Source organism: Nannobrachium achirus, assembly GCF_963921795.1.
Source record: "Nannobrachium achirus genome assembly, chromosome: 15".
In the NCBI taxonomy this organism is placed as follows: Eukaryota; Metazoa; Chordata; class Actinopteri; order Myctophiformes; family Myctophidae; genus Nannobrachium; species Nannobrachium achirus.
The window spans coordinates 44,111,769-44,175,147 of record NC_137822.1 but is presented as its reverse complement, the minus strand read 5'-3'; the positions used below and the strand labels follow the sequence as shown (position 1 = coordinate 44,175,147).

The 63,379-nt window shown below is 43.5% G+C and overlaps 2 protein-coding genes across 2 annotated transcripts; one reads left to right on the top strand and one right to left on the bottom strand.

Moving 5' to 3' along the window:
* Window positions 1-31,489: 31,489 nt before the first annotated feature.
* On the bottom strand, window positions 31,490-40,195 carry LOC308299883 (tRNA-uridine aminocarboxypropyltransferase 2-like; the record flags this gene model as incomplete). Its single annotated transcript, XM_080743664.1, has 7 exons — window positions 31,490-31,666; window positions 33,470-33,587; window positions 35,648-35,756; window positions 36,084-36,184; window positions 38,091-38,185; window positions 38,788-38,878; window positions 40,131-40,195. Coding segments are annotated over 7 exons (756 nt in total), but the record flags the coding sequence as incomplete, so codon positions are not given.
* A 1,360-nt stretch (window positions 40,196-41,555) lies between these two features.
* On the top strand, window positions 41,556-58,734 carry LOC308299882 (thrombospondin-3b-like; the record flags this gene model as incomplete). Its single annotated transcript, XM_080743663.1, has 15 exons — window positions 41,556-41,696; window positions 43,625-43,699; window positions 43,811-43,963; window positions 45,197-45,307; window positions 46,114-46,221; window positions 47,303-47,462; window positions 49,203-49,321; window positions 49,967-50,019; window positions 50,666-50,859; window positions 52,017-52,195; window positions 53,341-53,389; window positions 53,573-53,769; window positions 56,704-56,876; window positions 57,586-57,725; window positions 58,679-58,734. Coding segments are annotated over 15 exons (1,908 nt in total), but the record flags the coding sequence as incomplete, so codon positions are not given.
* Between the last annotated feature and the right edge of the window lie 4,645 nt (window positions 58,735-63,379).

Sequence of the window (63,379 nt, the reverse complement as noted above, 5' to 3'; positions counted from 1 at the left end):
TTTATAAAAAAATTTCTGTTCAGCAAACCGTCACACTATTACAGTAAAGTCACACAAGAGTGTGACTTTATGATGCAAAAGTACCGCAATGTTTGCTATTAGAAAAGTGTGTGGGTTTTTATAAATATTGAACTACTTTCTGGCCATGACAGCCCATACATTCAACTAAAAAAAGTCCTATCTGATTGCATTAAATTACCGTAAACTCACTTTGCCACCCACTTTGCAACTCGATTTGCCACTCGATTTTCCATTCACTTCATACATGCGGATACCCTATTGACAAATGGGCAGATGACAATGTCAACATCCCAAAAGGATTCAAAAGAAGTGCAACAGTAACTGGATTGAATGGTACATCCACAATATAGGTTGCAACATTAATGTGTACTGAATTGCTATCTGTGTAGTGCTTGCTCTGCCTCATATTAACTATTTGTTAGTGTAGTGATACGCGGAAGCAGGAATTGCACCCGGGACTCCCACTCGCCAGTCCAACGCACAACCAGTCGTGCTAATAGGGCTGAGTCCGATTAGCAGGGCTGTTGTCGCTGGTTCATGGCTGGTACTAACTGTGGGGGCTACATATGCAACAAATAAAACAATGTTGGATGGAGCATGGAAATATCAGCAACTACAAGTTGTTCATATCTACTTACAGCTAGTCTCTCGATTACAGACGAGCGACCAAACTTTTCTTTGATGATGGCTTGCCAGATTGACTTACAGCTAACTGACTGACATTACGGCAATTATTGTTAACATGAATTAATCTCATTAATTAATGTTAAGCTGTTAGATTGCAAGTTAATTCGTGTTAGATTGATTCATGATTAACATGCAAAAATCACAATTAAGTAAGTTAATATGACGGCGGAGCAAGCACTGCACAGATACTGTAGCAAGTCTTTGTACACAGTAATGCTGCAACCTAACTTACCTGGGATATCGTAGATGTACCCTTCAATTCAGTTACTGTAGCCTTTCTTTTGAATCCTATTTGAGGTGTTGAACTTGCCATCTGCCCATTTGTCAATTTGTTCAAAGAAATTGGTTGAAAAGAAGTCAAGAACTAATATTTTGGGACCTTCGCTCCATTCATTTACAATAATTTGTAATGCAGTCTCAGATGTGTTGCCACCTCATGTGGTCATGTAATCCAAGATGGCAGCGGTATGAATAAGGTCAATGCATATATTGGGGCAGTGATTAACATCTAAGACATCCCAATGAGTAAATTCGACCAATTTCCCACATCTATGACATTAGTGACCGATTTAACTAAATTCTACTCAATAATTGAGAGCTGATTGAGAGCAGTGCAGTGCCCGGCCTCGACCCTTGATCCGGAACCGCCACGAAAGGTTTTGGACATCAGGCTGTTCCGGAAACCAGCGCAAGTGCTGACTCATTGTGACATCACTTCTGCTGACTCATTCTGACATCACTAGGTCAAGTATGCGGAGCCGAGACAAAAGGCTCGGACATCACGTACGCCACATGAATAAACAGACTTCGGCACGTGCAAGTGCAGTGCTCTGCCTCGACCCGACCCGATACGCTAAAATGGATGAAGACTGACAGATACAGATATCTCCATATATGGGCATAAATGGACACAGGCAAACAGATGTTCAAAACAGGTACTATGACAACAGGTATAATGGGACCGTTCGTCCCACCGGCCTCAAATTCGCCACATGCGTTCCCCGGCGCAGCAGGGAGTGCAGTGCCCGGCCTCGACCCGACCCGATACGCGGTTTTCCAGAACCGGAGCGAAAGGTTCGGACTCTCCGTATGCGCAAGGCTCCCAACATGCACAAATGACAAATATAAGGTCCTTGCTTAACCTCTGGTCCCAAATGTTACTGTAACTAGACTCACAGAATCTATGCACAATGTATTAGAGAGAATCTCAATGCTTTTCCTCGTTTACCATAATGTTGGGTGCAACTGGGAAGCTGGAACAATACCTTGCAATACAATATAAACGGCACTGTTGCGCAGTTCGTGGATGTTTGGATCTTTTGTCACTCCCCTGGTGAATTCCAGGGCTGCATTCCAGCTGTAACCTAAGACGCTTGTAGATTGAAAATGTCAACATCGATGAAATACATCTACGAGACTCTCAATCTAAGGCTAGTTCAGGTGCACTCCTATAGTAACGTGTAGTTGTCCGTCATCTCTCATTTCTTATCACTGTTTTTGAAACTGCAAAACGTTTGGAGCTCATACAAAAATAAACACATTCGCTCTTTGACACCTGGAAACGGTAAAACTCCAAATCTGGTGATGTCATCATGATTGTTCCCAGGGAAGTGCTGGGCCCTTGATTCAGCCCGGGAAAAGGAGTTAGGAAGGTCCTCATTGCGCGTGGCCATTGTCCACACGCCAGATTTTTTCCGCCTTCAGGACGCACCGTGATGCCCCAAATAGGTCTTTCTGGTATAAAGACAGTCTAATGATGTTGTATGTAGACCATCTAGGAGTAGTCAAGGAAGCTAGAGAGTAGTGGGCCGGTATTCAGATGATAGACAAGCCAGTGGGGCCAATGAGATGGCTCTGTGGGCTGCTGCTACTCAGCGCTATAGAGAGAGATCCCTCTCTATAGCGCTGCTGCTACTCAAAGATTGGCCATTTCAGATCATGAGAGACAAGCCAGTGGGCCAATTACACATGAGTTATATTTACTTTGTGGGCCGGCCATTCTCTCTTCATTCTCATTCGCTTTACAAGCTACCTCACACACGCCCTCATTGTCTAAATGAAAGAATATAATACTGCATTAACTTCTGTTTAAAGATATGTCACCTACCCTTTGTTTAAAACCTCCTCACTAGATCCTCTCTTTTCAACTTCCTTAGCACATTGATCACAATGGGAACTTTCTTCTCTGGATAGGCGCCCACGATCAGGTCGGCAGTTTTCATCTTATCAGCGTTCTCCAGGCTGTCCTTTGGCAACGGTTCGAGGCCTTCAAGGTAATTGCTGTTTCCCAGATACCACTTGAACAACTTGAACTCGTCCTGATCCAGCTCCCTCAGGGCGTCATGGATTCGTACTACAATTATTTCCTAGCAGAGGTGAGAAAAGTACTCACATATTTTACTTAAGTAAAAGTATCAATACTGCAATGTAGAAGTACTCTGTTACAAGTCCGGAATTCAAAATGTACTTGAGTAAAAATATGAAAGTGTTGGCTTCAAAATGTAGCCTACTTAAAGTATACCAAAAGTAAAAGTACAACATGTTTGAAAATAGCCACCTTATAAAATAGGGCTAAAGTGGTTTATGTATGTTTTATAATATAATATTATAATTATCTGCAAAGTAACTAGTAACTAAAGTTTTCAAATAAATGTAGTGGAGTGAAAGTACAATATTTGGATCCGAGATGTAGTGGAGTAGAAGTAAAATGGAAATTGGAAATACTCAAATAAAGTACAGATACATAGAAATTGTACTTAAGTATACATACTTAAAGGAGTAGTTCACCACTTTTCAACCTGTCTTCAAATAGGTCCTCACTAATGTTCATGATAAAATATCACAATTTTTTTCTACTCAGTCCAAGTCTCCTGGAGTGGGAAGTTCAGAATCCATCGTCTTGTGACTGTGGTATTATTGGGATAATAATATGTTAAGGAGTGCCTTTATTCTGTAGTAACCGGATGTGACGTAATAGACAGGACGCAGGAGATATGCTGCATTCACACTGCAGATATATAGTTGAACGTTTTGCTTGCTTGGTCAATGTTATCTCAATGGAAACCAGCTTTAAAGATACAGGACACACAAAGAACGAAGGTTTGGAAGCTTTAAAGCTGGTTTCCATTGAGATAACATTGACCAAGCAAGCAAAACGTTCAACTATATATCTGCAGTGTGAATGCAGCATTAGTCTAGGGGGTAGTGTTGTGATCTACCCGTAGTATTGACTAGCCTAGCCTGCTGAGTACACTGCTGTGTTGGTTGCTGCTCATTGTTCAATAAATTACAAGACTTCGGATTACGTCGTGGTACGAGCCTAATTGTAAGAATAACTTGACATGGTGTCAGAACTGGGCGACCTGTAACCGGAGCGAAAAAAGCAAGAAAAAGGAGACGGGAAGGAGAGGAGAGTGTTTCGTTTTTGCGGGGGTATGGGAGACGAGCCGGCAGCAATGGCGCAACCAACACCAACTGCGACTTTCACCATTCAACCTCCAGAGCCGTTCGATTTCACCAAGCCTCAAGAATGGGAGCGTTGGATAAGACGTTTCGACCGCTTTCGACTTGCAAGTAACCTGAACGCAACATCAGAGGAAAACCAGGTGAACACTTTAGTATATTGTATGGGCGATGAAGCCGAAGATGTGCTAAGGGGGCTAACACTGACTGCAGATCACAGGAAAAAGTACACGCCTGTCAAGGCGGGCTTTGATACATTTTTTGTCCCTAAAAAGAATGTAATCTATGAAAGAGCCAAGTTCAATCAGCGTGTACAACTGCCAGGAGAGACGGTAGATTCCTTCATCACTGCTCTATACGGACTAGCTGAACACTGCAACTATGGACAGCTACACAATGAGCTGATCCGCGACAGGATAGTGGTCGGATTGAGAAACGTCGCACTGTCAGAAAAGTTACAGCTAGACAGAGACCTAACCCTGGAGACTGCTATAACAAAGGCAAGGCAGTCTGAAGAGGTCAGAAGACAGCAGTCTGATTTAAGAGGAGAAAACGGCGGTGCTAGCAAGTGCTCTAATGTTGATGCTGTGCATGCTAAAAGCTACAGAAAGCCCAAATATCCCTCAAAGCCCCAGCCACAAGCACAAACGCAAGGCAAAAATAAACCAAATGCACGGCCACAGTCAGGTTCAAAGGCCTGTTATAGATGTGGAAAAATGCCCTTGCATGGAAAATTGGAATGCCCTGCTAAAGATGCTGTGTGACACAACTGTGGAAAAAAGGGACATTATGGCAAAGTGTGCAAAACCAGTGCAAAGTCTCTGAATGCTGTCACTACAGAGGAAGAAGAGAGAGAGAGCTTTTTCCTGGGAGCTGTGGATGCTGGTAAAGACCCATGGACAGTGCAGCTACAAGTGAGACAAAAGAAAGTGTGCTTTAAAATAGACACTGGTGCTGATGTCACTGCCCTGCCAGCCGAGGTGTACCATGACATTACAGGGGGGCATGATGTGAAGCACCTTGCAGTGTCAACACGCCCAGTGTTTGGGCCAGGTGGAAATGTGCTCTCTGTCCTAGGTGTTGCCAGAGAGACACTGCGCAGAGGCAAAAAGACAGCCACTGAGGACATTTATGTCGTAAAAGACCTGCACACTGCACTGTTGGGAAGACCTGCCACAGAACAGCTACAGCTTGTGTGCAGAGTGGACAGCATCACCATGGAGGCAATGAAACAACAGTATCAAAAGCTGTGTAGCGGCCTAGGTCTTGTTCAGAGACCATACGCAATTAAATTGCAGTCAGATGCTGTGGCCTTCTCTCTCCACACACCACGCAGAGTCCCTCTGCCACTCATGGGAAAGGTGAAGGAGGAGATAGACCGTATGGAGAAGATGGACGTAATCACCAAGATCGAGGAGCCTACTGATTGGTGTGCCGGGATGGTGATGGTGCCAAAAAAGTCAGGTGATGTTCGTATTTGTGTGGATTTCACAATGATGAATGAAGCTGTATGCAGAGAAAAGTTTATCCTGCCTTCTGTCGAGCACACTCTGGGCATGCTAGCTGGTGCAACAGTATTCAGCAAATTAGATGCCAACATGGGCTTTTGGCAAATACCATTAACAAAAGAGTCCGCTAAATACACCACCTTCATCACGCCTTTTGGGCGCTACTATTTTAACCGTCTACCCTTTGGCATAGCATCAGCTCCTGAGCACTTCCAGAGGATGATGGTGACCGAAGTGACCAGTGGCCTGGAGGGGGTGCTGTGTCACAAGGATGACATCCTGGTCTGGGGACAGACGCAGGAGGAACATGATGTGCGGCTACATGCGGTGCTGGAGAAGGCACAAAAGGCCGGCATTACGCTCAACATGGACAAATGTGAGCTTACACGCCACACAGTCAAATTCCTGGGTCATGTGATTTCAGCAGATGGTGTGAAACCAGATCCGGAGAAGACGAGAGCAGCACAAGAGATGGATGCACCCAAAAATGTCAGCGAGCTCAGAAGCTTTCTGGGCATGGTTAATCAGCTGGGCCGCTTCTTGCCTAACCTAGCTGAAAAAGACAAGGTGCTACGGGACCTGCTGTCCAAGAAGAACCACTGGTACTGGGGGACAGAGCAGCAGGCCGCCTTTGATCAGCTAAAAACAGAGCTGTCATCCACACCAGTGCTCACACTTTACAACCCAAACAGTGCACTTAAAATCTCTGCTGATGCCTCTTCTTTTGGCCTAGGGGCAGTCCTGCTACAGAAGAGCGACGCTGTGTGGTCACCTGTGGCATATGCGTCCAGGTCAATGACATCAACAGAGCAGCGCTATGCTCAAGTAGAGAAGGAAGCACTGGCTGCTACATGGGCATGTGAAAGATTCAGCTGTTTCATCCTGGGCAGACCATTCGAGCTGGAAACTGACCACAAGCCGTTGGTGAGTCTGCTGGGGGGAAAAGCTTTGGATGACCTCCCACCAAGAATCCAAAGATTTAGGATGAGACTCATGAGGTACAACTATACAGTCAACCATGTCCCTGGCAAAAGCCTGTGGACAGCAGACACCTTATCTCGTGCTCCTCTGAGAGCCGCAAGAGCACACACAGATGCAAGCCTACTAGAGGACACCAACATCTATGTGGACTCTATCATCAGCAACATTCCGGTCAGTGGAGATTATCTGAGCAGCCTACGTGAGCACCTGAAGGCAGACAGCACATGCTCTGCACTGATGGAGTACTGCACAAACGGCTGGCCTGACAGAAGCCGACTGCGGGGAGTGCTGAAACATTACTGGGCTGATAGGGCAGTGCTGACTGTACACGATGGACTGCTGCTGCGGGGCACAAGACTCGTCATCCCATCAGCCTTACAAGGTGACGTGCTGCAGAGGCTACATGAGGGACACCTGGGGGTGACAAAGTGCAGGAGCCGGGCCAAACAAACAGTGTGGTGGCCAGGTCTCAGCAGCCAGCTGAATGACATGGTGCTGAGATGTAAAACCTGCATTCAAGAGAGAACGAATGTCAAGGAGCCGCTGATGCCAACGGAGATGCCTGACGCACCTGAAATCCATGTTTTCTCGCCATGGGATTTGTGTTTTTCTGAAAAGTGACAATGGGCCACAGTTCTCAGGCAGCCACTTCAGAGCCTTTGCAGCGGAGTACGGCTTTGTGCACATTACCAGCAGCCCCAAGTTTCCTCAGAGCAATGGGGAGGCTGAACGCGCTGTACAAACTGTGAGAAACCTGCTGAAAAAGGCAACAGACCCATATCTTGCGTTGCTGGCCTACAGAGCAACCCCTCTACAGAACGGCTATAGCCCTGATGAGCTGTTGATGGGGCGCCGCCTTCGCACTACAGTTCCTGCCCTTCCAACCCTGCTGGATCCAGTTCTGCCTGACTACAACGCGCTGGAGGCCAAAGAAAGGGAGAAGAGGAGGAACGACGCAAGATCCTTCGACAAGAGACACGGTGCGAGAAACCTGGAGCCACTCGTACCTGGGGAGGATGTGTGGATCACCGACGCACGAGTCCAGGGCACGGTGCTATCTACACACAACACACCTCGCTCTTATATCGTCCAGGTGCCTCAGGGCACGCTGAGAAGAAACCGACACCACTTGGTGTCACTGCAGACCAACAGTGGGGTAGTCGACGCTGATGAGCCACCGGTGGAAGAAGATTCTCCTACACCAGAGCCCGCTCCACCAGTGACAGCATCACCCGGCAGAGAGAGCCCCACGACAGAGACTGTGAGAACCAGATGTGGGAGAGAGGTTAGAAAGCCACAGAGACTTGATTTGTGATTGATTTGCTTTCTCAGTTAAAAAAAAAGAAAAAAAAAAAAAAAAGAAAAAAAAGAGAAAGAGAAAGTGATTGATATTGGAATGTGATATATTTTGAGTTTGATATTGAAAAAAAAAAGAAATGTTATTGCAAAATGGTTCTGTATTACTGTTTACATTTACCTGAAACCTGAGAGTTTAAGTTTTAAAGAAACAGCCTGCTAAAGTAATACTTTATAGCATGTTAATGTTAAGCTATTTTATTTTATTTTGCATGCCTGACTCAGGGACAGTTCAGGGACAGGTCTTCCAGCAAAAAGGGCAGAATAATCCCTTAAGACCTGCAGAGACAAAGGTGGTCTACCCTTTGTTCTCAAAGAAATGGAGATGTGGTATTATTGGGATAATAATATGTTAAGGAGTGCCTTTATTCTGTAGTAACCGGATGTGACATAATAGACAGGACGCAGGAGATAGTCTAGGGGGTAGTGTTGTGATCTACCCGTAGTATTGACTAGCCTAGCCTGCTGAGTACACTGCTGTGTTTGTTGCTGCTCATTGTTCAATAAATTACAAGACTTCGGATTACGTCTTGGTACGAGCCTAATTGTAAGAATAACTTGACAGTGACATCATCATTTTCCGGAAAAAAAAATGTAATCAATATTTTTGAAAAAAATATTTAGATTTTTATTATCGCGAGAACAATGGCTTCCACTTTAAAATTGCAACTTTTCAGCAATAGAAAGCCTGCAGTTTCTATAAACTGGATTGGCAATCGATGATGTCACAAGACGATGGGTTTCTGACCTGCCCACAGCCCTACTCTGAGAAAAAAAAAGAAAAGGGTTATTTTTGAGTGAGGACCAATTATATGAACATAGGTTGAAAAGTGGTGGAGGGCCCCTTTAAGTAATGTACTTAGTTGTACTTAGTTATGTAATATTGTCACATTCCTAAGACAATAATTTGATTACAAAAGATCTACCCCTATTGATTCCGGATGGAGACCCAAATGCATTTGGGTTCCCATCTGGAATCAATACAATTATTATCTTGTACAAATACAAAGAAATATTTATATTCATTGAACTCAAGTCTCCATGGCATGAGTAAGTAATTTTAGGGATATTTCAGTTTCAGTTTCAAAATCATCGTATTGTCTACTCTGGCTTTTGTGACAGTATTTAGATATTTGATATTAATTTTATCATAAACCCATTGTCACTTAAGAAACACAGCCCCCTCACGTATTAGGAGGGCAGTATGAGTCACCAGAAACAAGGATGGGTGTTTTCAATCAATCTAACATGGTTAAAATGAGGCTTGAAGTTACAATGGGTTTGTATAGGAAGGGAGCGTGTCTGATAAAATGAATATCAAATAACTTAATACTGAATCAAACAACTTTCTGGTGTGTTCACAAAAGCCTGCATAGACTGCCCACACTGGTGAAAATACGAATCCGACGTGTCGGAGCACGGCTATATCAAATGCACATGGCGGTTACAGGGATTCCAGGAGATGTTAGGAACACATTGTGAGCTGGTAGATCGGCTATTTTCTAATGGCCAATTTCTAGGGTAAAAGTGGATACACTTATTTTTATGCAATTGTTTATTGTGAACCTTGAGGATTGGGGTCCCTGACCCCCAGTTGAAGTCCTATGTACTAAATATGCCAGAATACTATAAGTTGGGTTGTTAGACAGAGCCTACTACAGTGAAAAAATAAATTGAATTTAAATGTAATGCATTTTTAGTAGCTACATGTTTTGTGAAATTAAAGCCCTTTGCACACAGGACAGTTGCGTTTTTTTTCTTTTCGTTTGCGGCATGAATAAAACGCATTGGATTTGGTGTGCAAGGCTGTGCGGAATCGGCGCTGCGGATCCAAAAAGGAGTTATAAAAGGAGTGATGAGTTTTTTACCGCATGCGACAAGACGCACGAATCGAACTGGTTTCGATCGAGAAAAAAACGCACGGCGGCAGCCACTCGTCGCACGGCTAATTCGGAGCCGGTGTGCATGAGGTCATAGAGAATCATTGTTTTCTTTTCAAAAGATTATATTGTCCGTTTTATCCGTGCGGTTAAACGCGCCTGTGTGCAAAGGGCTTAACTCTTATACCGCTGCGGACGTTCCCGTTCGCCCCAATTCTTTGGGTCGCGCCGCGCCAATACGGCCGTTCGTTTACCTTGTTGATGTCCGTAAGCTGATGAGGGGTCGCGCGGCCGTGTACTGTAATCACATCGCCCGCAGTGATGGTCTTAAAAATCCATTATGCGTTAACATCAACGGAGACCAATTCTCTTCCGTGTTGATTTTCTCTGGCCCTGAGGCTCTGTGGCCAGAGACTGCTCTCAATGTATGGCAAGCCATACCGGCCAAATTCACATTAATTCTTTCATGACGCCTAAATGTCGGCTTAATATTATACATATAATCCTATGCATTGTGTTGAATCGGACCGAATCATGAATCGTATCGCATCGTATCGGGAAAATTGGTGAATTGTAAAGCATTTTATCGGCAGGATTTCAATGTATTGCAATTATATTGTATCGCTGGCAGTGTACCGAGATGCGTATCGAATAGCCACAGCGATGGAGATCAGCACCCCTAATATACTGTGTATATATATATATATATATATATATATATATATATATATATTTATACACACACATACATACATACATACATACATACATACATACATACATACAGTATATATAGAGAGAGAGAGAGCAGAGAGAACTACTATTTGTCATCATCGTTAGTCTTGGTCCTTGGTGAATGTACTGAGAAAGAAATAGCTGTTTAGTGTTTACTGTTAAAATAATTACCCTATACCTGTGTCTCGGCAGTCATTTCACAGGCGGTCCTTGGTTTTGTGGAAATGTTGGTCTGAGGCAGCTCTCTGTTCTCCGGCACTTTTGTGAACATGATTGCCTTGGACTCGTCCTGATCCAGCTCCAGCTCCTTCAGGGTGACATGGACACGATCCACAACTATTTCCTAGTACAAACGGAGGATGTTAACATCTCAGTTTCATTTACCTTAAAGGGTATTTCAGCTTCAAAACATTTGTTGGTCATTCTTATCGTCTACTCTGGCTTTTGTGAACGGCCTGGACAGTTTTTAAGTTGCTTGATTCAGTATTTAGATATTTGATATTCATTTTATCAGACACGCCCACTTCCTATAAACCCATTATAACTTAAAGATGGGATGCCATGATCCCCCCCCCCCCCCAAAAAAACAAACAAACAAAAAAAACATGATGCTCAGGTATTATGATTATACTTGGAGGAAGTACAGACACACCCACCAGTTCATTACTTTGAATGCTTTTATTTTGTAATGGTTCCGACCGTAGAGTGCCTTTATTTTCCGCCATTCACTTGCGCTTTTGTATATGTATAGATATGTGTATCGTAAATGTATAGAAATCTTTTGAAAATAGCAGATCTTCAAGCTCAATGTGTCGCATCGCGACGCATTGTGAGCTTGTAGATCGGCTATTTTCAAATGGCTGAAATATATTGATTAAAGTCCTTAATGTATGTTTTGTAATAATAAATCTACAAAGTTACTAGTAGCCTAATTAAAGGTTTCAAATAATGGTAGTGGAGTAAAAGTACAATATTTGGATGAGAGATGTAGTGGAGTAAAAGTATAAGTTTTGGCAATTGGATATACTTGGATAAGTAAAGTACAAATCTCAAAATTGTACTCAAGTAAATGTACTTAGTTACTTACAACACTGGTAACTGAAACTATGAAACTGTGTAACACGAATGTAGGCCTACCTGATTAAATAAAACACAATACACTTATTGATATACAATTGCCAATGATAAAAACCAGAGATCAGATTGGAGTTTTGTCAGAAGAATACAAAAAGGTGAATTTAATCAGAAAATAATTGAGTCTTCTTCAGGTAAGCATTTCTTACAGAGGCTCGGCCGGTGGCTGTGGACCAAGCCTGGGAGCAGAGAAGGCTCCCTCCTGCCAAGATGAGGAGGCCAGCGGTGGCCCAGCCGATGTACAAGGCAGCCCCCAGCTCCCCATGATGGACATGGTCATGGTCATTCTTTATCAGTGTCCTGATGATGTTGTAGATGGTGTTTGCAATCCAGGTAACGATGAAGACGACCCCAGAACGTTGGGTCATGATAGGGTTGTAAGAGTCTCTGGTGATGGTGTTTGCAGACCAGCAGACAGGAATGAGTTCGAGGACACCGGCAACTATGAAGACGACCCCAGCAGCATTGGTCACTCTGTCTCTAGCAGTCTCATCCTTCACAAAGTTGGTGAATTTCCACCTGGCAACGCCCAGGAGGACCCCCAATGCTGCAACCACGATGGCAATGACTGTCAGAACTCTGGCTGCCTGCAGGTCTTGGGGCAGGGCCAGCATAGAGTCACAGACCCTCCACTGCATCTGACCTGTACTTAGGATCACACAGTTCATCCATAAGCCTTCCCAGAGAGTCTGTTCTGTCCTTGTGCAAATTGTCACCTTCCACATGGGCAGGGCACACACCAAGATCGTACCCATGAAGCCGATGATAGCCGGGGCAAAGCACAGTATCTGTCGTGTCATTGACACAGTAGGCCTCTTCTCTTGGAGTTGGGGGGGAAAGAAATCTATGTTTTCTGTAGGCGAGAGAGAGTAGGTCCGTTCAGCTCGGCTGTGAAGCTGGATGTGGTTGTATGTGCCTCAATGGGGCGACACCCCCTGTAATACCTGTTGTGTTGTGTTGTGTCCTGTCATGACCTGTCCTGGCTGTCCTGTCCACAGGTGGTTTTAGCCTCTGTCAGAGGAAAAAAAAAAGTTTGTTAAGTTATCTCCTGCAGGGCAGAGCAGAGCCGAGCATTAGCCTTTGTTATAAGTGCAAATAAAGCCTTCATTTCATGCACATCCTTTTAAAATGCCTAATTTTGCCACTGTATGCAAATGACAAATCCGTATGAGAACTCAGCAAAAAGCTAGATGAATCAATCAGAAAAACTTTAAATTCAGGTACCTGGCGGGTCATCGTGAATCTATTCTAGGGGGAAGTACTCACCGCTGCAGATAGCCATTTGATTAGGGTAGCCTACTTGGCACGCCGAGAATCTATTCTAGGGGGGACGCGTTCTTCTAGCATGCACCGCTCTGTGCTGTTCCTGCTTGTGCGTGTAAGAACGGTACCGCATTATGCGACCATTACACCACTGGTTAAGCTCAATGACACTAGAGTCACTCATTTGGTTTCACTCCATTATTCAGTCTGAAAGCCCTCTCAATGCAGCCGTTTACTGATATGGGGGCGTGGCCAAAGTTGGCAATTGGTTCGCTGTTCAGCTGAAACTGGCGCCATTCAGGGTCTGGAGCCAGGCTATAAACCGATTTCTTGAGCGACACCCTGTAGACGGCGCCGCCTGCCAATTCTGCGGTGTCAACAGCATTGTTGCGACCGTTAGGTCACAGTTACTATGAAAAGCTCCACCGGTTGTCAGTCAGTCTGTCAGTCTGTCACGTCACATCACACTTTTGCCCTAGTCATATCTCTGCCACCATTGGCCCTATCAATGCCAAACTTTGCACACACACTCCTTGGATAGCAAATCCCAACCTCCACCCCTCATTTCTCACATGGCCCTCTTCTGGCGCCACCATGAGGCCAATCTTTGAAAAACACATTTTTGGACACTGCTACTACAGATTTTGGCCTAAAATCACACAGCGGTACACAGTATCTCTAAAGTCATGTCATCAACATGAATCTGTCCCATTTCCCATATTCCCTCCTGATTGGCTACGATTGCCTTCTAAAATTTGTATATGCGACCTGACGGTGGCTTATCTCCCCATTAGGGAGTCTTACTGCCAGTAACGTGTAGCCTAAATATAGGGATGAAAATATAGCATATCTCCTGTCAAGACATGTCGTGAGACAGTGTTCCCCATTACGACAGTGTGGCATACGTGTCAAAGACAACATCCAACGTGATCCAAGTCAAGTTATACTTAGCTTGGCATGTTTATTTTTGAATAAATACATTCTCTTTCTGTCTGTGGCTGTTAATGAACAAAATACAATTCCATACAAGAGTGGTCCAGGCATGGCATATATACTTAGTCCATGCCAGAAGTTGTCTTCCTCCTGGTGCCCTTGACAAATGTTTATTTTTTTGCCTTTTATCACACACACAGAACACATACTGCACATACCCCCCCATCCCCCTCCACCATCTTGCTCTACCCAGGGTCGTCACAAGGAGGGGGAAAGTGGGACTGCGTTACCAGGGCCCACGGTGGAGGGGCCTTAATTATTTTATACTTTAGCTATTGAAAAATAGCAGATCTAGAAGCTCACAGCTTCCCGTTTAAGCATATCACCACCTGCTCAAAATGATATTGCGCCCCCCCCCCCCTTTGGCCAATTGGGATTAGATTGGTTTCAGTGATATTTGGACTAACCCTCTACAGTATTTCATCATGAAAATGTGACTTTGCATGTATGTTTTAGAGGCAGGAGAATAATTTGCATAAAACTGCAATATTCATTGAATTATTAAAAAAGAATGTTTCAATTAAAAAAGAAATCCGATCAGACAGATCTTTAGATATTGGTCCAAAGTTCATGTAAAAAAGTTCTGTGCATGCGACGTGAAAATCCCAGGATAAAAAACGGGTTTAAGCGTTTTACAAACTGCTCAAAATAGCGGAAAATCGAAGGGCGGAGCTTACTTAACAAAGACACAGATGTCTTCCACTTGAGTCAAAGCACGCGTGTAAGCAAGTTGCATGTCTTTAAACGAAACAAGGCATGACTTATGCCCGTTTAAAGTTTGAATTTTCAAACGCTTCGTATAGCACCCCCCCTTTGGCCAATTGGAATAAGATTGGTTTCAGTGATATTTGGACTAACCCTCTACATCTTTGCCAAATGCCATGAACGTGTAACTTTGCATGCATGATTTAGAGGCAGAAGAATAATTTGCATAAAACTGCAATATTCAGTGAATTATTAAAAAATAATGTTTCACTTTAAAAGAAATCCCAGACCAGTTTGACCATATTGGTCCAAAGTTCATGTAAAAAAAGTTTTGTGTGCGTAACGCAAAAATCCCAGGAGGAGATAGATTTTTACTGTTTTTCATATCATTCAAAATGGTGGGAGAACTAAAGGTCAGAGGTCAAAAGTCAGAGGTCAAAGTTGTTCGGCATGAGGACACGCAGGTGTGTCCAGGTTTCATGGCTGTACCTCAAACGGAGCATGAGCTATACGTTCAAACTTTGCACTTTCTAAGGCTTCCTACAGCACCACCATTTGGCCGATTGCTGTAAAAAGTAATAGCACACATCGCCACAGTCAGCTGAACACATTGATGTTTTTATTTTCATTTTCTGTCTAAGTATGTAGGAGTAGAAAGGTGCCAAACTTTTGAGGAACTTGATATGACTGACTGCCTGCACTAACTAGAAAATGTGCAATTTGTGAAATTGCGAGTGTGGTTGCCCGCCCCGCCCCGGCGCGAGTTGCGGGGATGTGCCGCCGGGACCCCGAGGAAAACGCTGGGGCCCGAGGGAGATGACGTCGGGATGGATACCGTTGGGGCCGTGCGATGCGCGATTCGAAAAGGTGCCGTTCGGATCCTGCGTTCATGATGTAAGGATTTGGTTTCTTGTTTTTAAGAAATAGGCTCCTCCCACAAGTTTCGCCAGGCGATTACGTTGTCACGTCACTCCCGAAATCGTTTGTGTTTCGTTTTGAGAGGGTCGTTCCACCCTGAAAAATGCGTTTTGGCATGAAACGGTTACGTTTTGGCATGAAACGGTTACGTTTTGCGCGTTTGTGGCGCCCCCTATTGGTCAAAGGGGAAATGCTTTTGGGTATTTGTTGAATATCCCACCCGCGACTTGTGGTTGAAATTTGATGTTGACCAGACGTTTCGTTCGTCATTTATGGCTATTTCTTGCGAAACGGGCCCCTCCCGCTAACTTTGGAAGCCTGTTACGGACAAACGGTATGGACTATGGAAATATCGCTTAAATATGTTTATCGCAGGGGTCCAGAGATCATGTATACCGATTTTTGTGACATTTGGAGAAAATATGTAGGAAAAGGAGCAAAAAGTGTGTTTTGATGATGGTTTCTTGTTTTTTGATATGGTTTCTTGTTTTTAAGAAATAGGCTCCTCCCACGAGTTTCGCCAGGCGATTACGTTGTTGCGTTGCTCCCGATATCAATTGTGTTTCGTTTTGAGAGGGTCGTTCACCCCGAAAAACGCTTTTTGGCACGAAACGGTTACGTTTTGCGTGTTTGTGGCGCCCCCTAGGGGTCGAAGTGGAAATGCTTTTGGGGATTTGTTGAGTATACCACCCGCGACTTGTGGTTAAAATTTGGTGTTGACTGGATGTTTCGTTTCTGATTTATGGCTATTTTTTTGCGAAACGGGCCCCTCCCGCTAACTTTGGAAGCCTGTTACGGACAAACGGTATGGACTATGGAAATATCGCTTAAATATGTTTATTGCATGGGTCCAGAGATTACGTGTACCAATTTTTGTGACATTTGGAGAAAATATGTAGGAAAAGGAGCAAAAGGTGTGTTTTGAAGAAAATTCGAAATGGCGGAAAATCTATTCTGACGCAAATGGGCGTGGCCTATATGAGAGATGCGTCATGACCCAATATAAATCTCCTCTCCAAGTTTTGAAACTGTAACCTCTATGGTTTGCGAGAAAGAAAATAATTGAATGTGAGTTTTTGCGATTCCCATTATAAGTCAATGGGGAAAATTAATTCACTAATAAATTAATATCCCGAGATCGTTTGGGTTTCGTTTTGAGAGGGTCGTTCCCCCTGAAAAACGCGTTTTGGCATGAAACGGTTACGTTTTGCGGATTTGTGGCGCCCCCTAAGGGTCGAAGTGGAAATACTTTTGGGGATTTGTTGAATATCCCACCCGTGACTTGTGGTTAAAATTTGGTGTTGACTGGATGTTTCGTTTGTGATTTATGGCTATTTTTTGCGAAACAGGCCCCTCCCGCTAACTTTGGAAGCCTGTTACGGACGAACGGTATGGACTATCAAAATATCGCTTGGTTCCAGAGATCTTGTGTACTGATTTTTATGACATTTGGAGAAAATATGTGGGAAAAGGAGCAAAAAGTGTGTTTTGAAGAAAATTCAAAATGGCGGAAAACTCACGACCCAATGAATCCAGGAAAAAAATAATTTTAATTTTCCGACCTACGGTTCAAGAGTTATAAGCAAAAACGTAAAGTGAGCTGTTATAGCGCCACCATGAGGCCGACTGATGTAATTATTTTTTGATTAATCCTTGTAAGCATTATGAACCGCCTCTCCAAGTTTTGAAACTGTAGCCCCTATGGTTTGCAAGAGAATTTCTTTTGAATGTGAGTTTTTGCGATTCCCATTATAAGTCAATGGGGAAAATTAATTCACTAATAAATTAATATCAATTAAACTATACAACCTTTCTCTTAGCAAAATGATAGCACACCATTCCCGATGAAGCCGGTCGATTTGACATATGGCGCGAGTATGTGGCGCAAAAATTGTGGGCGGTGAAACGCGCCGAAAAAAAGTTTATCTAGAAATAAATAAAGTCTCCCTAGAAGTATAGTGTGTTGCCCTGTTAACACCTTCTAAGCCACGGGGAGCCCCTTAATGTTAAAACCGTACTATATCGCACATCCCCCCAGGGACTCTCAGCCACGTCGTACATTCCCGGACTTTGTCTTTAAAACCGGAATAAAAGCTTTTGATCCGAAAATCGGCGATCGTCTAACCTTCCCTAGTCACCACTCGTGCACTGATAGCTCATGCAGACCGTGCATGAAGCAGAGGTGACGTCAGCGCCTCTCCTTCTCCAAGGCTACTCCCAGCCATCCGTTTGCTGTCTGCACACTCGAGCTCCTACAGCAGCCATGCTTGGGGCTATGCTAGCGAAACTTTTCAGTTCTGTTCTTCAGTCACACATGGACTATTTGCGGGGACATTTACGTGAAAGGATCGCGCACGCGAAACGCACGGGGACATCGACGATCGGCCAAAACCCCCATTCTATCCCAACGGAAATCGAGAAAATCATGGTGAGTTACTGGCCTGGGGGAAAAAAAAAAAGAAAAAACAGCGGCGCTGTTCAAGATGGAGGGGCTGCGGGGTCATGTTTATAAACATAATATTATGTCTCAGATCACAATACAATAATAGAAATGTCACGGCTAATCTACCAACCACCATTCTATTTCGGACGTCAAGGTGTTAAGGCAACCCCACTAACTAGAATTGACAGAGTCAATTTAGACAAGTGTGCCTGCAGCTCGCTAAATGTGCAACCTTGTGTAGCGGTTTGGACTGTGAGACCATCCACCAAGTTGTCTGTGTTTCGTTTTGAGCATTTTCCCATTATAAGTCAATGGGGACAATTAAGCGTTGTTTTTTGCCAATTACGTCGCCATGGTAACGCGGATCGGAAAGAAAAGTAATAGCACACCATTCCCGGCCGAGCCGCACGTTTTGATGTATATATTGCAGGGGTGGCGTAAATGGTGCGGCACTAGTTACGTGCCGACATTTTTGTGGAATCGTACCACCCCATCCGTCCGTCTGTCCGTCCGACCGACTTAAGTATGAGCGAGTACAATAACTGTTTTGCCATTGCATGGCAGGCACACTTAATGACAATGTCATTAGGCAGGCACACTTAATGACAATGTCCTCGCCTTTCAGTCGAGCCCACAATAATGACAAGAACACACGTGAACTAAAGTAAACTAGAATTGACAGAGTCAATTTTTACAAGTGTGCCTGCAGCTCGCTAAATGTGCGACCTCGTGCAGCGGTTTGGACTGTGAGACCATCCACCAAGTTGCCTGTGTTTCGTTTTGAGAGGGTCGGTCCCCCTGACCCTACGGGTCGAAGTGGAAATGCTTTTGGGGATTCGTTGAGTATGCCACCCCCGACCTGTGGTTGAAATTCAGTGTTGACTCGACCTTTTGTTTGTGATTTATGGCTATTGTTTGCGAAACGGGCCCTCCCGCTAATTTTGGAAGCGCGTTACGAACGAACGCTATGGACTATCGAAATATCCCTTAACTATGTTCATTGCATGGGTTCATAGATCATGTGTACAGCTTTTTGTGACATTTGAAGAAAATATTTAGGAAAAGGATTAAAAAGTGTGTTTTGGAGAAAATTCAAAATGGCGGAAAATCTAGCCTGGCACAAATGGGCGTGGCCTAGATGGGGAGATGCGTCTTGACCCAAGGAATCCAGGGAAAAAATATTTTTTATTTTCCGACCTACGGTTCAAGAGTTACGAGGCAAGTGGGCCGTTATAGCGCCACCATGAGGCCGAGCGGAAATGCTTTTGGGGATTCGTTGAGTATGCCACCCGTGACCTGTGGTTGAAATTCAGTGTTGACTCGACTTTTTGTTTGTGATTTATGGCTATTGTTTGCGAAACAGGCCCCTCCCGCTAACTTTGGAAGCCCGTTACGAACGAACGGAATGGACTATCGAAATATCCCTTGAGTATGTTCATTTCATGGGTTCATAGATCATGTGCAGGCCTAAAATGTTGTCTTTTTAGGGGCAAGGCCACTTGGCCTTTGGTGTTGTCCAGTTTTTGATGGCACAAAGGCCAAATGCTAGGGCAGGAAGGCCGTCAAATAAAACAAGTTTAGTCCATTGAAATTAACTGAATTTAATTGAATTGAAGGGTTAAACTTACTGCATTGGTTTAAAGTTGAGGTCTTAAAAAATGTATATAAACCTTTCTTTCCTTTTTTTTTTTACTATTTTGAAAAAACATTTTTTTTATATTTCAAATAGCTGATCTCACAACATGCCAATGTACAGGGGTCATCACCATGTCAGCTTGTGATGGACATTTTGATAAATATTTTATTTTTGTCACGGACATACACAATAACTGTCCAATAATTTTACAAAAGAACATACTGTATCATCATATTTGGCAAAATGGTTGAAATTTCAGTTCCTTAGTTTATTTCTTTTTCTCAGTTCTCTGTCTGCTGGAAATGTCTCGTCAAATGATGTGTGGTTTGTCCGCAAGTTCTCTTTCTTCACCATCTTGCTGATGAGACAAATACTTGACAGAGATCCATCCAGTTCCATGTATGGTACACAAATAAATAAGGCAGGGGTGGGCAACTTTGACGATGGAGAGGGCCACTATATTTTCACACTCACTCCAAAGGGCCACAATGCATATCATCGGTGTCGGGTGAAAATATTGTATGTCCAAAACCGTTTGTTTTGCATTTTCCATTTTTAAAATGATTTAAACTAGCGAAAACAGCCGATCTACAAGCACACAACGCCTCACGGTGCGAGGCGTTGTGTGCTTGTAGATCTGCTGTTTTCACTACTTTTGTGCGACGGCCTTGTCTGATGAAGCAGGGATTTACTTTGCGAAAGAACATACAAATTTGAAACTTGGAGGTACGAGGTTTCCACCCAACAACGACGATATACAGTCAAAAATATAAAAAATAGCCAATCTAGTAGATTGGCTATTTTTGAATTGGAATCCTAAATCATTTTTCGCTCTTCTTGAATTGTAATCCAAGTAATTTTTATTTAATTTAAAATGCATGTATATGTTCTTATGTTAACTTTATGAACTTAAATACAAATACATTGGACATTAAAAAGACTAGTACTAGTCATTAAGCTACTAATATAGAGTGTAGTAAGTAATGAAAGAGGGTCATGTTTGCTTGTTTGGAATTGTAACAGCTGAAATCAATAATATATTATTATAGTATTCCGATATTAACCTGAGGGCCGCATTAAATGAAGGTGGGGGCCGCCAGTTGCCCATGTATGACATAAGGCTTCACTTCCTTCTAGTAGTCAAATGATTTGTGGTTTGTCAAAAAGAGTCTTTCCAAGTTCCCTTTCTTCACTATCACAGCGTCGTTTTTGCAATTCATTGTCCCATCAAAAAATATTGTTTTATTCTTTTGTCTTTTGCCAAACTCATTCTACTGATCTCTTGTCTCAGTGGTTGTGGTTGAAAGATAGTAGTAGCTTAACCCATTTAGGCCTAGAATTATTGAATGCTTTAGCTATTGAAAAATAGCAGATCTACAAGCTCACAGCACGGCACCGAGTACCGCGCTGCGAGCTTGTAGATCTGCTATTTTTGAAAAAGTCTTCTGGGGGGTCCCTGGAACTAGATATTTTGAGATGGGGGTCCGTGGCCAAATACATATCAAGGCCACTGTAGCCTCAGGTCATGCCATTGGTTTGAGGGGCTGCAGGGGCACAAGGCCAAACTGAGGGGCAACGACGGCCATGGCCTTCATGGCCTCCCTGAAATTCCTGCCCTGATCATGTGTACTGATTTTTGTGCGATTTGAAGAAAATATGTAGGAAAAGGAGCAAAAAGTGTGTTTTGGAGAAAATTCAAGATGGCGGAAAATCTATCCTGGCGCAAATGGGCGTGGCCTATATCGGGAGATGCGTCTCGACCCAAGGAATCCAGGGAAAAAATAATTTAAATTTTCCGATCTACGGTTCAAGAGTTACGGGGCAAAACATAAAGTTGGCCGTTATAGCGCCACCATGAGGCCGAGTGATGTAATTATTTTTCGATTCATTCTTAAAATTATTATGAATCTCCTCTCCGAGGTTTGAAACTGTAGCTCCTATGCTTTGCGAGAGAAAAATACTTGAATGTGATTTCTTGCATTGTCCCATTATAAGTCAATGGGGACAATTAAGCGTCGTTTTTTGCCGATTACGTCGCCATGGTAAGGCGGATCGGAACGAAAGGTAATAGCACACCATTCCCGACCGAGCCGCACGTTTTGATGTATATATTGGACTAGTTACGTGCCAAACTTTGGGGAAATGCATGTGTGTATGTCCGGCTTAATATGAGCGAGTACAATAAGTGTTTTGCCATTGCATGGCAGGCACACTTAACAAATAGCATAGCAGACCACAGTAACAGAACAGCTGGTAGCAAAATTCATTTTCGAACATAGCCTACTGTTATCTCACTCTCGATCACTAATTCACTTTTTCTCTTTTCTCTCTTGTTCTCTCTCACACACATACAGTACTTCAAATGACAGCTGCTGGCATATGTTATACATTCTGAATGATAACCTACAGGTTTGTTTATTAAAATATCATGTCATAAAACACCTTAATCCTTTTTGAGTCAAGGCCACATTACAAAAAAAAAAAAAAGAAGAAAAACGTGGCTGCCAGCCCATAGGCCCTGTAAAACCACCACTGCCCACCAGACCTAACAACGTTTCTGGGGGAAAATCTTTACGCAACAGATACTGTAAACCTAATAAACACCACCAGAGCAATGTGTTGTAGGACATCCAATAAAACACTTACCATTATTTTATCCTTTAGAACACCATAGACCGACTAGAGTGATGTTGCTCTCTGCTCTCTGCTCTCTGGTTTGGTATCTTCTCTTATGATTCTATAAAATGGAGTCAGGAAGTTTCACTTAAATTTCCTTATTTGTTTCACTTCAATTTCCTTATTTTGACGTGGAGGAGGGAACATAAAGGCTACAAAGCACAGTGCTCTCTGCACAGCCCTGATAAAAGTTATAGAGAATGCAATGCTGCCTTATTACTGATCCCTGCTGCCTTATGCAGCCTTAATACTGACTCCCTGCTGCCTTATTACTGATCCCTGCTGCCTTATGCAGCCTTAATACTGACTCCCTGCTGCCTTATTACTGATCCCTGCTGCCTTATGCAGCCTTAATACTGACTCCCTGCTGCCTTATTACTGATCCCTGCTGCCTTATGCAGCCTTATTACTGATCCCTGCTGCCTTATGCAGCCTTAATACTGACTCCCTGCTGCCTTATTACTGATCCCTGCTGCCTTATGCAGCCTTATTACTGATCCCTGCTGCCTTATGCAGCCTTAATACTGACTCCCTGCTGCCTTATGCAGCCTTATTACTGATCACTGCTGCCTTATGCAGCCTTAATACTGACTCCCTGCTGCCTTATGCAGCCTTAATACTGATCCCTGCTGCCATATGCAGCCTTAATACTGACTTCCTGCTGCCTTATGCAGCCTTAATACTGACTCCCTGCTGCCTTATGCAGCCTTATTACTGATCCCTACTGCCTTGCAGCCTTATTACTGATCCCTGCTGCCTTATGCAGCCTTAATACTGACTCCCTGCTGCCTTATGCAGCCTTAATACTGACTCCCTGCTGCCTTATGCAGCCTTAATACTGACTCCCTGCTGCCTTATTACTGATCCCTGCTGCCTTATGCAGCCTTATTACTGATCCCTGCTGCCTTATGCAGCCTTAATACTGACTCCCTGCTGCCTTATGCAGCCTTATTACTGATCCCTGCTGCCTTATGCAGCCTTAATACTGACTCCCTGCTGCCTTATGCAGCCTTAATACTGATCCCTGCTGCCATATGCAGCCTTAATACTGACTTCCTGCTGCCTTATGCAGCCTTAATACTGACTCCCTGCTGCCTTATGCAGCCTTATTACTGATCCCTACTGCCTTGCAGCCTTATTACTGATCCCTGCTGCCTTATGCAGCCTTAATACTGACTCCCTGCTGCCTTATGCAGCCTTAATACTGACTCCCTGCTGCCTTATGCAGCCTTAATACTGACTCCCTGCTGCCTTATGCAGCCTTATTACTGATCCCTGCTGCCTTATGCAGCCTTATTACTGATCCCTGCTGCCTTATGCAGCCTTATTACTGATCCCTGCTGCCTTATGCAGCCTTAATACTGACTCCCTGCTGCCTTATGCAGCCTTAATACTGACTCCCTGCTGCCTTATGCAGCCTTATTACTGATCCCTACTGCCTTATGCAGCCTTATTACTGATCCCTGCTGCCTTATGCAGCCTTATTACTGATCCCTGCTGCCTTATGCAGCCTTATTACTGATCCCTACTGCCTTATGCAACCTTACTACTGACTCCCTGCTGCCTTATGCAGCCTTATTACTGATCCCTGCTGCCTTATGCAGCCTTAATACTGACTCCCTGCTGCCTTATGCAGCCTTAATACTGACTCCCTGCTGCCTTATGCAGCCTTATTACTGATCCCTACTGCCTTATGCAGCCTTATTACTGATCCCTGCTGCCTTATGCAGCCTTATTACTGATCCCTGCTGCCTTATGCAGCCTTATTACTGATCCCTACTGCCTTATGCAGCCTTACTACTGACTCCCTGCTGCCTTATGCAGCCTTATTACTGATCCCTGCTGCCTTATGCAGCCTTAATACTGACTCCCTGCTGCCTTATGCAGCCTTATTACTGATCCCTGCTGCCTTATGCAGCCATAATACTGACTCCCTGCTGCCTTATGCAGCCTTAATACTGATCCCTGCTGCCATATGCAGCCTTAATACTGACTTCCTGCTGCCTTATGCAGCCTTAATACTGACTCCCTGCTGCCTTATGCAGCCTTAATACTGATCCCTACTGCCTTGCAGCCTTATTACTGATCCCTGCTGCCTTATGCAGCCTTAATACTGACTCCCTGCTGCCTTATGCAGCCTTAATACTGACTCCCTGCTGCCTTATGCAGCCTTATTACTGATCCCTGCTGCCTTATGCAGCCTTATTACTGATCCCTGCTGCCTTATGCAGCCTTATTACTGATCCCTGCTGCCTTATGCAGCCTTAATACTGACTCCCTGCTGCCTTATGCAGCCTTAATACTGACTCCCTGCTGCCTTATGCAGCCTTATTACTGATCCCTACTGCCTTATGCAGCCTTATTACTGATCCCTGCTGCCTTATGCAGCCTTATTACTGATCCCTGCTGCCTTATGCAGCCTTATTACTGATCCCTACTGCCTTATGCAGCCTTACTACTGACTCCCTGCTGCCTTATGCAGCCTTATTACTGATCCCTGCTGCTTTATGCAGCCTTAATACTGACTCCCTGCTGCCTTATGCAGCCTTATTACTGATCCCTGCTGCCTTATGCAGCCTTAATACTGACTCCCTGCTGCCTTATTACTGATCCCTGCTGCCTTATGCAGCCTTATTACTGATCCCTGCTGCCTTATGCAGCCTTAATACTGACTCCCTGCTGCCTTATTACTGATCCCTGCTGCCTTATGCAGCCTTATTACTGATCCCTGCTGCCTTATGCAGCCTTAATACTGACTCCCTGCTGCCTTATGCAGCCTTATTACTGATCCCTGCTGCCTTATGCAGCCTTAATACTGACTCCCTGCTGCCTTATGCAGCCTTAATACTGATCCCTGCTGCCATATGCAGCCTTAATACTGATCCCTGCTGCCTTATGCAGCCTTATTACTGATCCCTGCTGCCTTATGCAGCCTTAATACTGACTCCCTGCTGCCTTATGCAGCCTTAATACTGACTCCCTGCTGCCTTATGCAGCCTTATTACTGATCCCTGCTGCCTTATGCAGCCTTATTACTGATCCCTACTGCCTTATGCAGCCTTACTACTGACTCCCTTCTGCCTTATGCAGCCTTATTACTGATCCCTGCTGCCTTATGCAGCCTTAATACTGACTCCCTGCTGCCTTATGCAGCCTTATTACTGATCCCTGCTGCCTTATGCAGCCTTAATACTGACTCCCTGCTGCCTTATTACTGATCCCTGCTGCCTTATGCAGCCTTATTACTGATCCCTGCTGCCTTATGCAGCCTTAATACTGACTCCCTGCTGCCTTATTACTGATCCCTGCTGCCTTATGCAGCCTTATTACTGATCCCTGCTGCCTTATGCAGCCTTAATACTGACTCCCTGCTGCCTTATGCAGCCTTATTACTGATCCCTACTGCCTTGCAGCCTTATTACTGATCCCTGCTGCCTTATGCAGCCTTAATACTGACTCCCTGCTGCCTTATGCAGCCTTAATACTTACTCCCTGCTGCCTTATGCAGCCTTATTACTGATCCCTGCTGCCTTATGCAGCCTTATTACTGATCCCTGCTGCCTTATGCAGCCTTAATACTGACTCCCTGCTGCCTTATGCAGCCTTAATACTGACTCCCTGCTGCCTTATGCAGCCTTATTACTGATCCCTACTGCCTTATGCAGCCTTATTACTGATCCCTGCTGCCTTATGCAGTCTTATTACTGATCCCTGCTGCCTTATGCAGCCTTATTACTGATCCCTGCTGCCTTATGCAGCCTTATTACTGATCCCTACTGCCTTATGCAGCCTTACTACTGACTCCCTGCTGCCTTATGCAGCCTTATTACTGATCCCTTCTGCCTTATGCAGCCTTAATACTGACTCCCTGCTGCCTTATGCAGCCTTATTACTGATCCCTGCTGCCTTATGCAGCCTTAATACTGACTCCCTGCTGCCTTATGCAGCCTTATTACTGATCCCTGCTGCCTTATGCAGCCTTATTACTGACTTCCTGCTGCCTTATGCAGCCTTATTACTGACTCCCTGCTGCCTTATGCAGCCTTATTACTGATCCCTACTGCCTTATGCAGCCTTAATACTGATCCCTGCTGCCATATGCAGCCTTAATACTGACTCCCTGCTGCCTTATGCAGCCTTATTACTGATCCCTGCTGCCATATGCAGCCTTAACTCTTTGAGTGCCACCCCTTTCACCACTAGAGGGCGCCCAGTGGCCATAGAAAATCCCATAGAGATATGCTGGTATATGCAGAAGCCCTGCAGCCATGACTTGCCTGAACACTTTCCTTTGTGCATGTACAGGAAGAGGATGAAGTTAGCTTGAAGTTAGCTATTGGCTACCAAGCATTTTAGAAGCCTTATTTTTGTCAACTTAGCCATGATTAAACCTTGCACACCTCATGCATGGGAAAAAAACAGAGAAGAATGAGCTCTAAAAAATCCAATGCAATCCTGGATTGCATTGGAGTGGATTTGTGCAGTTTGTTCACAGCTTTCAAACAAAAAAATCCGATTGGAAATCCGTTCAGGCATTCTTGAGATAATCGCCATTATGTTTTACATGTTATGTAAACAAACATGGCTGCCCTGTATGTTAGATGGGGTTGTATGGGGGTGGAACATGCAAAATCGCGATTGAAATCATGTTCACCAGATTTGATGGGTTTTTTTTTTTTAAGTCGAACTTGTTCGGGATCGGCACTCTGCGATACGCTAATAAAGCCGAACTAGTTCGGGATTGGCACTCAATGAGTTTAATACTGACTCCCTGCTGCCTTATGCAGCCTTATTACTGATCCCTACTGCCTTATGCAGCCTTAATACTGATCCCTGCTGCCATATGCAGCCTTAATACTGACTCCCTGCTGCCATATGCAGCCTTAATACTGACTCCCTGCTGCCTTATGCAGCCTTATTACTGAACCCTGCTGCCATATGCAGCCTTAATACTGACTCCCTGCTGCCTTATGCAACCTTATTACTGATCCCTACTGCCTTATGCAGCCTTAATACTGATCCCTGCTGCCATATGCAGCCTTAATACTGACTCCCTGCTGCCTTATGCAGCCTTATTACCGATCCCTGCTGCCTTATGCAGCCTTATTACTGATCCCTGCTGCCTTATGCAGCCTTAATACTGACTTCATGCTGCCTTATGCAGCCTTAATACTGACTCCCTGCTGCCTTATGGTGCCTTATAAGCGCCATTCCCACTGGGCAGGAAACTATAAAGAAAAACTATTACTATATTGTTCACCATTGTACTTTTCTACAGTCTGCGTGGACACTGCCATCCACTTGACTTTTTGAATTTGTATACTTTTATAGTTATAGATATAGTGCTCAGTGGGAATGGCCCTTAGAGACTCCCTACTGCCTTATGTTCCTTTATTACTGACTCCATACTGCCTTATGTTCCTTTATTACTGACTCCATACTGCCTTATGTTCCTTTATTACTGACTCCATACTGCCTTATGCTGCCTTACAATGTTGGATATGGTATAAACGAAAAAGCTATGAAGCCATAACTGCATTAAGTGTACACCAGCGCCATCATGTGTTTGTAGCAATAATGAATCTTACAGTAGATGAGTGTGGAACATTGATTGATAGCTGCTTGTCATAATGTCATTGGTTGAAGATGCCGAAGAAAGTGTACGGAACCTTGGAAGCAGAATAAACTTGAAAATGTATATGACCTGGGGTATAACATGGTGGACTCGCCTTCAGCGAGCCCACAAATATAAACTGGGGTATAACAAGGTGGACTCGCCTTACAGGCGAGCCCACAATAATGACAATATCTAAAGTGTGCTCGCAATAAAAACTAGACTAAAACGTTAGGGAGGGACTAGTGGAGAAGAGAGTAATTTTATGTTTGGTTGCCCTCAGGTGTTGCGTGCTAAAAATAGAAGATCTACAAGCTGTGAGCTTGTAGATTGTCTATTTTCAGCACGCAACCAAGTGTAAAATCAGCCTTTACAATGTCTTCAAGGCCCGCCAAAATACATTTTAGTTGACTAAATCAACTGTAGATTTAGTCGCCTATAATCTTATATTAAGTCAACTAAAATTAGACTAAAACTAAAACTTTTCAGGTAACTAAATTATGAATAAAACTAAATGACATTTTATTCAAAAGACTATGACTAAAACGAAATCAAAATTTGCTGTCAAAAACAACACTGGAGAAGAATAAGCTATGAGCTCACTACATGTGGCATTCTGCAGGAGGGGAAGGAAGCAGGCAAAATACCACAAACTCAGTCCTCTGGTTAGGCCTCATTGTGATCAGCAATACCCACCGTGTGTTCATTGTTAGTGTGGGGAACAGTTACATATCTCTGCTGTCGGGCCGAAACCTAACTCCCAAATGTTTGTTTTCGGAAAAATGAGCTCAAGCTTTTTGCTACTTTTCATTGGTTCAATATTATTTTAACCATGAACACACAGACGTAAAGGGTGTTCAATAGCACATATTTATGAAAAAAAAGAGAGGGTCAACCGGATGGAGTTAGCTGGTTTGGCAGAAAGTGTGGAATTAGGAGGTTTTGTCCCAAGCACTTATTACTTTCCATTGGTTCAATGTTATTTTAACCAACACTCAGATGTAAAGGGTGTTCAATAGCCCTGATTTATGCCAAAAAAAAAGTAAAACCTCAAAAATGGAGTTAAGAGGTTTTGGCCAGACAGTGACGATATGCTCCCTGAGGTCTCCGCCAGGTCAGGAAGGTTATTGTGACCTCCTGGTGGCGCTGAAATAGGTCAATGTGAAAAGGGTGCTGTGTCTTCTTCGGCCTTTCTCGGCAATCGGATGCTGCATGCATGATTCTTTTCCAAAAGACATAATACAAAATATTAAAATGGTCTGCCCAAAATAGAAACAGCGGGGTTAATATACAGTACATTGAACTTAACTGATAAGTATGTGATCAGAGGTCAAATTATTTACTTTAGGAAGGGGCACTCTGCTTGTCTCCTGTTCCTATTTTGGCAGCAAGTAGGCTACATTATGTCATATTTTAGTAATCTGAAATGTTTGTCTAGTTTTAGTTGACTAAATAAGATTTTAGTCAACTAAATCTACAGTTGATTTTGACAATGAAAAGGTATTTTGGCGGGCCTTGATGGCGTCGTAATGGCTTATTTTACTGATTGCACTCGACGCGTTGTAAGCTTTGCTATTTTCAGAGCGCAACACCCGGGCACAACCAAACATAAAATGACTTGTCTTTTAGTTCTACTGGATCTCTTCTCCGCTAGTCCCTCCCTAACATTTTAGCGTGCGTTTTCTTTTGTTGTTTTTTTTTACAAAAAGTCATTATATTTAGTCTTAGTTTTAGTCATCATAGCTTAGTTTTAGTTTCTATTTAGTTTGCCAGTGAAAAAAGTTGGTCAATGGAAATTTTTTGTCATAGTTTCAGTCTACGAAATCACCACTAGTACAGCTGAACAATATAATAGACCCTACATTAATGATACTTCAAATGTACAATTAAAACATTGGATTACTTGTTCAACCGCTGCCGTCAATCGCACCAGTTACAATGACAGCTGTCAATAGTTAACAAGAAACTATTTTAAATGCATAAAACCAAACTTGAATGAGGGTGAATTAAATCAGTTTTTAATTACAGAACACAATTAAAAACAACCATTTAACTTGCTGTTAAAACACAAAACAAAACAGCAGAAAATAAAAATGTTTATAAAAAATAAAAGTCTGTTCAGCAGAAACCTTGTATCACCGTAATTCTACTTTTAGTTATTTTGCTACATCGTCACACTATTACAGCAAAGTCAAACAAGAGTGTGACTTTACGCCGCAAAAGCATAGCATTTTTTTTTTGCCATTTGGAAAAGTGTGTGGGTTTTTTATAATTATTTAACAAATGAAAAGTATTGACAAGTTTGTGACTAAATAATAACTACAGTGGATCCGTTGTAAATTAAAAAAAATAAAAATCTTTTGAACATTCAAGGTTTCCAACTGACAGTTTCCCTGTAAATCAGCATCTTCTTCTGTGCAACATTTATGCAACTTAAAAACGTAAAACTCCATACATTGTTGAGCGGAACGCCTAAACTAGTGTTTATTTTTATTTTATTTTCTGTTTTTGTTCTACAGTAAATATCCGTAGAAATAGCTTGTGGAAATAGCCTTTCTACAAGATTGTAGATCGGCTGTTTTACACTTAACCCCAGAATACGGACACAGGGGTTCCAAGTGGTTTAAGGTCCCTCAGTCACGTCTGTGACGAATAATAAACTACAATACAAATAGTTTACATCAAACCGTTAATTCGGTCTCATTCAAGTTGAGACTTTTATTCGCGGTAAAAACTCAACCTTTGTGTTGAAAAATAACGACTCCACTTGTTCTGTGGATGTTTCCATGACACAAACGGTGGGTTGACTTAAAGGAGAACTCCACCCACGTCTTCTTATTATAACTGGTCCTCGCTAATACAAGACGCCACTATTTTCGGTCTGCTTGCTCGCTCTGTCTCTCGTTGGCCGCCTGTGGACAGTTCAGAAACCTGCCTACCAGTGACATCACCGATGAGCTAGTCTGGTAGGATTCACCTTGAAACATGGGCTGCAGATTGTTTTTGGTTGGTTTCTGTTCTGAATGTTTTGAAGGTTTGCACAGGGCTCTACTTCCTGTATTGTCCCAGCTCAGATTCTGAGCCTGGGACAACTTCCTGCCCAGGAATATCATAGTTTTGGCCCAGAGGTTCTTCTCTCCCCCCTAGTGGCGAAAAAAAGAACCTCTGGGAACTCAGATTGCCGATGAGCTAATATAAGCTATGGCCTTTCTCTTCCTCGAATGTTATGCTCAACTAAGCCGTAGTTCTTTCATTAATACAAATGATTTATATATTTTCTAAAATGACCAAACCTGTCTAACGATGAGGTTTCTAAGACAGGTTTCTGAACTATTAATTTTATTTTTTTAATGGCTACCACTTTCCCCTCATTTCAACGTACGACTGTTAGATCGGCCTATTTTCGGCGAGCCCGCCAGGAGGGCTGATGAAGCCTTTGTTTTTGTTTTCCAGGAGCATGATTTTAATCATTCACGTTCATCTGGGACAAACGTTTTCCGTCACCAGCTTCTCCATCCTCTTGATCTTGCGCTTGTTCTTGGGCATGGGCTTGTCGTACAGGCCGTTCTTCAGCAGGTGCTCCTTGCTGTGGTGAACCTGAGCTCCGTGCTGCAGCTGGAAGGAGCACAGAGCACGCAGCGGCTTCAACAGAACCTGAGGGAGAAAATAGATGAAAGAATATATTAGAATATATTATAGGGGTGTGTTTCTCCCTCCGCGTCATCAGCGCCCACACCCTAGGTGGGGTCGGCGATAGGGCCTATCTGTGTGGAGTTTGCATGTTCTCCCCATGTCTCCTAGGGTTGATACCCTCACAAAAACATGCAGTAATCCTGGTCTCAATAATGCCTCCCCCTGGCCAGCCGGGGCGCTTGATGGAGGGGAAAGGAACTGGCTGGAATAACGTGTTCCTTCCACGCGCTACGTCCATCCCAGGGAAATCCCCACTGTCAGGTGAAAAGAAACAACTTGGACTACTCATGCATTGAAGGAAGCATGAGGTCAGTCCGTTGTCTCCCCAGGCGCGGCAGAGGGAGAGCAGAGCCCAGGATTACATAGGCAATTGGCACTGGGTGAAAAATGGGTTGCAAAATTGTGGGATAAAAATTATAGAGAAAAAAAAAAGAATATATTATAGGCCTACTTGTAGAAAGCTCGCAGTGGCTATGGGAGAACACATATGAAACAGAAATTTACTGCCATATTCCGAGTTTCCCCGAGTTATTCCTGTTGTACCAGGCTGCCACGCCTGAGTTTCCAGAGGTATTAGATTAATTCGATTTAATTCGAAACAATCAAAAATCGGATCACTGATCAGCCATTCCTAAGTGCTCCAAAAACAATGCTTCCCGGTTTGGGACCGGAAACGGACATGCTTTTCTTTTTTCATGCATTCACTTCCTTGTTACGCAACACTGCATCACTTAATATACTGTACAAGAAGTCTACACTATTAGAGAATGTAGAAGAATTGTTATTTGGATCAACGTTGGCTTGTTATCTCTCCTATGGTACCAACATTAATACAGCATGGAAATTTGGACAAAATTAAGTTTTGGGCCTGAGAGGCAAAATCTCATCAGATGGAGGTCCGTGGCTCAAATGCAGAATAAACGATGGACCTTGATATGAAAAGGGTTGAAAACCACTGCTCTAGACCTGGGGTTCCCAAACGTTTTTTGTCTCAGGGCACCACATAAATATTTTTTTAATCCGAGGCACTCCTACATTATAATTTTCACTCCCAGCACCTTATATTTATAGCATATCGTCGTTGTTGGGTGGAAACCTTGTATGTCCAAAATCGTTTGTTTTGTATTTATCATCTAAAAAAATGTACTAAACTAGTGAAAACAGCAGATCTACAAGCACACAACGCCTCGCATCGCGAGGCGTTGTGTGCTTGTAGATCGACTGTTTTCACTAGTTTTGTGCGACAGTCTTGTATGATGAAGCAGGGCTTTTACTTTACCAAAAGACGTACACATTTGAAACTTGGAGATACACAAGGTTTCTGCCCGACAGTGACGATATTTTAGTGATTATGTTGCGAGGAAAACGTTGAGATAATAGCCATTTTGGTTAGAACTGACTGAAAATAACTTTGTACTTTTTTCAAGTGTCCAATAAATTCCAAATATTATGATCTCGCGGCACCCCTGGACTGCCGTCGCGGCACCCCAGGGTACCCCGTCACCCACTTTGAAAACCCCTGCTCTAGACAATGTAAATGTAGGATTAATGTGTCAGCGTGCCTCTTGGATGTTCTGCTTGTGTTCTAGGATAGACAGATAGACAGATAGACAGACAGACAGACAGACAGACAGACAGACAGACAGACAGACCTCTTGGATGTTCTGCTTGTGTTCTAGGATAGACAGACAGACAGACAGACAGACAGACGTACCTCTTGGATGTTCTGCTTGTGTTCCAGGATGGACAGACAGACAGACGTACCTCTTGGATGTTCTGCTTGTGTTCTAGGATGGACAGACAGACGGCAGCACACTCCAGGGTGGACAGACACATGTTGGTGGGCTGAGTTCTGATCACGTACTGACTGCACACGGCCGCACTGGCAACAGTCCGCCATTCCGAAACACCGCTATTCCGAAGCAGGGTTAGGGTTAGGTTTAGGGTTAGGGTTAGGGTTAGGGGTAGGGTTAGGGGTAGGGGTAGGGTTAGTTAGGGTTAGGGTTAGGGTAAGGGTTAGGGTTAGGGTTAGGGGTAGGGTTAGGGTTAGAAGTCAACGTTCGGAATAGCGGTGTTTCGGAATGGCGGGGTGTAACCGGCCGCACTGAGCTGCACCTGGAAAACAAACATAATATTATTATTATTATTATTATTACTACTGTGCACTCGCAAAATCTGGCAACACTGTTTTTAAGCTGAACTGGAAAACATGCCTCACCCAGCTCTATAAATGTTAATATTCATTAGCTGAGAATGATTGCCTGGAACTTCAAATATAGTTTACCATCACTCTTTCATTTCAGAACACAGATACCGTATATTTCCAATCAATCGCCTGGGCGCTTAATTCGCAAAATCTATTTAAACCCCCAGCGGGTATTTGGTGCCCGGCAGGTGTTTGCTCCACGGCGATTATTTGGAACTATACTGTATACACACTTGTTTTTGGGTCTGATGCCAATTCTGGTTTTGGAGAGCTGGTTATGAACAAAGGGGCACTACAGCAGTGTTTAACACAGGGATGTCAAACATACGGCCCGCGGGCCGAATCCGGCCCGCGAGATGATTCAATCCGGCCCCCCAGGGCTAGAGCATACATTTCTGAGCATTTAGAGAAAAAAAAGTAAGTCTCTAGCCCATTCCTGTCAAGAGTTATGATTGTTTTAAGAATTAACCTAACTAATGTCTGTACACTGCAGGCTAGGTTTCTCCCACCTGGCAGTGATTGAGTTGATTGATTGGAATGTTAAGTGACCAGCTCTCTCTCTCTCTTTGAAGATGACAGCATTGCTAGGAATAGGGTGGTTGGTCTGGCTATGAATAATACCTGAACATACCTACAATATTCGAACTGTACTCAAAGATTACACATATTAGACATGGAAATTAATGTTGTTAAAAAAAATAACTTATTTAAAAAATATAATAATAATAAAAATGTAAAAGTTTTATTATTCCGATATTTTCTGAATATGCCATTATTGTTCATTACTTTTATTTTTTTTATTATAAAATACAATAAAAATAATTATTGTCCTGCATCAATAATATTTTTTTTAGCCATTTACAAATTATAGCGTACTGGAGACTATCAGGAATTGAATTATTCTATTATCAAATGGTTTATTCTTATTGGCACTTCTTAAAGGAGTAGTTCACCCCCAAAATGCCATGGAGCCAATGTAGACTCATTCCTAAAACAGTCATTTGATTACAATAAATGCATGCCTATTGATTCCGGATGGGGACCCAAATGCATTTGGGTCCCCATCCGGAATCAATGGGGGGAAGTGTACTATTATCACATTTTTGTCTTAGTAATGCGACAAATAAAATAAAAATATATTATTGAACTCAATTCTCCATGGCGTGAGTAATCAAAGAAAAAAAAGTCATTTTGGGGATGAACTACTCCTTTAAACAAATAGCATCTCTCGTACCTAACTGCAACTGTAATACCAATAATGAAAGTAGCTATTTTACTTAATAATGAACACAATTTGTAAAATGATATACTGCTATACTGCTAGCTACAGCAGTGGCTGAGACGACAGGAAGAAAAACAGAGCGAACATGTGCGCGAGTGTGCATGCCATCCGATCCGCGACTGGTTCGGCCCTCATCAAGTCGCCTTTCATCCAATGCGGCCCTCACCCCAAGATGAGTTCGACACCCCTGGTTTAACACTTCAAATGACCATAACTCTGTGACCATTGCTCTGATCAGCACAATATAGGGCGGCCGGCTGAGAACCGAGTTTGATTGAAGTTAGAAAACAAGTTATGAGCAAACAAATAGAAATAAACATCGTTTTGGTAGGGGGAAAAACTTACAAACGGATAGAACTTAATTTTTATCCTTATGCCCCAATTAATGTTTCCTCTTTCAGCCACCCATGTCGAGGCTATAGTACCTGTTTCTTTCAGCCAACGTGGAGGCTACAGTACCTGTTTGGGCAGGTGTAGCAGGGTGTTCCTCAGGAACATGTCTTTAGCCTGGCTCCAGGTGCCGTCTATGATGATGATGTTGTAGTGTGTGCTGCTGGGTGCTTCTGGCTCCTCTGGAACTTTGTGGTCATGGACCACCTCCTCTAGGATATCTTCTGGACCTGTGTGCTTGTGGAGCAGCTCTTCTGGACCTGTGTGCTTGTGGACCACCTCCTCCAGGTTATCTTCTGGACCTCTGTGCTTGTGGACCACCTCCTCTAGGTTATCTTCTGGACCTGTGTGCTTGTGGACCACCTCCTCTAGGATATCTTCTGGACCTGTGTGCTTGTGGACCACCTCCTCTAGGTTATCTTCTGGACCTGTGTGCTTGTGGACCACCTCCTCTAGGTTATCTTCTGGACCTGTGTGCTCGTGGAGCAGCTCTTCTGGACCTGTGTGGTGGTGGACCAGCTCCTCCAGGTTCTGGGCTCCGGGGCCAGGGTACAGGATCAACGTTCTGCTGTCCCGACAGACCGCAGCCAGCTCTGGATGTCTGAGAGCAAAACAGCAAAACTCAGAAAAAGCCAACTTGATTGATGTTAGTTTAATTTATTTTATTGCTTTTTACCCCCTTTTTCTCCCCAATGTTCTTGTTTTGCCAATTGATTCCTCCCTACACACATCTGTTGTTACTGCTGGTTGTATCCTACTGACTCACCTGCCAGTGAGGAGCCCCCACCGGGAGGACGTACTGTTGTATCCTACTGACTCACCAGCCAGTGAGGAGCCCCCACCGGGAGGACGTAGAGCCTTCGTCCTACTCCTCCCGCCCAACACTCCCTGCTGACAGGTGCCGCCCCAGCCGATCTACAAGATCAAAACTAGGGATGGCCAACGGTTAACCGTTACCGTTAAACCGATAAGAAATTGGTTACCGGTAAGCACTAACGGTTAATTTTGACCGATAAAAAAGAAAAGGAAAAGAAAATCAACCCATGTGTCACACCAAAAGCCCCGTACACCATTATCTACGCAACATCAAGTCATCAGCCATGCAACTATATGCGCTGTGGTCACACATTTCTGGACACCAATGTCTGTGTAACATCCATGCATTCATACAACTGCGAGTCTGCCGCTGCGCGACGCTGCTTGATTTGGCTGTACACGCTGACTTGTTCATCAGGAAACAAATGCTCCCTCGTCGATTGGATTTTACAAAACAGACCCGCGTCGTCACATTGAATCCTGTTTAAGAAGAGCTTAAAACACAACTTTCTAATGTTACATGTTGATGACGTGAGGAATGCTAAAGTCGCCTTGGTTTAGGCTATGCGAAAATAACAAAGCTCAGAGTCGCAAATTCAATGATCGCTGCATCAGCACACACAAAACACGGGCTAGAGAGAAGTAAATGAATGAAATGGACATCACGTTTAGCCGATTCAACCATACCAAACCAGTCATACGATTGGAAGTTATTGCTACATGCGGCTACATGCGTCTCGCTGCTGCTGCTGCTGTTTTGTTAGGCAACAGCTCCCAGTTTTATTGTTTTTAATGTATAAATATAGCACTTTATTATGGGGAAAAACGTGTGTAGGCCTATTTTCCTTTTTTAAATCGCTAAAATAGCGCATTTTTGAACACATTTCCTTAACGGTTAACGGTTAATTAACTGATAAGGCCTGACGGTTATCGGTTAAGAAAAAATCTCCATTTGGCCATCCCTGAACAAAACACATGCGTTTTGAGCTTGTAGATCTGCTATTTTTGCTTCTTTTATATGAGATACTAGAATGACAAAGTAGGACGTAGCAATATGCATTGTGGCCCTCTGGAGCAGTGATGTCATTACGTGCGCATCCCGCATCAAAAACTCATTCAAGTCGCCCAGGGACTCATTCATGTCATGGTCCTGGGGTCCCGGGGATGCGCCTCCATTGGAGTCCATGTTAAAATAATTTACCGGGTTGCGGTAAAAGAAAAACATTTTAAAATTCCACAGACACCACCATTGTTCATGGGTGAAAGCATCCTACTTTACCCTACGTTAACACAAATAAAATCCACATAGAAAGTCTTTAAACAGGCGATAGAAACGTCAATGTTTTGATTCCACCGATGTCCGACGCCATTTTGCGCGCCCGAATTCATTAGGGGCACATGTTTTAGTAGTTTTAGTAGTTCTAAGTTCAAACATTAGCCAAATTGTAAAATAAATATAAGAAATAAGCAAACATTTTGAAAATAGCCGATCTACAAGCTCACAGCGCTCGAAAACATTATATTGAGGACTCCTAAAACTTTTCTGGGACCCATTTGAATGACCACCTGTGGGTCCCGGGACCATCATCCAGGAATAGGAATCAGTTTCATTTCATTCATTTGGGTCCGAGGCGAACGTCTAAGTTCTCTTTTGGGTCTTGCGATACAAAGTTTGTGAACTTCCAGCTCACCTTTCCTCACTGAACCTTCTCCCCACCAACACTTTGCATTTCCCTGGAGGCAGACAGGCAGCGAGCAGAGGAACCGTGTGGAGAACTCTGCTCTCCTGAAAAACACCACAAGAAAGAAAAGAAATGTGCCACTTTAATCTTGGCAATACTGTACATAACCTTTGTAACTTATGTTTAACCTCATGTATGTACTGTATCTGCTTGCATTTGCTTTGCTTGTCTTATTGTAGGTCTAGTAAGTAGATATCTTTGATTTTGTGTTAAAGATGCATATCTATAGGCAAGGGGTAGGCTAGGCAACCTTAGGCACGGGTGCCAACATTGGCACAGGGGAGGGTTATCACTGGCACACTGGCAGAAGTGTAAGAGAAAGGATTTGTATTTTAAAATCAAATATTGTTTTAAATGTGGACAATTAAATTAAGTCACCTAATTTGCAGCAAATCACACCTTGCACATAATTCTACGTTCGTAAAGATTCTTAACTTTGACATGGGGAGGGAATCAGGGAGATAGGTGGGTTATTGCTGAGTCTAATGATCATTATAACAATGTGCTGACAATCAAAATATGTCTGAATTGTTGATGGTGCGTCATTAAAATCTATGTTGACAATGACATGGCACTGACTATTTAGGAAATAAAAACATGGCTCTTCAATTCAAGGTAGCTGAGCCCTGCTATAGGCTATGCTCACCTCGGCTGGATGCTGTACTATGTACAGGCATGTGGAAACCTCCAGTGGATGCACGGGAAGGAAGGGACACAGACACACCTTCTGAGGACGTCTGCAGAGAAGGACAAGACGTAAGACAAACACCTTAGTTAACGTACAAAACATTTATGTTCGTTCACTCACTTAATTTATTTATTCATTCATTCATTCATAGCAATACTGATCATTTTATTTAGTTGTCTACCTTTACAGGTAGCATGCTTAAAGGGGTACTGTCACCTAAAGGGCTCAAGAGGCAGATTACACTGTGACATGAGCTTCTCTGAAAACGGTCTGAAACAGTCTGAAGCTCATGTCAGTGTAATCTGCCCCTCCCCCTCAACAGCTGACCAGTACATTAAGTCACAGTCAGGCTATACAGACAATTAATTAGATTGGCTTATAATTGCGCATCCCCACAATGACATCATAAACATATTAACTTGTTTTTTAAGATGATTCTTAAAGTGACAGTAACCTTTTGGTGACAGGCCCCCTTTAAGTGCTGTTAAGTGGTATCCTTTTCTTAAAATGAGTGTTAAATTGTTCTATATTGGGATGGTAATCATTGCCTCTTTCTATCTGCAAAGTGTTGGTTTGATAAAAATCCACCACAGACAGTGTTGGAGTTTGGAGGCGCTTGTTTTCTATGAAGCAGTCCAGCTGCTAACTCCCACATCGTGTGTAATTTGAAACAGGTGGTACACACTATACAGGACGAGTGATTTCCCACAAGGGCTTCCAAAATCCAACACGTCAGAAAAACAAAGTCAAAGTCAGTGAGACAGAAAGTAACTCATAAGTTGTCTGCGATGGATTTTTATTATGAAACAAACACTTTACAGATAGAGAGTGGATAATTCAAGATTTGTATACAGCTGCATTGTTGGTGAGTTTAAAGTTGTTAATAGTACAATCAATAGCACTTTTCTGTTTGGATGTATGGGCTGTCAAAGTGTCAATGGTTGGAACATAAAATATAGGCCTATATATGGCTATATCAGATCTAAATATCCCCTCCAACTTCTTGTTTATGCCCAGAATGACATGAATATAAAATAAATTGCTTAAATGCATAAATGTGAATAGAAATGGTTCCCATGTGCCCACTACTTTTCCAGTTGACTTGCCTCTAGTCTATTCTAGAAGGAGGCAACACAGAAGAACAAGCAACACAAAATAAGCGTTACAAAAAAAGCTTTAAAACTTCACAAAATATCAGATCTACAGCAAGCTCACAGCGCGTCCGCGACGCGTAGGTTCGCTTGTAGATCGGATAAACATTCCCCTCTCCTCTCCTCTCCTCTCCTCTCCTCTCCACTCACCGGCATCGTAAACACGTCGGCCGTCTCTCACACTCCTCCACCGGCAGCGCGGCCAGATCTCCAAACCGTGTGTGTGCCCTGTGTGTGTGCCCGTGCCCTCCTGGCCCCCAAACTGTGTAATAAACAACCTGTCGCACTTAGAACAACGGACTCACTCGCCAGCTTTCGCCGTGGACTGAAGACTCTCACCTTTTCAGACTCCACCTAAACCCTTAGCACTACTGAAACACTCAATGACCTTACAGGAAGCTAGTTAGCATTTGTTTTTTAGGTTTATTAGAACCTTTTTTTTCTTTACTGATTATATTGTTTTTTAGATTGATTTTATTATATTATGTAATCAATACAATATATTCAATACAATATAATACAAATTGTATTGTATTGATTATATTGTATTGATTAAATTGTTTTTTAGATTGATATTCATATGTATTTGTTATATTGTTGCTGATGTTCTGACATATTTTCTTGTTTATTATAGTGACTAGAATTTCGGGCCCCCTTCGGGGGCCCTCAAATCTAGAGCTCGGGCCCCCTCCGGGGGCCCTCACGGTATACCAGCAATCAAATGGATTTGTAATGGGCAAATATGGGTAGTTCTTTTTTTGAGAAAAAAAATTTTTTTGAGAAAAAAATTAATTTTTGAGAAAAAAAAAGTTTTTTGAAAAAAAAAGTTCTTTGAAAAAAAAAAGTTTTTTGAAAAAAATAAAAGTTTTGGCCTAATTGTGTTATTATTATTACTATAATAGGCCTGCCAATGTTTTATTTTCATTATTTCAATGTTTTCATTTTAGCAACACACACACACACACACCCCTACACACACACACACACACACGCACACACACACACACACACACACACACACACACACACACACACACACACACACACACACACACACAGACAGACAGACAGACAGACAGACAGACAGACAGTATGTTGCTGTGAAGAGGTGAGTGGGCCGAACTCTAGAGGTGAGTGGCCCGAAGGGCCGCCAACTTCTTGTAAGATACAGGCTCTCGGCTAGCTAGGCTGTCGCTGCTGCACGGCCGTCACTGCTGAAGCAAACTGTAACCTGATACTTTGGTGACGAAAATTGCGTAGGAGACACTCTGGGGAAAGATTTGCATAGCAAACCCACACATTACTTTTCTACAAAGTGTACATCGTGCGAATACAATAGCTTCAGGAGAAGCTGCTAGGAACATTGGGGTAAAAATGCGCGATTTTTGTGCAAAAGGTGGAGTCTTTAGATGCAGTGTAAATGTGATTCTATCGCGCAGGATGCTTAAAAAATACTTAAAGAGGGTCGCTGTGGGTTATGGCTGCTGAGATGTATTACCTGCTTATTGTAAGTCGCTTTGGATTAAAAGCGTCTGCTAAATGCCTAAACTGTAAACTGTGTGTGTGCTGGTACAGTGTGAACTGGCTCAGCCATGCTTCAGAGCAGAGGGGTGTGTGAACACTGCCAGAGGGTTCAGCTGTGAGCCTTGTCCTCTGGGCTACACTGGACCCCCCCTCAGTGGGACCGGAGTGGACTACGCCAAGAAACACCACCAGGTAGGAGCACACACCACACACAACTTATTTGGATTTGGATTTTTTTTTTTATTAACACTTTGCCGTCCGAAATAGAATGGTGGTTGGTAGATTAGCCGTGAGATTTCTATTATTGTATTGTGATCTGAGACATAATATTATGTTTATAAACATGACCCCGCCGCCCTTCCTTCTTGGACAGCGACGTTGTTTTTGGAGCTGTGTGAAGCACAGGCTCCCTATACGTGGCCGTGTGGGTCTGTCTGTCTGTGTGTGTGTGTGTCTGTATGTAGCCTGAACTTCCTAAACTTCGTTTTGCCACCACACACTCGCGCCATATGTCAAATCGACCGGCTTACTCGGGAATCGTGGGCTAGTAACTTGCTAAGAGAAAGGTTCAATAGTTTAATTGATATTAATTTATTAGTGAATTAATTTTCCCCATTGACTTATAATGGGAATCGCAAAAACTCACATTCAATTATTTGTCTCTCGCAAACCATAGGGGCTAGAGTTTCAAGACTTGGAGAGGAGGTTCATAATGATTTCAAGGATTAAATAAAAAATAATTGTGTCATTTGGCCGCATGGTGGCGCCATAACACCCCACTTTACGTTTTGGCCTGTAACTCTTGAACCGTAGGTCGGAAAATTAAAAATATTTTTTCCCTGGATTCCTTGGGTCATGACGCATCTCCCCATATAGGCCACGCCCATTTGCGCCATGATAGATTTTCCGCCATCTTGAATTTTCTCCAAAACACACTTTTTGCTCCTTTTCCTACATTTTCTTCAAATGTCACAAAAATCGGTACACATGATCCACACACACACACACACACACACACACACACACACACACACACACACACACACACACACACACACACACACACACAGCTCCACTTCACACGGGTGTGATTTTTTCTTTTTTTTTCCCCCCAGGTCATAAACTCACCGTGATTATCTGGTTCTCCGTTGGGATAGAATGGGGTAAATGTCCCCGCAAATAGTCCATGTGTGACTCAAAAGCAGAACTGAAGATTTTCGCTAGCATAGCCCCTAGCATGGCTGCTGTAGAAGCACCAGGGTAGAGACAGTAACCGAATAGGGTAATGTGCCTTGGAAAAGGAAAGGCCAATGACATCACTTCTGCTTCATGTCAGCCCAGCCATGAGCTATCAATGCACGAGTGGTGACTAGGGAAGGTTAGACGATCGCCGATTTTCGGATCAAAATCATTTATTCCGGTTTTAATGACAAAGTCCGGGAAAGTACGACGTGGCTGAGACTCCCCGCTGGGATGTGCGATAGGGTACGGTTTTAACATTAAGGGGCTCCCCGTGGCTTTGAAAGGGTTAATATTATTATTATTCATGTTTTCAATTAGTTGTTTTTTAAAGATGTGGTGCCATGATTCCCCCCCCCCCCCCCCCCCCTAAAACATGATTATCAGGCATTATGATTATACTTAACCTAGTAAACTGTGTACGAGGCTAGAATATACTAGGAGGAAGATTATTTTCCAAAAAAGCTTAAAATTATGTTTTTATGTGGCCACACCCACCTGTTCATTAAGTATGCCTGGTTGTCATGGTGGGTGGTGACCCAGCTGAAGTTAGCATCATTGTTGAGTTCAGTTGGGCCTTTTGACTTAGTGGCTTTCAGCTTTCAGGAAGTAACCAAAAATACACAGGGAAGGCAAATCCGCACATTATAACCACACCTGGGGGTCTATTAGAATAACGTTAACTCCATAGACACATAGAAAACAGAAAAAGTACAAAACTATGCCACCACCTATTTAAAGCAGATTTCCTAGTTTAGTTATGACGATACACACACACAGAGATATGCGTAATGTATAGATATATTTATTGTGATGTTAACCCTTGTTTTTGTTGATGTAGATGAGTGAGAGTTAGTTAACCTTGTTGTTTATGTGTGCAGCTGTGTACAGATGTAGATGAGTGTGCTGACTCATCCAGCAGCTGTGTTCCCAACTCTGTTTGTATCAACACCGAGGTTAGTGTGTTTTTGTTTGTTTTTGTTGCATTCCTAAGCCAATAACTGTCATCAAATAATGTTTTGGGGATATAATCTTTTGGGGGTGTACTTCTCCCCATGCACCAGCAGGGGTCGTACAGGTGTGGCGAGTGTAAGGATGGTTACCATGGGAACCAGACCGTGGGGTGTTCCCTGCGTCGCTCCTGTGCAGCGCTGGGGGTCAACCCATGTGACCCCAACGCTCGCTGTGACCTGGAGCGCACCGGGGATGTGTCCTGTCGGGTTAGTCTGCCTGTCTGTTTGTTTACTGTCTGTCTGTCTGTCTGTCTGTCTGTCTGTCTGTCTGTCTGTCTGTCTGTCTGTGTCTGTCTACACTGTAGGCTCTACAGCAGGGGTCCCCAAACTTTTTTGTCTCAGGGCACCCCATGAATATTTTTTTAATCCGAGGCACCCCTACATTATAATTTTCACTCCCAGCACCTTATATTTATAGCATATCGTCGTTGTCGGGTGGAAACCTTGTATGTCCAAAACCGTTCGTTTTGTATTTATCATCTATAAAATGTACTAAACTAGTGAAAACAGCAGATCTACAAGCACACAACGCCGTTGTGTGCTTGTCGGCTGTTTTCACTAGTTTTGTGCGACGGTCTTGTATGATGAAGCAGGGCAAAAGACATACACATTTGAAACTTGCAGATACGAGGTTTCTGCCCGACAGTGACGATATTTTAGCGATTATGTTGCGAGAAAAACGTTGAGATAATAGCCATTTTGGTTAGAACTGACTGAAAATAACTTTGTATACTTCAAGTTTAAAATTATACTAAATCATATTTTTTTCAAGTGTCCAAATAAATTCCAAATATTATCAAATGATCTCGCGGCACCCCAGGACTGCTGTCAAGGCACCCCAGGGTGCCCCATCACCCACTTTGAAAACCCCTGTTCTACAGTCTGTCTGTCTGTCTGACATGTTTCCTATTTGTTTTGAGCCCCTTCAAGTCTCACCATCTACTATAAAATGGTAAATGGTGCATTTACATAGCACCTTTATCCAAGGCACTTTACATAGATTGTGCATTACATTCACCCATTCACACACACACACACACACACACACACACACACACACACACACACACACACACACACACACACACACACACACACACACACACACACACCGATGGCAGAGGAAACCATGCAAGGCTCTGAAGTGTTCCAACATTTAACACCAGCGCAACAGGTCATTTAAAATTATTATCCAAATAAGGTAGAGAAGAAAACTACTTATACTGTATGCTCTAATTTGATATTCAACAAAACCTGTGGTTTATAAATGCATACAGCTACTGTATTACTGCTACTGCTCAACCTTAAGTTGAGCAGTAGTTGAGCACTAAGTTGAGCAGTTTTGTGATGTCAGGATTGAAAGAAGTTTACCATGGTTGCTCTTCATGTGTCAGTGTAACATTGTATATAGATCTAATATGATGTTCTGTTATGTTTCAGTGTAACGTTGGCTGGGCGGGGAACGGGAACACCTGTGGCCTGGACTCTGACATTGATGGATACCCAGACTCTGCTCTGCCCTGCATGGATAACGACATCCACTGTAGAGCTGTGAGTATCTACTACTTTATGTTTAAATAGCAGATCTACAAGCTCACAATGTGTCGCGTTGTGAGCAGATCAACAACTTTCATGTAGCCTGTGTATACTGTAGGGTAACTATACTGTACATGGGGCGCCCGCTGGCCTACTGGTCCAGGCGCGTACCAAATAGGCTCTGATGCCTGACAGCATGTTGCGGGTTCGAGTACCGATCCCGACGACCCTTGCTGCGTGTCATTCCCCTTCTCTCCCCGTTTCTCCCATCTACCGACTGTACTGTCAATAATATATATGTTACAGTCAGTTTGGGTAACTCAGTGAGACTGGGGTAAGAGCACTCGTTTTGTCGTTCACCACACACGACTATCAATTCACCTTGATAGTCTCTTATCAGCGCACCTGTGTAATTCTGCGTAGTCACCATGAGATGGCGACAACAGCCATTCACTTGTGTAGTCGCTGACGTCACTTGTTTGCGACACCTCTTTCGTTGTTTATCTACTAGCCTAGATCAGCTGTGTTTAGCCATTAGCTTACTATGCCTAACTCTAACCATAACCCTAACTTTAACCTCAGTAAAACTATGCCTAACCCTAACCCTAACCTCCGTGGGGTGAGGCACTATCATTCCTGCCGACGCTACGTTGTCGTTGTTGTTGTTGTTGTGGATCAAAGCGACCGCTTGTTCCGCCCCGCACCGCACGACAAGCGCTCCTGTTCTCAATTTCACTGAAACTCAAAAAAACGGTGACATATATATACATATACATGGGGGCTAAGTGTGTGCGCGTGCGTGTGTGTGTGTGTGTGTGCAGGATAACTGTGTGAACACTCCTAACTCGGGTCAGGAGGACGCAGACGGGGACGGTGTGGGGGACCAGTGTGACGAGGACGCAGACGGAGACGGCATCAAGAACGTGGAAGTACGTTGCGTCACCGCTCTTTACGTTGGAACGTTGTTAACCCTGCAAGACCCGAATTAATTTCTACTTGCCAAAAAAAATTGAAAAAAGTCAGATGGTGTTGTAGGAGTCCTAATCAGAGGAAAATGTAATGTTTAAAAATTAATAATGTTTTTGTAAGGTTTTATAGACATAAATCATAAATCATGCTCTAATTTGCATTTTGGGGATATCTTTCACAATAATAACATATGTACGTATGTTCAAGACATTCTAATGATCGCCAAAAAAAATATTACAGGCATTTTACTTATGTTTTAGTGAGGAATAGCTTCAGTTAAAAAGTGAGATCTTGTTCGTCCAGACGCAGGAATTTCAACTTCTCTGGGAGGTGTGAATGTCAGCCTCTGTGGGGGGTATTTATATCGTGGCCAATGGCATTGTAATACTAAACAATAGGATTTAATGCTGATGTTAATGTGAAAAAAGAACAGGAAAACTAATTATAAAATGTTTTTAAAAATGATTTAAAAAATGTTGCCAAAAAGCATCGCAGGGTTTTTAACTAGAAAGATGCAATTCTGCGAAAATGCGAGTGTGGCTGCCTATTGATAGGCTTTACGTGATGTCATGTGGCTCTGAAGCATGACCTTTTCATATCAAGGTCCATTATTTATTCAGCATTTGAACCACGGAACCACTGTTTGATGACATTTAGCCTCTCAGAACCCAAAAGAATATGTTGTTATCGTTTGATAAAGATTTTGTCCACAATTCCATGCTGTATTGATGTTGGTACCATAGGAGAGACAACAGGCAAAACGTTGATCAACATAGCAATTCTCGGTTTCACGTTACACTCTCAAGAGTTTGGGTCAGTTTGGTTACCAACTCTCCATCATTGAGCTGGGGACCACCTGGAACCCCCTCAAGGACTGCTGGTGGTCCCCGGACCACTGGTTGAGAACCACTGCCATAAACGAATCATCCAAAGATAACGCTGTAATTTTGACAGCCCTACTAATGCTCACATATCGTAGCATTATATTCTACATGTGGCTGCATCATAACCAGGGTGTTTCTTCTCTTTGTGTCCTGGCAGGACAACTGTCGTCTGGTCCCCAACAGAGACCAACAGAACTCGGACACAGACTCCTACGGTGACGCGTGTGACAACTGTCCCAACGTCCCCAACAGCAACCAGAAAGACACCGATGGAAACGGAGCCGGGGACACCTGTGACAACGATATCGACGGAGATGGTACGACGTTCAAACGTGTATAAAACAAGTAAAATGCCATAATGGCGAGTGGCGACCGTAGGGACAAGATGATCAAATAATGTGTGTTTTTGAGCGGTGGTAAACCGCTCCATAGAGTGGCTGTGCGTGTGTCTGTAGCCACTTTTCCCTCAGCGTTTTGCCATAGCAATGTGTGTGTGTGTGTGTAGCCTGTATTACATCACCAGTTACATCCTTGACCTATATCCTAGTTTATGCAAGCATGACCACCGCTCACTTCACATTGGGTGTGATTTTTCTTTAATAAAGTGATATGAGGTCAATGAGGAGGCATTTATAAACAAAGACATTCAATTACATTTATTTGAGTAACTGTCTGCAGCCCTTGCAACTTTGCAAGCGTTGGGACAACTTGTGAGCTTGTAGATCGGCTATTTATGTGTATAAAATAAATGTACATTTACATTCAAATGACCTTATGATGTGCTGTCAAATACCACAGGAAGAAGTAATTGAAAATCTTTTGAAACACGGTCTAGTCTCGGACACAGCAGAGAAAGGAAGGGAACCCCCTACTAGTAGTAGAAATAAGTAGGAAAAAAAAACACTTTCATACTTTTATCACCCCTTTCTCCATTGATGCGTTAGTCTGTGTGGTCTGATGTGTGCAATTTCCACACGATTCCGTCAACAGTCCTTGGTTTGCCTGGGCCACAGGGTAGTGGTCCAGGCACCTAGGCTGGTAATCCAGCCCTTGCAGCGTCGCAGGTTCGATTCCCGATCCTGACGACCTCTCTCTCCCTGTTTCCTGTCAGCCTATTGTACACCTATCAATAAAGGCAGAAAAAAGCCCCATGTCGTAGTGGCTCAGGAGGTAGAATGGGAATGTCCAGCTCTATCCAATCAGAGTAGAGAAGTCATACAGGATATCGAATAAGATAAACTGGAATAGTGGAAGAATCAGAAGTGATTAAACACATAAATGAGCAGACACACTTGGAAATGGAACACTGTAAGGGTCGATTCATATTCCACTTTTAGAGACGAGTTCAATTTGTCTCTGTCTAAACTACAATATGATGTCCTTCAGAGGTTCGGGGGAGCAGGAACTGTCATCGCAAGTTACTATGAAAAGCTCCACCGGCTGTCTGTCCGTCACGTCACACTTTTGCCCCTACTCTTATCTCCGCCACCGTTGCCCCTATCCATGCCAAACTTTGCACACACACTTCTTGGATGGTAAATCACTACCTCGGCCCCTGCCACCACCAGGACGATGTTTTGAACACTGCTCCTACATATTTTGCCCTAAAATCATGCAAAGCGGTACACAGTATCTCTAAAGTCATGTCATCAACATGGATCTGTCCCATTTCCCATATTCCCTCCTGATTGGCTGCGATTGCCTTCTAAAGTTTGTGTATGCGACGTGACGGGCACTTATCTCCCGATTAGGGAGTCTTACTAGTTAATTCAGCTGTTCGGTTCTGCCGAGATTTTGTGACATAAATTTGGCTTTAAAAGGGGAGTATGCATCGGCCCTTAAACTGACACTGATGATCTTTCCTCCTTTTACGTATTCTCCCCCAAATATCACTTCAATAAATGTACCATCCTGAAATAAACAACAAACAAAGCAGGTGGCCTTAAACTCTGTGTGCTTGTTTGTTGTTGTTTTAACCTGCTGCTCATTGTAGGCATCCCCAGCATAAAGAGCACATGTCCCACTGTTCTCCTCCACTGTGTCCTCTCTTCCTCCAGGCATTCCCAACGTCCTGGACAACTGTCCTCGTGTCCCCAACCCCATGCAGACGGACCGGGACGGGGACGGCGTCGGGGACGCCTGTGACAGCTGCCCCGATGTCAACGACCCCATGCAGGTCAGAACTACACCACAGTGGGGGGCATTCTGGGTCCCATGGCTGTTGCCTCCCCTCAGCGTTCACGTTTAACCCCAAAATGCACTTCTTCTCACAACATTCTTTTGCAACATGACCTTAAAGGACAACTTTGTTTTTTTTACAACAAGGTTTGGTATTTTATTTTTGTAAATAGAGAAAACAAAAGATGAGTGTTAAAATGTTTTTGTTTGCTGCTTTCTAGCGTTTTAGCAGTTTTAATGATTTTGATTTCAGTGTATACAAGTGGCTAAATATGTCTTTTTAGACACAATAAGCCCATTCCCAAGATGCACCGCAATCATTCATGGGCAGATGTGACATATATTTAGCCACTTGTACACATGCACCCACCCACTGAAATCAAAATGGCAAATAGAAAGCAGTCATCTTTTGTTTCCTCTATTTACAATCTAAAATATGAACCCTTGTCCCATTGTCCTTTAACTCTCTGGCCTATTGTTTTAATCTATTATGACCTGTGGCGGATTCTACGAATTCCCTCTAAATTGAGCCCAGGAAATGGCTTATTCATTCTCTGTCTTTGTCATTGTGTCTGATCTGTGTGTGTGTGTGTGTGTGTGTGTGTGTGGGTGTGGGTGTGGGTGTGCGTGCGTGCGTGTGCAGTCTGATCTAGACAACGATCTGGTGGGTGACGTGTGTGACACCAACCAGGACATGTGAGTAATGCTTATAGTTTAATTTTAATGTTGCATAACATGTGTCATATTTAAAATGGAATATTGTCACCGTCGGGTTAATCTCGCGTAGCCAGGCAACGATTCCACAATTCTATAGAATAATATCCACCTGTTTCCGTGAGAATTTACTGTAGCATTATTTGCGGGACACTTCCGGTTAACAGCAGACATACAAGCTCACGTCGCGTCGCAGATGCGAGCTTGTAGATCACTCTCGGCTGCGGCGCCGGAAGTTGCCTGCCCATTCAGGCTCCACCAAAACCCTTAGCACTACTGTAAAATCAATGTCCATACATGAAGCTAGTTAGCATTTGTTTTTTAGGTTTTTTAGAAACCTTTTTTATTATTTTATTTTTCTTTACAGATTATATTGTTTTTCTAGATAGATATTCATTTGCATGTGTTATATTGCTGTTGATGTACTGACATTTAATCTTGTTTATTATTGTGATATTTTATCTGCTTATTGTAAATCGCTTTGGATTAAAGCGTCTGCTAAATGCCTAAACTGTAAACTGTATTCTGCGCAATGCACAATGGGATGTAGGAAAGTTGTGGATAGAGTCTGGGTATAAAGAGACATCCAAACGTTTCCATCATCATTCCATCATCGCCATCGTTTCAGGGACGGAGACGGCCATCAGGACACGAGGGACAACTGTCCCCAGGTCCCCAACAGCTCCCAGCTGGACTCGGACAACGACGGCCAGGGGGACGAGTGTGACGACGATGACGACAACGACGGAGTCCCCGACACCGTGCCGCCCGGACCCGACAACTGTCGTCTGATCGCCAACCCCAGCCAGACTGATACAGATGGTACAAACTACCTATAATATATATACAGTATACATATATACAACCCCAGCCAGACTGATACAGACGGTACAAACTACCTACAAGTAGAGTAATCCAAGTTTGAACTTACTGGAATAGAAGGTTTTTAATTCTCGCCTAAATATTGTCTATAAATAGATGCCTGCATAACACTGTTATTGTCATATAGTAGCTGGAAAACACAACATGGCCAAAGTTTGAAGCCTTACCTAGCCCAATTTCAAAGGACATGATAAAACTACAGAATATGAATATTTTACACATGTTTTGCTAAGTGTATGTCTAGGCGTTTTCATTTGGAGACATTTTCATATATCATATAAAAATGACAAAAGCCTAAAAAAAAGTCTAATAGACTGGATTTGTGTGTCTCACTAAAGGAGAGACCGCACCGATATAACACAATCCAACTGCCATTGGGGATAATGGTGTAGAAGTACTGTAGTGGCATTTTGCAAGTTGTGGCTTTTAAGTAGCAAATATCGCCCATCTACAAACAAAAAGGGTGTGAAGTGAGAGGTGCCTTTGGTGTCCACGTGTGCTCAGTGTAAATGGGCTGCTCAACAGTGGCCACTTGAAGGCTGCACAACAGCGCCACTTGAAGTTATCTCAGCGGTAATTCAGGCCATGCTGCAAACAAGTATGAACAAGCACTTGTCACAAAATATTAACTGCAATGGATACATTAGAACACAGGTTATTTTTTTACATTTCTTGAAAAGTAATGGTTTTGAACATACAAGGTTTCCAGCTGACAACAACTATATTAGGTGTTTGTTTATGACACCTCAGGAGACAGCATTGGGGACATGTGTGAGACAGATTTTTAATCATTCATTCTAAATGCTTGTCCCTCTCAGGAAACGGCATAGAGAATATGTGTGAGACAGATTGTTTTAATCATTCATTCTAAACGCTTGTCCTCTTCAGTAGACGGTGTAGGGGACATGTGTGAGACAGATAATGAATAATGTATTCATTCTAAATGATTGTCCAATCAGGAGACGGCATGGGGGACATGCATGAGACAGATTGTTTTAATTGTTCATTCTAAATGCTTGTCCAATCAGGCGACAGCGTGGGGGACATGTGTGAGACAGATTGTTTTAATCGTTCATTCTAAATGCTTGTCCCCTCAGGAGACGGCGTGGGGGACATGTGTGAGACGGACTTTGACAACGACTCGGTGGAGGACCGCATGGACGCGTGTCCAGAGAGCGCTGAGGTCACCATGACCGACTTCAGAGCCTTCCAGACCGTGGTCCTGGACCCAGAGGGAGACGCCCAGATAGACCCCAACTGGGTGGTCCTCAATAAGGTCAGATAGACCCCAACTGGGTGGTCCTCAATAAGGTCAGATAGACCCCCACTGACTGGGTGGTCCTCAATAAGGTCAGATAGACCCCCACTGACTGGGTGGTCCTCAACAAGGACAGATAGACCCCAACTGGGTGGTCCTCAATAAGGTCAGATAGACCCCCTCTGTGTGGGTGGTCCTCAATAAGGTCAGATAGACCCCAACTGGGTGGTCCTCAATAAGGTCAGATAGACCCCAACTGGGTGGTCCTCAATAAGGTCAGATAGACCCCAACTGGGTGGTCCTCAATAAGGTCAGATAAACCCCAACTGGGTGGTCCTCAATAAGGTTAGATAGACCCCAACTGGGTGGTCCTCAATAAGGTCAGATAGACCCCAAGTGGGTGGTCCTCAATAAGGTCTTTATTCTTAAATACTTAATTTCCCATTCATTTGTATGTTTTTTATTTCTTTTTAAAGGGGATCTAGGCAAGTATATGTGTATACAAACACGTTTAGCCCTCCTTTCTTTGACAGGCATCAAACAGGTAGTACAGCCATACAGCCATGAGCTGTATTTTGTGCAAGGAAACACCACAGCACAATAATATAGTGACTGATAAAGGAAAATGTACAGTATATACATATATGTTAATTGTAGTCTTAAAGTTACATAGTTTCCATTTAACTTCTGTCTTTTCAATTTCAGTTAGTTTTAATTTGTGTGTGTAGATGTAAACGGTAACCAGATCGCTCAGCCCAATTCACACTCGCCCTCATTTTCCTTCCACCGGCCGATCGGTGAGGCGGCTTTTGTATTCTGGTATTTGTTTTACTGAGGATAAGCTTTGAAATAAGTTTAGGGTTGGCATTCTGGTATTCATGTACACTACTGGTGAGAGTGCAGATGCAATGTGGTCCCTGGAGTGAGAGTGTGAATCGAGTTGCCCTCTTCCTTATCCTCGTTATAGTCACACCTCCACACCTCTGTTCCATTTATCACTGTTTTAATGTAGCTATAGTCTACATACAGCACTATAATGCATAGTTCTGCATGAATCTTACCCCTGACTAATGCACATTACAATAGGAAAACTAAAACTGACTCCATTGTGCATTGTTTTCATGGTCCTTAGAGCATTGCTTTGATTGTTCTTGTGGTTTCAGGGGATGGAGATGGTTCAGACCATGAACAGTGATCCAGGATTGGCTATAGGTGAGTCGTGTCACAGTCCTATTTCCTTATTGACAATGGTCATATGTACCCATTTCAGTGAAGCAAAAAACTATGGCACCCCATCTTTAACACTAATCTCATGTCATGTCCTGTCCTGTCCTGTCCTGTCCTGTCCTGTCCTGTCCTGTCCTGTCCTGTCCTGTCCTGTCCTGTCCTGTCCAGGCTACAGTGCGTTCAACGGGGTGGACTTTGAGGGGACGTTCCACGTCAACACGGCTACAGACGACGACTATGTGGGCTTCATCTTCGGCTACCAGGACTCTGGCAGCTTCTATGTGGTGATGTGGAAGCAGACGGAGCAGACCTACTGGCAGTCTCTGCCTTTCAGAGCCATGGCCCAGCCCGGTCTGCAGTTAAAGGTATATGAACCATGACCCAACTTGAGCCATGACCCAACCTAAACCATGACCCAACCTGAACCATGACCCAACCTAAACCATGACCCAACCTGAACCATGACCCAACCTAAACCATGACCCAACCTGAGCCATGGCCCAGCCCGGCCTGCAGTTAACGCTTTCAATGCCACCTTTTCACCACTAGAGGGCGCCCAGTGGCCATAGAAAACACCCATCCACAAGCGCTGTAACAGCACAAGCCGTGCGCAGCCATGACAAGCCTGAACACTTTCCTTTGTGTCATCAACAGGGACAGGATGAAGTTAGCTTGAAGTTAGCAATTGGCTACAAAGCATTTTAGAAGCCCTATTTTCGGCGATTTAGCCATGATTAAACCTTGCACACCTCATGGATATGCATGGAACAGAGAAAATTAGCTCTAAAGATCCTGGATTGCATTGGAGTAGATGGTAAATATCGGCGGCGCGACGCTCTCGTGGGCCGTCTAAACAGATGGCGGCCGGCGGCCCGGCTCGAAAAAATAAAAAAATATTTATATATATATTTTTTACAAATATATATTTTTTTTAAAAGCTGAACTAGTTCGGGATAGGCACCCAGGACGGTCCAAATTATCCCGAACTAGTTCGGGATAGGCACTAAAGCAGTTAAAGTTATGAACCATGACCCAACTTGAGCCATGACCCAACCTAAACCATGACCCAACCTGAACCATGACCCAACTTGAACCATGACCCAACCTGAACCATGACCCAACCTGAACCATGACCCAACCTAAACCATGACCCAACCTGAACCATGACCCAACCTAAACCATGACCCAACCTAAACCATGACCCAACCTGAACCATGACCCAACCTAAACCATGACCCAACCTGAACCATGACCCAACCTGAACCATGACCCAACCTAAACCATGACCCAACCTGAACCATGGCACAGCCTGGCCTGCAGCTAAAGGTACTAAACTAACAGACCTACTTGCATTCGGGAGCATGTCGATATTGCAACATAACACTTTTTTCTACGTTCCATTATTTCGACACTGGTCAATGCTAAACTGCCGACGCAGGTGAATGCTAACCTGGTGAATGTTAACCACTATGCCTAAACCTAACCCAAACCCTAACCTCAGTAAAACTATGCCTAAACCTAACCCTAAAACCTGTTCCAGGGTAGCCTATATTTTGAGTTAAAAAATGTTCCCCTTAAAAAAAATATATATATATATATTTAAGGATTTGCTCGATTGTTCATGATTTTGTTCTAAAATAGCTGATCTACCATCTCATCCTATAAGCTGCAAGTTTTGAGTAGCCAAAGTAAAATAATGGTTAATGGGTTAATACGACTGGGTTAAAGCGACTCATTAAAATGTCAATTCTAGCTTGAGTTATTTCGTTCATTTCAACTCATATAATCTAAAACATGCACAGGATGTACATAATGACCCGCACCACCATCTATGCTTGCAAAATGAACACTTCTATTATGCAAGGTTTCCGTCACAGACCTTCCTCAGACATCACTAACACACTAATACATACATGGGCAACTGGCGGCCCGGGGGCCACATGCGGCCCCCACCTTCACTCAATGCGGCCCACAGGTTCATATCAGAATACTGATATTAACTTGTATTATAGATTTCAGCTGTTACAATTCCAAACATACAACCCCACTTTAATGACTAGTAGTATTAAAATGTTATTCTACCACTTTTTCGAGTCACGTGTTCAAATACTGGATTCTGATTGGCTAAATTCCGGAGGTTATGAGAGAACTACTGCCGCAAAGTTTGTGTGTGAGGACTTGTCCGAGATCAATGAGCCTCAGTGTACATCCGGGGACTTCAGGAGGTAGTCGGAACACCTTTCCCCCAACCAACAAATGACCGTGGCAACGGTCCTATGTTCACTAACGTGCATGCTATAGTCGCCGATTTATTTGGATCCAATGCAATCCGCCAACTTTAAAGCCCCTTTTCTCTGAACCTATGCCTTTCTGGAAGCGAACAGCCTCTATTTACGGCCGGAACGGTACTTCTAACTGACGTTAGCTTAGCTGTAAGCTAGACGCATGGATTAGTATGGAGTTGGCGCCATCTGTTGGTGAGTAGAAGATGTTGTTGGTGGAACTATCTGCTGTCTCGCGGAAGTTTTATAGGCAATAATGATTGTAACTTAAGATCCTTGCAAGTTACAACTATGTGTTTTCTTTCATGTATAAGGGAAAAAGTGGTAGAAAAGCTATTTACCACTCGGGGTCGGACATTATGCTCTGATAATGTCCTGTGTTAAGGCCCATTCCCACTGGGCCAGATAACAGATATCTGGAGATATTTCTCCAGATATTTTTCCATGCAAAGTGGATGGTAGATACAGATAAAAAAAAATCTACCACAGATATTTGCCACAGATACTTTTATCTGTGGCAAATATTTTTTTTATCTGTATCTACCATCCACTTTGCATGGAAAAATATCTGGAGAAATATCTCCAGATATCTGTTATCTGGCCCAGTGGGAATGGGCCTTTAGGGTGTTATCGGACGAGGCATAATGTCCTCTCACTCGGGGTAAATTGCTTACGTCTTTTTTATGTCCAATGTATTTTTAATTAAGTTCATAAATTGTACATAAGTATAACTAAATGCATGTGAAATTAAACAAAATAAAAAAATAACAAAAGATAATTCAGTGCTCCAATTCAAAAGTAGCAAAAATAGCCGATCTACAAGCTCAAAAGTGTTGCGCTGCGACACGTTTTGAGCTTGTAGATCGGCTATTTTTGCTACTCATGGAGACAAGAGGTTTTTGCTCGACAGTAACAATATGCATTGTGGCCCTCTGGAGTGAGTGTGGAAATATAGTGGCCCTCGCCATCATCAAAGTTGCCCAACCCTGCACTATTATAACCCATGGTCGTCCGCAGGCGGTGAAGTCTCGTACGGGGCCCGGGGAGTTCCTGCGCAACGCCCTGTGGCACACGGGCGACACCCCGGGCGAGGTCACCCTGCTGTGGAAGGACCCCCGCAACGTGGGCTGGAGGGACAAGACCTCCTACCGCTGGAAGCTGCTGCACCGCCCGCAGGTGGGCTACATCAGGTGAGGCTCCACCCACACCACCTGCTCACATAGAGCGACACAGTAAACTGCCCATTCATTGACACCATAGGGTAGTGGTTCTCAACCTTTTCAGGCCGCGATATTTTAACTGGAGACCCCCCTCCCTGACGGGCACTAAGAGTTGAAGGCATTACATTTTGTATAACACGGTTCTATTGTGAAAATAGCAGATCTACATGCTCACAACGCCTCGCATTGCGAGGTGTCCTTCAATGTACTTTAGAAATGTGCAGATACCCGCTATACACTTAAACTTTATTTTGGTTTGTTTACTGTTGAGTGAGAAAACAATTTTAATAACGATCCCACAGAGAAGAACTGCATTACCCATACTGCTAAAAATACATCCGAGCGAGTTTACAAATTATGTATGATGCGCTATTTTAAAGATGAAGATAAGAGCGGCCGCAGAGGTGAAAATCACTGTGTGTCAGGCCATATCCTGGCCTGGATAACTAAACTGAGTGCTCTGCGGTGCAATTCACAATGGTTTATGGGATACATTCCAGGAACCTCTCCCTAGGAATGTCACAGAGGTCAGAGGGTGATGCTGTGTGTTGTCATAGTTACGGGGTGATGCTATGTGTCGTCATGGTTCCAGGGTGATGCAGTATGTTGTCATGGTTACAGGGTGATGCTGTGTGTTGTCATAGTTACGGGGTGATGCTATGTGTCGTCATGGTTACAGGGTGATGCTGTATGAAGGCATGGACCTGGTAGCAGACTCTGGGGTGGTGGTGGACAGCACCATGAGGGGAGGCAGGCTGGGGGTCTTCTGCTTCTCCCAGGAACAGATCATCTGGTCCAACCTGGGATACCGCTGCAATGGTACGCACACGCACGCACGCACGCACGCACGCACGCACACACACACACACACATTTTTGAACTTTCCTTCTTTTACTTTTCGTTCTTTGCCGGAACAGTAAGCCATTTCAGTCAGCACACTAACAACACAGGTCTATACAAGGGTGATAATCAATGGGGAGCATTATTACATGGCTACTTAAAAAATAAATTAATGAATGGACCCAGGTGCGTCCAGTGCAATGCAGTCGCCCCGGAAGACAACGGGAGGTGCTGATAAAATAGAATCAAGATCTGGTTACTGCTTTCTGTCTGTTTCTCGCCTTCAGATGTTTTCAATAGCATTCTTGAGCGCAATTTTTAGCTGACACTGTGTGTTTGTTTACATGACCTAGTCGGAAGCCTTAGGGATTTTTCGTGCTAATCAGTCTAAAAGCTCCAAATGTTGCACAGATGTAGCCCAAAACATTCCTTGGGCTACAAATGGCCCCAGAAAACGCCCAGAAAACTGTGAAAAGTGATGACTCATCACTTTCCATCACTAAACCATCATTTTCTTGGGCCATTTGTAGCCCAAGGAATGTTTTTTGTGCAAAACAAATGCTATGCTATGGATTCAGCTTCATGACAAACCCCTAGTTAGACCCCTCACATCCTACTTAAATACCCAGAAAAAAAGGTTTTCTGGGTATTTTCCTCCTGTATAGAAAGTTTGGCCGCTGTGGCGACCTCAAAGGTCGCCGACTCGGGCGCCCTACTAAATCATTAGAGCATACCCTGGGCTACATCTGTGTAAAATTTGGTGCTTTTAGACTGATTAGCACGAAATTACCATTCTATCTCCCTAAGGCCCTCGACTAACTGCCAAATGGCACAAAATGAGCCTCGTCTGTTATCGAGTTCAGAGGTCATTATTCACTGATCCTCCAATCAGAATCCAGCATGTTCATAATGTATTGTGTATGTTCCTGCAGACACTGTTCCAGAGGATTACCAGGTCTACCGGAGGTTCATCCACATCAAGGTGTGAGCTACGGTGCAGTGCTGCGTCCCGCCAGCGGAGGGGGCTGTTTCCTTGGTGACAGACAGGACTTGCTTCATCCTCCTCATAGATTTGATTGTTTTAAAGACCTGTGTATTGTTGTCATGACGATGACAACCCAAGACCTGAACACTATAATAACACATCACCTGTGCCTTTGTTTCATTGTGTTCATGTGTGTGTGTGCACACTAGGGCATTTTTCACGAATAGTGATTTTTAGTATTCGAATTATTCAACCTCAAAGTATTCCAATAGTCGAATATTCGACAGGACTGGCCAAACTGTCAAATATTAAGTAAGCAAGAGGTGAACATTGTGAAAATAGCCGATCTACATGTTCACAACACCTCGCAACGCGAGGCGTTGTGAGCATGTAGATCTGCTATTTTCAAAATATTAAAATTTAAATATTATATCTGCGGAACCGAGTCACATTAAATGTAATACCTACAATTCCAAGTGCTTGTCAGGGTGGGGGTCCCCAGTTCAAATATGTTTATTTTGGGGGTCACAGCCTAAAAAAGGTTTGAGAACCCCTGGTATAGAGCATTAACAAATTCATCCACCAGGGGCATTGACAGCACATTCTTATGACTTCCTATCTAGCCAAGCTTTATAAACTATATATATTTCTAAAGAGAAAAAAAATTAAAATAATAATAAGCGAATATTTGACTTCGGTGAACAATGTGGAATAGTGACTTTGATATTCGAATATTGGAATATTTGGTGAATGCCCTAGTGCACACACAAGTCTACACATTGTGTGATTCCGTAGACTCCTTGTAAATAAATTAAGTATTGCAGATGTTTAACAAAGATGTTAACTCTTGAGATCGTAAAATGAAACCAAATGGACCTGATTTAATGTTACGCTCTCAAGAGTTAAAGATCTACCGTATAAGGGTCCATTTGGTTACCAACTCAAGGACCACTGGTTGAAAACCAGTGATTTAGAGATTAGATTTAGGGTTAGGATTATTCATTTAGAGGTGAGATTTGAGCGTGCGTGTGCGTGTGTGTGTGTGTGTGTGTGTGTGCGTGTGCGTGTGTTTGTGTGCGTGCGTGCGTGTGCATGTGTGTGCGTGTGTGCACACGAGTGTGCGTGCGTGCGCATGTAGAGTTAATCCATTTTCACCTTATTAAACAACTACACAACTTTTTTGTTTTAAATAATTTGTATATTTGTCAACAAATCTAAAATATTGTCTTTTTTTTTATAAATGTCTTAGTTTTAGAACATTCCCTTGAAGTACAATTTTTAGTTAGCCTACCTTTACATTACTTTTACGTTTTTCAATACTTTATACCTCAGGCTCACAGCTTGTACAGCTGATGTGTTTTGAACGATTTGAACAGACAAAAAGGGAACAAATAAAAACCTGCATGAATAGTTTAACTTTTGCTACTTGACGATTTGATGCCAAAACTTTTGTAATTTTACTCAAGTAAAAATCTGAATACACAACTTTTACTTGTTTTTTATATTGGCTCTCAGTACGTCCCATCACAAGTCCACCAGTAGCAACTCACTATGCTATCTTCACTGTCGGGTGCAAACCTTGTGAGTCAGATTAGTATTTTTGGTGTAGCCTGTCACAACTCACTACCTAGTATACGTTTATACAAGTAATCTTCTATCACTCAGAAGACTAGAGGACGTTTGGAAGCCCTTCACTCACTGTTCTTTATCGAGTCATGACTGTATTTTGAAATGTCATTTTGATAGAATACTGATAAAACAATCAGGTTGGTCATGTGTGGCGAGGAGAAGAATTTGCAGTATGTTCATAAAACAAAAGCCACAGACCGGATGTAAAGTAAGATATCTGTAACTACAGATAACAGGGCGCCATAGACAGGACAGGACACAACGGGGGTGAAAAATGGACTTCAAAACTCCATGTGACATTAAATATTGATAAAGTTGAACTAGAAGGTGTAGATGTGAAATCAATCAAGACTTTTTGCTTTCCAGTCTTGTTTGAAAGGGAGTTTTAGTTTTAGTTTTGTTATATATGGTTTCAACAAGATTCAACAAGGTCAGAAACATTGCAAACATAGCAGATCACAACACCTTGTGAGCTTGTAGATTTGCTTTCTTATTTTTAAGGATACTTTCTCTATAAGCTTTAGTGTAAAGCTTTTGTGTAAAGCCTGTTTTTTATATTTATTTTAGTAAACTAAAAGGTTTCTTCTATTTTAATGTGGTCAGATTCTATGCTGGAACTGTTATACGCCCCGGGCGGACGGGTATAAAGCAGATACAATAGTATAATTTTGCACAAAGCTACATTTGATTTATTGTTCTATTAAGGAAGTCTGTCTTAGACTGTGCATATTGAACAACAACACATTGTACAAGCAATTTTTAATGAGAGGTGGTATATACATGCTTGTATTATTATTTACAGTGGCCTATTATGGAATGCTTGCTCTTTGACCGATACCAGGAAATCAAAGTGTTCCCAAAAGTGCCATGCGTGGGTGAGTACTGGGCGTGTACTGGTGAGTACTGGGCATGTACTGGTGAGTACTGGGCATGTACTGGTGAGTACTGGGCATGTACTGGTGAGTACTGGGCATGTACTGGTGAGTACTGGACATGTACTGGTGAGTACTGGGCATGTACTGTTGAGTACTGGGCGTGTACTGGTGAGTACTGGGCGTGTACTGGTGAGTACTGGGCATGTACTGGTGAGTACTGGGCATGTACTGGTGAGTACTGGGCATGTACTGGTGAGTACTGGACATGTACTGGTGAGTACTGGGCATGTACTGGTGAGTACTGGGCATGTACTGGTGAGTACTGGACATGTACTGGTGAGTACTGGGCATGTGGGTGAGTACTGGACATGTACTGGTGAGTACTGGGCATGTACTGGTGAGCACTGGGCATGTACTGGTGAGTACTGGACATGTACTGGTGAGCACTGGGCATGTACTGGTGAGTACTGGGCATGTACTAGTGAGCACTGGGCATGTACTGGTGAGTACTGGGCATGTACTGGTGAGTACTGGGCATGTACTAGTGAGCACTGGGCATGTACTGGTGAGTACTGGGCATGTACTGGTGAGTACTGGGCATGTACTGGTGAGCACTGGGCATGTACTGGTGAGTACTGGGCATGTACTGTTGAGCACTGGGCATGTACTGGTGAGTACTGGGCATGTACTGGTGAGTACTGGGCATGTACTGGTGAGTACTGGGCATGTACTGTTGAGTACTGGGCATGTACTGGTGAGCACTGGGCATGTACTGGTGAGTCCTGGGCATGTACTGTTGAGTACTGGGCATGTACTGGTGAGTACTGGGCATGTACTGGTGAGTACTGGGCATGTACTGGTGAGTACTGGACATGTACTGGTGAGTACTGGGCATGTACTGGGCATGTACTGGTGAGTACTGGACAGACATGTACTGGTGAGTACTGGGCATGTGGGTGAGTACTGGACATGTACTGGTGAGTACTGGGCATGTACTGGTGAGCACTGGGCATGTACTGGTGAGTACTGGACATGTACTGGTGAGCACTGGGCATGTACTGGTGAGCACTGGGCATGTACTAGTGAGCACTGGGCATGTACTGGTGAGTACTGGGCATGTACTAGTGAGCACTGGGCATGTACTGGTGAGTACTGGGCATGTACTGGTGAGTACTGGGCATGTACTGGTGAGCACTGGGCATGTACTGGTGAGTACTGGGCATGTACTGTTGAGTACTGGGCATGTACTGGTGAGCACTGGGCATGTACTGGTGAGCACTGGGCATGTACTGGTGAGCACTGGGCATGTACTGGTGAGCATGGGCATGTACTGGTGAGCACTGGGCATGTACTGGTGAGCACTGGGCATGTACTGGTGAGTACTGGACATGTACTGGTGAGTACTGGGCGTGTACTGGTGAGTACTGGGCGTGTACTGGTGAGTACTGGGTGTGTACTGGTGAGTACTGGGCGTGTACTGGTGAGTACTGGGTGTGTACTAGTGAGTACTGGGCGTGTACTGGTGAGTACTGGGCATGTACTGGTGAGTACTGGGCATGTACTGGTGAGTACTGGGCATGTACTGGTGAGTACTGGGCATGTACTGGTGAGTACTGGGCATGTACTGGTGAGTACTGGACATGTACTGGTGAGTACTGGACATGTACTGGTGAGTACTGGGCATGTACTGGTGAGTACTGGGCATGTACTGGTGAGTACTGGGCATGTACTGGTGAGTACTGGTGAGTACTGGGCATGTACTGGTGAGTACTGGGCATGTACTGGGCATGTGGGTGAATAATGTGGGCAGACAGGTTTACTGTCTATTATGAAAAGCTTCTTCAGATGTTATCAGCACATGAAATGCCTGGTGTCAACCCTGCTATGAAGGAGCTCCACCTTCCTCTCTCCTCCCATCACAGCTTTATAAAAGAGGCATCTTTCTGTGGCCTGCATCATAAAACCAGCTGTCCTCTGCCTGCTTGCACATCCTGTAGAAGGTAATGTGGCTTTTACAGAAATATTATGCATCATTTAGGTCCCTTAAAGATAAATTAATATTTGGGTAATAACCAACATAATTGCTAATGTGGTTAAATTGCATTGAAAATAATGGATTTTACTATTATTTCATCCATCTTTTC